Raw genomic sequence first — 72,089 nt, forward strand, 5'->3', positions numbered from 1 at the left:
AACTTACTTCAACATCTTTGAATGCCAATATTGCATCCCTTCAATACCATGATTTTAACCATCATGCATGTAGAACATACTTAATTATGTGCAATCACGTAAAATACCATATGAACAATGACCCATGACCGTGATTCAAAATTCAATATAATATATGTGGCAGACATACTTTTGTGTTGCCTTCCAAAATGTCTTGAATTGATGATACCGTAGATTAACCGACTTCAAAAACTATATGGACCACTTTGAGATCATCTGAATTGGTTTCAATACCTTATGCTCCTATTAAGACTACCTTGGGCCAGTTTCAGAACCTCATGAACTGGGCAAGAAACCAAGAAATGTCACAAAATCGGAATGGCCTGGTTCTATATTCTTCATGCAGCATATACGCTAGGTCCTAGAAAGATCAAAGCTGGAATATGAGCACCGCAAAATCCCATTTTTATGGATCTTTAATTCCAATAGACTTAAAACTTTGTGATCCAGATGTTACTGATCGTACATCAAGGATTCTAAATTAGATACTTACCTAAGCTAGAACAAGCTGGACAGCATCATGAATTCATTATCCAAATCCAGCTCGACCTAGGTTAGAAGACGATCAGACTTTAGTGCTGATCCATACCTCTTTGGATCTGCCATGGTATCCCAACTCAAATAAACATTCATGCTTCAATGCAAGATCTAGAATCCAAGTTTCGCTCATAACTGGATTCTTTCTAGTAACTTTATTGGATCCAGTTTGGGCAAGGTCCTACCCAAAAATCCAAATGGGAAAACCAACTCAAATATTCCATATCTAAAATCTATAACCTGGATCCATATCCATAGTACTCAAAAATCGATTCATTTTACTTTATTGGATCCATCAAGGCATGTATCCGGGTTGCTACAGATCCAATTATATATACCATAGTCGAGTTCAAAAATAGTTCCAAGCCTTCATGAACAGTACAAAACAATAAAATTCCAGTTGATGAATGAAGCAATCTAGCTCTTATGAACCAAGAACCAATATAGGATACAGTGAATTGGCTCCACTATATTGATTCATCTTTATGACATGGACTCTAAAGATGTTAGATCCAAACTCTATGACCAAACTCAATTAAACCAAATGAACCCCAAACAAATCTGAGTAAGGCTCCAAAACAAGTTGGATGATTGGGTCAAAACAAACATGGATCCACATACAAGAATCCAACATCCTTACCTGAATTTTCACCAAATAGATCTGGCTACCCAGATGACCATATTCAAATTCAAATCTGATCCCCGATTTGTTATTGGATCTAGGTTCCAGTCCTTAAATGAATCCAGGTTGTAAATTAGTTGGATTTGGATCCTAGATTACCCAAACTTGATCCATTTTATTTTATTAATTCAATTTAACTCGAAGTCTAAGCCAAACCCAAGCACAAAACCCAGATTCAATCTTAATGATCCCAGGTCAAATCCCATCTACACATCTAAATTTAAGTTATGGATAAAGGATCCAATCTTTTAACTGGATCCAACTTGTAAATTAAGAATCTATATGCTAGACACTTGAAGACTGATTCACATTACCTTGTTGGATCTGGTCTCCTGATGTGGTTCTCGTAACCCATTATTTAAAGTAGGTTGATTTCAACATGTTATGCAGATTCCAAAAAAAAAAAACATTAATCCATATCTATTTTAAACCAAATGGATCTGAGTCAACAGAAAGACCGGTTTCTGACTCAAAATTTGATCCTTAATTCTTTATTTGCATCTGAAAAAAGGAGCCTGATTAAATCGTGAACTTCAAATTCAATTTAAATGAAAGTGAATATGAGTCCAATGTGTGGACATAGACCCCAACATGATCCATGACACTTTATTGGATCTTACAGGCCAAAATTAGTCTGTGAACAATCTGCTTGGATTTTTTTTTTAGTCTAGAATCCACATTCTCGAACCTAAAGTTCAGGTCCAAATGTTAACCAAAATGGATTTGGGTCGATTTGCTTGTAACCAGTCTATAGGTGTCCGTATCTGACATCATAAACTTATTAAAGCATAACAACTAAATTAACTAAAGCAAATGTCTCTTTCCTGCTGGAACTCTGAGTCTGCTGATGTGACCCCTTCTTATTTAAAAAATAATAAATTGAAGCAATAACAATAATAATAAATGGGCATTTTCAGTTTAATATTTAAATTCATTATTTAACCCGTTATTTTCTTTTAGTTAATGGGTAGTTTATATTCCCCCATTTTTAGCCATTCTCTTTGTGGTACTAGTGGTGGGGAGGCAACTACCTCAAACTTTTAATAAAAAGTAATGTTTGTGAGAGAAAGCGTGTCCTTTCCTTCACTTTTTCATCTGTATTTCTATTTCATATTCTTCGGCGGGTGTAGTGGATCTGTTCCAATGGGTACGGTTGTCTCTCTTTGTTTTTAGCTTGTTCAATTGCATGGGTAGCCAGTGTGCATGCCTTATTTAAATGAAAAATGTGGATCTTATACTTGCAGGAGATTGTATCTCCCAAGGGATTGTTTGGGGGAGTTACCATCATATACATTTGACTCAAAGATTGAATCTGCTTCATTTTTAGAGCAGATGCATAAAATAGTAATATTGTTATTGTTCCCAAACAATCTCTAAGATGTCTCATGAATCGCAGATCCATAAAACATTTGTTATGGTGTTTTATGAATCTTTCCTGTTTTTTGAGACAAGTTCATGTAGTAACAAAGTGCTATTGTAGTCAAACTGCTTTTAAAGAAAAAGTATGAACACTTTATCAGTATTTTATAAATCTGACCTAAAGATAGGAATAGTTTTATGGAACTCATGTTCTATTGCTTCCTTAATTTGCCTCAAATTTTAATGCAGATTCATGGAACATCTATATAGCATTTCTACTACCAAACGTCTTTTAAGAGTATATATCCACATTGTCTCCTTATTGGGTTTCCATTATGTCTCAATATGTCATTTGTTTGTGCATGATTAATATCTGTATGATGTTGGCTCTGCCGTTGGATTCATTGTTCACTCGTGTGGTAGGGAAATCAAAATTTTGGTTATATATATACCAAGTCATCTAACCAGGGTCATTCATGTAAAGCAGATAGATGATTGAATGAAAAACAAAGAAAAAATATATAATAATACTAAATAACCAAAATATTCATCATCTTTTTTTTTCTTGTTTTTCTTTTGTTGATTGCATGGCCATGTGACTTAAAAAAACGAGATTCACAATTCAGTCTCTCTCTCTCTCTCTCTCTCTCTCTATATATATATATATATATATATATATATATATATATATATATATATATATTCTTTGAAACCCTCCATCCTCTTGCAACCCACCACCTAAGTCATTGCGTTGAACAGCATGTTTAATCACATCAACCTCATATAATACATTGGATGACTATGATTAAAGAGAACTTCAAATGGCCGGAGGATTTTAAGAGTGGCACATGGGGTTTGGCCAGTGCCGTGCAGTCGGTGGCCTCGTACAGTGGCCGGAGATGGCCAGATCGGCCATGGAAACTCATGGCTGAGCTTGAAAGAGAAGAGAGAGAAAGTGACTGGGAAAAATGAGGGTGAAACGTGCGCAGGAAGGTATTCATGTTCTTAAAGAAAAAGTTTGAAACTAGCCCCCGTATTTACATGAATTTTCAAAAACACCGTGGAGTCTTTTACGGCTTGTCCGGCCTCTCTTTTTCGAAGAAATAATTACAAAAAGGAGGAAATGATTTCCATGTTATGCCGCTAACACGGAAACTGTGTTCCCAAGATTTAACTCGAGGGGCATTTTTTGGCCCACGCTACATTTTATTTGTTACATGGTCCCTTATTCCCTTATTGTGAGCCATAACATATAACCTGTTTGACAAAAGAGGTTTGTGATCCTATTTTTCACAAATCTGAGAAAATATATGCTCCTTTTAAATTAAATATGTTCGTTTAAATTAAAAACAGGACCCCAAGCTCGAAAACTTACATGCTTTTCTTTTACAAATTTGAGAAGGTGGGTTCTCAGGCATGTTTTTTGCTAAATTAATTTAAATTCTAGCTTCATATCCAAACAGAGTTGAACTTTGAGGAATGGCTCTCTAAAACCTGTTTAATTTCATTAATTGTAAAAGAATGATCATGCCCAAATTTGTTAGTGTTTTCAACTAAACTTGATCTTGATCTAGATTTAGTTCTAGTTTTATTAATTTCACTAAATGGTATATGACTACATTAATTTCTATGATTGATTCCACATGTCATGATTTTGAAATAAACTATTCCCAATTATATAAAGGACATGGAGTACAAAGAAACCCTAGGGCTGGATCTGGATCCAGTTTATTTTAAAATAAATATCTTGGTTCAGATTTTAGTTAATCTACAAAAGTTTGGTTTTAAATATGATTTCAAATTAGTTCTACTTCTATCAATATATTTTTTTAATAATTGTTGGTTTCATTCATGTTGTCCTGGAAACGTGAGCTTGTGAAAATTGTCTTTGAAATAGACTAACCTTAATAGATCAAAATGAGATTTGATCCACGGCTAATCATGGTCGAATTTTCTATTCTTTCAAGTTTTAACTTTTTTAAAAAATGACCATGATCAAGATATTCTAAACATAAATATATTTGGGCTAAAACGTGTTCTATTTTAATAAAACCGCTTTTGAATGTTAATGTTTGGCTGGGGGATTTGATATCTTTTACGGATTTGATCAAGAAACCTTAATATTTGTTTTTAAAGTTGAAATAATTATTTTAGCACTTGAACTTGGTTTTATGAGTTATTTTCTCTTGAATTGATGCTCAAATAGTTTTTTTATATGATTCCAATTGTGATTTGGATCCAACTTGTTATAAAAATTATATATATATATTAGTTTCTTTTAATAGATTTTAGAATAGGACCAATTGTTTCGAACATATGTAGTTGGTCATTGTGAATGGATTCAATATGAATTCAATTTGTTTAAACAAATTTTATATTTTAGTTGTGAACATGTTTGGATTTGGAATCCATTTGCTTTAAACATAGATGTTTCATTGTGAAAAGTTCTAGATACAGATTTAACTTATTTATAATTTACAGATTATGGTTCTCGTAGACGTAGTATTTAGATTAAACTTGTTTTGGAATTAGATATTTTATTTGTTGTGGAAGGTTTGGAACATGGATCTGTTGGATCTAGGTCTGAGTTATTTTGAAATACATACACTATGTTCATTTCTTGTTATACTTGGATCTAAGCTTGAGTTGTCTTAGTATAAACATAGTTGAAACTTATTCCTCTTGAAAATAGAAATATATTAGCAGCAAAATAGATTTTGAATTTGATGATTTGTTTTGGACATGCATATATTTAAGTATACTAGCTGTGTTCTATTTTTATAAATCATGAATTCAAATTTTGAGAACATAAAATGAGTTTGAGATAAACTAGTGGATATGGACATGGATATCATGTGATTTGGTTGCATCTAATTGACTTGGATATATGTGTGTGTGTGTGTGTGTGCACATTAGTTGTTGTCAATTCATGTGGATCTGATTTTGACTTATTTTAAATTATTTATAGGCTTGCAGCATGCCCTCGTATGGAGTTCTAGCATGATAACATGATAGATATGATTGAACTTATATTTAGATCTAAGACTAGGTAATTGCATTGTAGAAAAAACATCCTAATCATGTCATGCTATTCAACTTGGTTTCATTTTAAGTATGGAGTAATGCATAATTAGCATTTGTAAAGAGGGTTATAGATAAATTTGTCTCAGTTCAAGACTTACATATATGTTCCCGTGATCTTGCTAAATTATGGGTCTATTTAAATTTAGATTTGAGATTCATGTTCCTGTGAGAGTTAATCCTAATGGCCTTTCTTATGTCAATTGTTGCAATTTGTACATGCTATGTGAAATGTCTATAAATGTTGAGAACATGCGATGAATGAATCACATAATCAAAACGTATATGCATTAAAGGCATGCTTAAATATCTGATTTAAACAATGAATGCTCATAATAATTAATGCACAATCTGGCTGACCATTTATGGTCCGAACTACTCACTGAAACAATGTGGCATGATTTCTTGTGGCATGATGAAGGAGTAGGAGGTTTGCCTTTCAATGAGTGATGTTAGTGGAGGTTAGGTATGTCTCATTCTTCCATTCTCTCTCTTTCATTTTATTATTTAATTTCCTAGTTTATATCTCTTGCTTTCATGCATAAATTATATGGCTTCTCTTTTGTTAATCACAATACACGCAGGTTCATGCATTTGCATTTGTGGAATCGTCGGCATGGCCCCAAAGGCCCAACTCGGTATTCTTCTATTTCACCCTATAGAGTGGGTAGGGAGCATTTGTATTTCTCTGCTATCAGCCTTGCTACCGCTGTAGGGCTACTCCAAGGCGCCTACATGGAGCGGACACAGCCTTGGGCTGCACCATCCCCATTGTCGTGACTTGCCTTAGGGGTTAAGGGTGTGGTTTGGCCAAGCTTATTGTTGGCGCCGGTCTGCCGATGGGTGTCGAGAGGCTGACTCCAACCTTTTTCCCACGGATCACGCTCGGCAGATTGAAGGTGTTTCGTGTTGTAGTGATTGAGAAGTGCACAGATGAACGTGAAACTCTCGGGTGAAACAGGGGAAGCGACCAATGATCAGTTGGAGGGGAAATCAGCACAGAGTGATGCTCTGGATCGATGGTGGAGTGCGGGGGAATGATCACGGTGAGGAGGCGGGTGGTTGGTGATCATAAGTTGTCGGTGTCTACTAGGGAGCTCGCCAGTAACCAATGGAACAGTGCTACGGGTTCCAGAGATCTTACCGCAGGCAGACGATGGAGTGGATGCGTCTGATGGTGGCCGAATGTAGGGGGAAATGCATCGGAAAGGATTTGAGGGACAGAGCCTTTGGGCGACGCCGGAAAGAGCTCCTAGAGCCGGAAGTTGCAGGAAATCTGCTAACGAATAGAGACATGTCGTTTCCAACAATGAAGGGATCGATGAACAAAGGAAGAGAGGGAAAGAAAACCAGAATGGCTATTTGATCAAAATCGTGGAACAACCTCTGGGAAGAATGTCCAGGAATTTCAAACACGCAGCCAGAGAAGATCAAAACGCCCTTACAAAGCGGGAGGAAGAAAGGAGAAAGCGATGGGCACAGCTTGCTCGTGCGAGCACATGTGACCACCCGACCACCAATCTGATTCAACAACCCTGTCCAACTAGTTCGGTTTATAGCAAATCGCTCAGGTCTCCCCAAAAACCCGGGTCACTAACCGACTCAAAGAAGAATGGATCCGGACCCAGTCCGAAACCCCCCAAAAAGCCCATATCCACAAGGCTGCAACTAGATCTGAATCTATAAAATCTGCGGTCCAATCCGTAATACAAAGTCCCTACTCGTGTCTGGATAAACCCCAGGAATGTCTCGCTATGGTGCCCTCCCTCGCTCGGCGTATCCCACCTCACCATTGAGTGAGTCCCGTCGAATTGGGTTGGTTGCTCTCCAGTGTGTCCCGTCGTGGTGTCATAACTCAGACGGCGTATCCCATCATACCGCTGGATGAGTCCCGCCATGGTTCCCCAACCGTGTCCTGCCTACGTCGCCATGGTTGTGCCTCTCCCTGCTCGGCGTGTCCCGCTTAGAGAACGCGTTGGTCGCATCCTCCTCTTCTCATCGTGTCCCGAGCGGCACACCAACGTATCCTACCCGGTCAGAAGCTGATCGAGCTCGCCTCAGTCTCTCACCTGCGTCTGCGTGCAGTTGGGTCGAGTGGGCTCGACCAGAATGGCCGAAGTCTAAGGCGCGACTGTAAGGCCCTGCCCCAGAGCTAGGCCAACCTTGGTCCTGTCCGCTGAAGGCCCATAGCCTCCCTTCTCTGAATCCGCCTCCACGTAGTCTTCCTTGAGTGAAACCAAAGGACGTGTGTTAGCCTCACAACGCCTTTGAGTACGTTGAGCACCTTGTCCGAGCAAATCCTTAGCCTCCCTTGCGAAAGGACTGTCTGCCCTAAGCTCTCGGCCTGTGAGTATAACCTCACTCACTACTGGGCTATGTATCCCATCTTTACTGATAGCCTCCCCGAGCTTTTGCCTGAGTGAAATCCCCACTGAGTGGGCTGATAACCTCTCCTTGCACTGGAGGCAATTTTGTGGTGCCCGATGGCAGCGATTGGTCCTTCAGTGATCCTTCCCATCTCGATAAAGGTGGCTCTCGCAGCCGCGCCTAGAGGGCTGTAACAATTCCTCCCCCTTTAGATGGAGCCTGCCCCCAGCTCCTATCATCAGATACCACTCTCCAAGGGAATTAGCCTCTTCCCAGGTCGGCCCTCCTTCTTGGCCATCCAATTCAATCAAGTACTCGCGGCATAGTTCTCTATCCCTTCGCACCCTGCGTCTGCGTAAAACTCATCGTGGTAGTGGCGGTTCATCGGTGACCTCTTCGGTAGTCATGGGTGGTCATCGATATGGTTTGAGACGCCCAACGTGGTACACTGGATGAACCTTTGATTGACTTGGTAGCTCCAAACGGTAGGTTCCTTCCCATGGTGCGCCTCCACCTTGTAGGGTCTGTAGTTCCTTGGTAGGAGCTTGGAGTAGGGCCTACCAAATAGAGTTTTCTGCCTCCTAGGTAGCCACTTAAGCCACACCCAATCTCCCACTGAAAACTCATGTTCAGCCCTTCTCTTGTTGTGTTGTTGTTGCATACAGTTTCTTGCACTTTCTAGTTTGTGTGAAGGACTCGAAGTACCTCATCGCGGTCTAGAACTGCCTGCTCATGGTCTTCCTCCCCAACTAAGCCCGACTCATAACTCCTCAATGTTGGGGGAGGGCGACCATAAACAGTTTGGTAGGGGGACATTTTGATGGATGTGTGTGGGCTGGTGTTATATGCCCACTCACCTCAGGACAGGTACTTCACCCAAGTGGAAGGTCGATGACCAGCGAAGCTCCGAAGATAAGTCTCAATGGTGCAATTAACAACTTCTGTTTGCCCGTCAGTCTATGGGTGATGGGTAGAGCTGAACAGCACCCTATTCTCAACAAGTCGCGTATATTCCCTCCAAAAATCACTCACAAACACGCTGTCCCTATCACATACCATGGTGTGAGGCATCCCATGGTGTCTTCCAACCCAATCCTGATATGTCTCTGCCACTAACCTTGCTAATACATGCAAGGCAAGGCTGCAAAGTGCCCATGTTTCGTCAACCTATCGATCACAACCAAAATGGCCTCCTTTCCTTCGAAGTGAGGCATAGCAACTCACTAGCCATGTGGATCTGAAAGTAGCCGGACTTCAAATCTATTTTGGAGAAGTATTGCGCTCCAGTAAGCTCATCAAGCAACTCATCTATTACTGGAATAAGATGTTTATCCTTGAGGGTTGCCTCGTTGAATGCTCGGTAATCTATGTAAAAATGCCATGTCTTGTCGTGCTTCTTAACCAGCAAAACCAGTGACGAAAATGCACTGCTCGAAGGTCGGATCAAACCATCCTTAAGCATATCCTTAACTTGGTGTTCCAGCTCCGCTTTTTGTGCGTGGGCATACCTATAGGGTCGAACACTCACGACTGTAGTTTCTGGTAGGAGATGAATGCGGTGATCATGTGATCTAGGAGGGGGCATCCCCTTCGGCTCTTGGAAGACATTCGTATATTCACCTAAGAGGAGAGAAATGGAACGAGTATCTCCTTCTGCTCGGTAGGCTCTTTACCTTAGTAAGTCAGCAGCAAATAGGTGGGTTCTTGGGCTTGTAGTGCCTGTAACGCCTTTTTGGGGGACTAGCTAGTCTATAGCCTTGATCAAAGGTTCACTCCTTCACAAACTTCTCGGCAGGGTACCCGGGCGCTATCTCACATCATCACCTCAAATGGGGGGTGAGCCTTCATCACACACCTTGTGGCTGTGGCAACCGATTGACTGATAAACTTGTGGGCGGCCCCCGGTGTCCACCAAGGCTAAGCCCTCCAATGATTCCTTCCACCCTCATGGGGTTATGAGTGGGAGTACACGACATGGAAAAATAGGCTTGTGACACTTCTTCTTGCTGTCTTGGGAAATCCTCTTCCTCCTCGGCTCTCTCACCATGACAAGGGCTCTCCTCGTGTACCAGTTGTCTCTCATCTCCCTCAATAACTTGATAGATCATGAGAGCCTTACATCGATGTCCTTTGAACTACTTCTTTGGGCAGTTGAAACACAATCCTTGACGTATCCTCTCTTCCTGCTCTTGTTGTGTAATATACCTGATTTGAGGGGCAGCCGAGTTTCTAGGGGAACTAGTGGGCCTGGTTCCTCGGATGCTCGAATTTCAGTGGGTCTTCGTGTAAGTGAGGCTGACTGATGCCCCTGGTTTGGCACCGTGGTGCTAGGCTGCGGTCAGTGATAAGTAGCTAAACATCGGATCTTCTCCTCAATGAGGTCAAGCTCTCATCTCACGATGTGGTGGTAACTCTCCTTGATTATCTACGCCCTGTCTCCACCTCTCAACCCTTATTCTGCCATGTTCCTGTGGCTCTCCTCTCTTTGGTGGTAAGTCTGAGATTGGCTGCAGCCAATATATTGTCAGGGAAACGGAGTCCCATATACGTAGGCTCTCCTCTATCATGTGGCCTGGTTGGGTGCCCCTTGGTCAGGTATCCTTTATGGCTCCTCACCCCCGGTGACCTCAACCTCTCACCCTTCTCAGTTGGGGTTTCCATGTTCAGCCAGCTTTTGGGGTCGAGTGGCGTTAGATGATGACTTCCCCTACTTTCAGCTGTCCATTCATGTGAATGGTCCGCTGGCCTCTCTAGCCCTTTGGATGGATTATTCATTTCCCTTATCCCCGGGTTGATAACCCTCCACGACGGCTCCCCAACCTCGTAGTGGTATCAGCCCTCTTTTCTCCAATCAGTTTCAACATTGGATCTCCCCCATCGGTTGGACGACTCTAGGTTCTCAATTTTCTCATAACCTATCTTATGGCGGTTCCAACTTCAGAACTGAATTGTTTTAGCATGGCATTTAAGTCTTCCTTCAACATGGCGCCTAGGTTATCAAAACGTTGATTTACTTCTGAAATTGTAACTACATTGGTTTCCAAGTTAGTATATCAGGCTGCGTTGGATTCCAACCTAGCTAGACGTTTTGCTACCACCTGAGCAGTGACGCACTCCTCTTGAGGATTTGAAACCTCAGCCACCATTGGGGCTTTATCCTTGCCCCCCTTCACCATGATGGTTTCACTCAATCCAAAACTAAGTTGTAATTCGCTGCTTCGGTAGTAAATCTTTGCTCCAAATCAACCAGCTGGACACCACTAAAAACCATGACTAACTGACTGCAATGCTCTGTTGTAGGCTATCGAGTCCACTGGCACCAAGATTTAGTTCAGCCTATCTCACCACGTTGGCTATGTTCAAGCTATTCCCGTGAAATATTTTACAGTCGGTCCCAAATACCCAACCTCACAACAGTAACTCACAAAGGGCTAATGTTGAAGCTTTAATTGTTACAATGTCGCGACTATACAATTTGCAAAACGCTACCAACTTACTCATCAGTCAAACATACATGCCTAGAAACGCAACAAACCACGCCCCCATTGCCCCAAGGTGGGTCCTTCTCGCTCTAGGGTTGTGTCCTCAACAAAGGGTGCTGAAAGAGGAGCCCAAAACAGGGGTTGTTGGTGGCGGGTTTGGAACAGAAATAGCACCATTTCCCTCGCAATCATAGGGTGTTTCGAATGTGACCTATCGACGAAGGATGAGACCCAACAGCGCAAGCTGCTCCTCTATATTCAACAACCTTGATTTTTATGCAATCAATCAATTACTAGTTTACAGCTAACGCCTCACACTGCAGCTCCTATAGCTCACAATCAAGGTATCTCCCTACTATAAGTGTAAGCCAATGCAATGCAAATCAAGCTCTAATAGAATCAGACGAAAAATAGAGCTGGAGGGTCATGGTCATGTCACCGAAGAAACAAGTGAACCCCATGAGAATCAGAAACGGGGTGAGGCAGTCACCGGATGTGCCGGCGAGCTCATATTCTCCTTGATAGCTCCGGTGCAGCGTTGACCATCTCCACAACAATCCTCTGAGGCAGTATCAACTTCCAGCACAACAATGGTTAAATTATGATCAAGACAACAAGAGACAAGTTCAAAGAGTCATGGAGAAGTCATCAGATGCTCAAGTAAACCCCAAAAGATGATGTGATGGGTGAGCCAATCACTGGAAGCACCGACAAATGCCTATTCCTCGATGAAGCTCTGGTGTATCAGTGGTTCAACAGGCAGTCATTCTAGGGACCTTTGTCTCTTTAAAAATTAATAACTCCTTGCTAGATGGTACAAAATTCATGAAACTTGGACCAAAAATAGTGGACATCCAAAGGAATCCAGAGACACCAAGCTCACTGTTTAGTTTAACTCCCATAAAAAATGCGCTTAGGTGAAAGTGACGCCTCAGCCCGGGTGCTCATTTGAGTTTCAGCTCAGTATCAATCGCAGGGAACTCCTCAGACAAGTGCATGTTCAAAATCCACTGCACCCTAGTGCCAACTCCAAAAAATCTGCAATTTGGTGGGTAGATAGACGAGACAAAGGCGATTCTATCCCACCCTTGTTCGACCCAAACGGTGGCCGAACTAAATAGCGCTGGTGCTCATAAGTTGAGTCAGATTTGGGCTTCTCTGTCGACTAAAAAGAAGGAATTAGGTTGAGAATCGGGTGCTGATTCGTGCTTCAGGAGTCGGGACATGCTGACACGTTGTCGCGCACGATGAAGAGAATCGACTCCTGCAAAGCGGGATTCGTCGGGAGCCGAGACTCGTGCAGAGTGGGATTCGTCGGGAGCCGAGAGTGGTGCGGAGTGGGATTCGTTGTGGTACTCGATGAGCAAGGCTGACATGGCTGCGTTGCACTCGTCGGGATGCGCGATTTAGTGTGACGCGCCTTTGCTTCAGACACAGAAACACACAGTACACCGATGACCGAAGAACTCTGGTGGAATCTCGGTAGAATATTCTACTAGATTCTTTGAGATGGCCGGAATTTCTCCATCGTGCTAGAAAAATGACAAAAACTTCCAGCGATCTTCAAATGGTTGTATCTTCGTTCCTGGACAGATTTTGATGTTCTTGGGCTCGTTGGAAGCGAAATTTGGTCAAGAATCTTGTCGTTTGATAATCAACACAATTTGAATCAACAATCCTCTGGAGTGTATGCCTGAGACTCTCAGACTCCACCCAAAGGGGAAAAAAAGTGACACAAGAATAAGTGGTAGTCAAATAATCCAATTAACACTGAGAAATCTCGATTGGATTGACTAACCATAGGTAGATCAATCATTGTATTGCTTGAGATTTCTCTAGAGGAAGCTCGGATATAGTCAGTTCTTCTTTGCCGGAAGACGCTGCTTCACACCGTCTTCAAACTTCGATCACCATCGGAGCATCGCTCTATTACCACCTTTGTTGGCGTCGGTTTGCTGATGGGTGCCGAGAGGCCGACTCTAACCTTTTTCCCATGGATTACGCTAGGTGGATTGAAGGCGCTTTGTGTTGTAGTGATTGAGAAGCGCACAGATGAACGAGAAACTCTTGGATGAAATAGGGGAAGCGACCAATGATCAGTTGGAGGGGAAATCAGCACAGAGTGATGCTCTGGATCGATGGTGGAGTACGGGGGAATGATCACGGTGAGGAGGCAGGTGGTTGGTGATCAGAAGGTGTCAGCGTCTACTAGGGAGCTCACCAGTAACCAATGGAACAGCGATGATGGAGTGGATACGTATGATGGTGGCCGAATGTAGGAGGACATGCATCGGAAAGGATTTGGGGGATGGATGGAGCCTTTGGGAGACACTGGAAAGAGCTCCTAGCACTGGAAGTTGCACAAAATCCGCTTGTGGGGATTTGGCATCCAACAAACAGAGACCTGCCGTTTCCGATGATGAAGGGATCGATAAACACACGAAGAGAGGGAAAAAAATCCAGAATGGCAATTTGATCAAAACCATGGAACAACCTTTGGGAAGAACATCCAACAAGTCTTCTGAGAAGAACGTCCAGGAATTTTGTAGCTCATGACCGGAGAAGATTAAAAAACCCCTCCTCCCTTGCAGCTCTGGTTTTTCAATACAGCGGGAAGCAGAAAGGAGAAAGCGATGGGCGCAGCTTGCTCATGCAAGTGCATGCGACCGCCCGACCACTGACCCCGTTCAACAACTCTGTTAAACCAGTTCGGTTTACAGCAAAATCACTAGGGCCTCCCCTGAAACCCAGGTCACTAACCGACTCAAAGAAGAATGGGTCCGGACCCAATCCAAATCCCCCCAAAAAGCCCATGTCCAGATATATAAAATTTGTTGTCCAACCCCCTATACAAAGCCCAAACCCGTGTCCATAAAAACCCCCAAGCATGTCCCGCTATGGTGCCCTCCCTCGCTCGACGTGTCCCACCTCACCGTTGAGCGAGTCCTATCGAATCTGGTTGGTTGCTCTCCAGCGTGTCCTGTCGTGGTGTCATAGCTTGGACAGCATGTCCCCTCATACTGCTGGACAGTCCCGCCACGGTTCCCCAACCGTGTCCCGCCTACATCGCCTTGGTTGTGCCTCTCCCTGCTCTGTGTGCCCCGCCTTGCAGGGGATCATGTTCCGCTTAGAGAATGTGCTGGTCGCATCCTCCTCTTCCCGTCGTGTCCCGAGTGGCACACCAATGTGTCTTGCCCTGTTAGAAGCTAATCGAGCTCACCTCAGTCTCTCACCTACATCTGCATGCAGGTGAGTCGAGTGGGCTCAACCAGAATGGCCAAAGTCTAAGGTGCGACGGTAAGGCCCTGCCCCGGAGGCAGGGCGACCTTGGTCCTATCCGCTGAAGGCCCATAGCCTCCCTTCTCTCAATCTGCCTACACGTAGTCTTCCTTGAGTGAAACCGAAGGACGTGCGTTAGCCTCACAATGCCTTTGACCATGCCGAGCGCACTGTCCAGGCAAATCCTTAGCCTCCCTTGTGAAAGGACTGCCTGCCCTAAGCTCTTGGCCTGTGAGTATAACCTCACTCACTACTCGGTTGTGTATCCCATCTTCGTTGATAGCCTCCCCGAGCTTTTGCCTGAGTGAAATCCCCACATTGAGTGGGCTGTTAACCTCTCCTTGCATTGGAGACAATTCTTTGGTGCCCCTTGTTGCCTCTAGGATGGCAGCGGTTGGTCGTTCGGTGATCCTTCCCATCTCGACAGAGGTGGTTCTCGCGGCCGCACCTAGGAGGGATGTAACACTTAGGTATGTAAGTGTGGTTTACGTGTGAGCCGAGTGGTTTGACTATTTGTATCATGTGCGCACGTGCTATTAAATCAATTTAGGACTATATGTAGCACACGTCATAGCCATTTGGTAGTTGAGCCTAAGGCATGTTGCAAGGCACCAGATAGGAGTGTCATCCTAGCCCCATCAAGGGGCAGTGCTAAATGCGAGATTGGTGGCCGAGGCACCAAATGGGCATGGCAGCAGGCACACATTATTGCCTCTACTCAAACAAAGCCGGCTACAAGGCTGCCCATATCCTTGTGGGCGAGCACACTGCCATTAGCATCAGGTAGGTGCAGCAATGCATAGACGAAGGGCTTGTCCAGAGGCCAAGTTGTGCAGTCCCTACAACACAGTCCATCCTTGTTTTTTGCTTGTTGCTTCATGCACAAGGCCTATTAGTATGAACTGATTACATCAGTTGGTTCGTAACTAATTTTTGGACCTAGCATGACCCTGGGTTTGCTGATATACAAACTTTGGATTTTGGGTTCCCTTCGACATGCTAGATCAAGAGTCTCATTTTTTTAGACCCATTTTTCCTGGCCACTTTTGAGTTTTAGTGTTTAAGATGGCACAGAGAAGAAAGGATAAGATGTTCGCCATTCCAGAGAATGAGGAGGCCCCATATGATCCTCAAGCCTTCCATCGTGTGGTGGACAAGGTAGGACATCAAACTTGAAATGTTTACCAACAAGCCGCATCAGTTGCGAGATTGCTACTAGATAGCTAACTTGATTGAGGAGAACTAAAGGTTGGTGCCTACTGGAAATTGGTCACAACAACATCCACCCTATGCCCTATGCCAGCCACACCCACACCCGCTTAAGCACCCGAGCTGGCTAGGACAGCCGAACGGATGCATCCAGCCGAGCCTGCTAGAGCTTCTTCTGCTCTACAAACACACCTCATCACAAGGCAACAATGAGATGATCGTATCAAATGAGGCTTGTAATTCAATTGTGATGAAAAATGAGAGAGGACCACAAATATAAGTCCTTTCAGATCTATCATGTAGTCAATGATGGCAATGACATAGAGCCAACTATTTGAGGATGTCGAGAACATTGAGGGTGAGCACGAAGGGGGCCTGGTTGTCACTAAGCATGTCGCAGACAACACACACCAAGCTTACTTCTCCATGGTGAGAACTCCTACCCCCAACTCATGCGGGTCTGAGGACACATCAGTGGGGTAGGGGTGGTGGTCCTTATCAACGCTGGTTCCACACACAATGTTTTGAACTAAAAGATCATATCCGGGGAAGCGGCGACCTTCTTGGAAGAGTTCACTGATGTCTTGGAGAAGCCTACCGGCCGTCCACTACAGCAGTCGTATGATCACCATATTTAGTTGGCAACGGGTGCACAAGCAGTGAGTGTAAGGCACTACCAATACATCCACACACAAAAAAGTGAGATTGAGAGGCTAGTAGGAGAGATGATTGAAGACAACCTCATAAGACCGACAAGCAGTGCCTTCTCTTCACCCATACTTTTGATGAAGAAGACATATGACACTTGAAGATTCTGCATGGATTATCTGGCCTTAAATGAGGTTACAATGAATGACAAACATTCAATACTTGTAATTGATGACTTATTGGATGAGCTCACTGAAGTCACTGCCTCCTTCACCAAGTTAGACTTGCATGATAGGTATCACCAAATAAACATGGCAAAGGAGAATGTGGCCAAGAAAGTGTTTTGCATGAAAACCACTATGAGTTTATGGTGATGCCATTTGGGCTCACAAATACACTGACTACCTTCCATAGGTGCATGAATGACATATTTGGCACCTATCTAAGAAAGTTTGTTTTTGTGTTTTCCAATAATATTCTCTCATATAGCTCTACCCTCTAAGGAGCATTTGGAGCACTTATGCATAGCGTTGTGAGTACTCTAGGAGAACCAACTCTATACTAAGTTCTCTAAGTGAAGTTTTGGGCAATAGAGGATAAAATATTTGGGTCACATGGAGACACCTCAGGGTGTGAGTGCTGATTCAGAGAGATCAAGGCTATGTAAGTTGAGCCTCTACCGAAGGACCCTTGTGGCATGAGGGGATTCTTAGGCCTTACTGGTTACTGCCACAGGTTTATTCACGGTTATGGTGTTATTGCAGCCTTGATCATGCACGTGTTGTGAAAGGGAGCTTGGGAGTGGATGAAGAAGGCACAGGCAGCCTTCTTAGAGCTGGAACAAGTAATGATGTCAACACCAATATTATCTTTGCGAGATTTTACCAAAACATTCATGGTGAAAACCGATGCACGTGATGTCAGAGTGGATGCTGTTCTCAGCCAAGACCGTCACCCTATTGCATATATTAGCAAGGTTCTAATGGAGAGAGCCAAGCTCTTCTCTATATACAAGAAATAAATGTTTATTATAGTTGTGGCAGTAAAAAATGGCACCCCTACCTGATTGGAAAAAGATTAATAGTATGGACTAATCATGCCAGTCTGAAGTACTTGATGGGTCAACATATCTCTACGTCCATCCAACAAAGGTGGATAGCGTGGCTTATGTGCTATGATTTCAACATCGAGTACAAAAAGGGGCGGGAGAATTTGGCAGTAGATGCCCTTTCTCGCATTCTTGAGGTGTTATGCACCATATTTATGCCTGTGACTGATTTGTGGGACCACATATGTGCTACCCAATGCATGGATAAGAAGCTTCAACTTCTTCTTATTTTCATTAAGGACAACCCATGAAGTATCTCCCATTACACCATGTGTAGCGGATTATTGTGCCACAAAGGTAAGGTCGTGGTGCCGAAGGGGCACACCCTCTACCGCGAGTTGATAGAATGTCATCACACCTTACTTGCGGCTGGGCATGAAGGAATGTGCAAGACCCTAAAGTGGGTTGCAGCCAACTTTTGGTGGGAAAGTCTTAAAGAGGACTTTATTGTGTTTGTTAGATAGTGCACCATTTGTCAACACAGGAAATATGAGGGACAAAAGCCATCAGGCTATCTTTGTCCCTTGTCGATGAAGCGTCCTTGGGAAGATGACTCCATGAACTTTATTGAGATATTACCTAAATGAAAGGGCAAGAAGACAATTCTCATAGTGATTGACTAGCTCATTAAGTATGGCCACTTCGCACTAGTGCCTAGATTATACTATGTCAACCTCGTTGCGGAAGTGTATTACAAATATGTTAGCAGACATCATGAGATGTCTTGTACTACTGTGTGGGACCATGATAGCATCGTTTTCAGTGAGTTTTGGCATGAGCATACATGCATGTCTGGGTCACATATCCTCTCCAACACTGTCACCACCCCTAGACAGATGGGCAACCTGAGGTGGTGAACCGTTGGACGCTTACTTCCAGAGCTTCACAAGACATAGGCCAACAAATTGGTGGAGCCTTTCCTGCCAAGTACCACCAATGGTTGTTGAGGCAGCTCAGCCAAGTGACTCCATTGTTATGCCCATGGATCCCCACCTATCTACGTATATAGGCCAGGCTATACAATGTAATCCTAGCTGAACACACATCCCTAAACTAGCATCCATGAGTCGGTACAATCGGTCCCAATACCCAAAACTCACCACAAAGCAACTCAAGAGGGGTTAAGACTGGTTTTAATCGTACACGTGTGTGTGATACAAATAGTCAAATTAATCGTAGCTCACACGCAACCCACACATACATGCATAAGCATGGGTAAACTACACCCTTAACCCCTAGGACATGTCAGAGCAACCAGGATGGTGCAACCTAAGGATGTGTCTACTGTGTGTAGGCGCTTTGGAGGGGCCTTTTGCCAGTAGCAAGGCTGATAGCCAAGAAATGCAAATGCTCACAACCCACTCTATAAGGTGAATTAGAAGAATACTGAGTCGGGGCCATGCCTCATGACTCCACACAGCAGGTGGCTGGGTCAATCTTGGATAGCCTTCAAAGAATCAACACATTGCATGCTTACCGACTGGCGTCATCCAAGTGCGGCAACTCATGGCCAAGGATAGCCGTAGGTTTCCACTAGCTTCATATAAACATTGTTAATAAATGGCTGAAGAGCGCACAAAGTCTAGCAACTTCACCGGACCGTGGTGGATCCTGACTCAATGAGTGTGGGGTGACCTAGCACTAGAGCTGAGGCGAGCCGAGCTCTCACCAGACACTGCAAGGGGGCAGTCTATTGCAACTGCACAAAGGGATATTGATGTGGAATGACTTGCTGTAGGGCTCGACCTAACACGCCACAGTGTGATGCAAATTAGGCAAGGGAAGCATGCACTAGCAAAGCCATAAATTTTTTCTAGTGGGGGGCATTCATTCAATACCTTTAATTTCTTTGGGGCACTTACATATATAACAATCAAATATATCAAAATGTTAACATGTATATTAAACTAATTTTGTGAGGTTGGTACGTGCAGTTGCCCACACCAGCCACCATGGGGCTACGCCACTGGCAGCATGTTGTTTCACTGGCCTAAGAAGATTCCTATGTCTACCTCTAATTTTGGGATGGAGGTGCTGAAATGAAATAGCTAGGGCATTCTTCTGGTTAGTGGATAGGGCAGTCTCAAGCAAGACCATGCATGCGCCTTGGGTGGATGCCTATGTCTTAAGCAGGGGATGCTTGAGTAGGAAGAGTGGACGATGTCGATATGCAAGACCTTCTCCGCCTTCTAGTGATGGCAGAAACCCCACCGGTGGGTGGCAGGGCTGGGCAGCATGAAGTGGGGATGTCATATGTTGGAGCATAGGCTCACACTCGCTAGAATGGGATAGTGAATGATAAACTACCAGAGATAAATGAAATACACAAGTAGAGAAACACAAATAACAATCCTGATTAAAAAATCACAAAGGAAGGTTGGTATGTCACTGGAAGACCACAAGACCTAGATGGAAGGTTCTGGGGTGGTTGAACTGTATCCTCCCGTGAGATTGTCACCGATTTGGAAGAGGGACTTTCCTCATCGAAGGATGTGCAACGTAAAACAGAAGTGAATAAGATCGATATTTGACCGAACAAAGGGTGAACTCTAATTGGGCAATGAGCCAACAGGTTCGCCTAGTGACCGAGCGGCTGAGCCTTCACCTGAGCAATAGGAGGTCTGACGGTGCACTCATGAATGGTGGCCCCAAATTGACTGAATACTCACGAAAAATCAAAATGGAATAGTGCTGAATTCACGAAGATGTTTTGTAACGACGCATGGATGATTCCTAAGCGATTTGAGTAGGGCTGCACACGAGCCGAGTCGAGCTCGAGCTTGCCCAGCTCGAGCTCGAGCTCTAACTCGAGTTGAGCTCCCTGACACAAGCTCGAGCTCGACTCAATTATACAGAGTGGAGCTCGAACTCGACTCCCTTAACTCGATTAACTCGTTTATGTCTTATTTCTTTAAACTTGTTTATGTCAACTCTTTAACTCATTTACGACACCAAAGCAAATTCTATGGTACAAGTAAAAATGCAAAATACAGGAAAACAAAATCCACCATGAAAAATAACTATGTGCCCAAGCACCAATTCAAACTCAACCAGGAAGATGTTTCTCAAACAAAATGAAATTTAAGGAAGAGACTGGTTACTGCTCAATGCCATCGGCTTTCTCTTCAAACCTCTCTAGAACCTACACATTCGTCAAAAAGATGGAAAACCATATAAAAGAGAGAGAGAGAGAGAGAGAGAGAGAGAGAGAGAGGAGGATGGAAAATAGAGTGCGAGAGATACACACCTTCTTCGAGCCAGGGCATGGAAGAGTTTGACGAGCTCCTTAGTGGGCATGTCAAGGAGGGCATCGAGATCAACTCCCTTGAACGTGTATGGAAGAGCTTCAAAAGAACGCTAGGGTTTCAGGGAAAGGCGAGAAGAGAGACTAACCAGTATAGTGACTGGACTGTGCCAGATGCATGGTGGTGGTCATGGCATGTGCGGCGTTAAGTCGGTGTGAGTGGTAGAGAGGAGAGAGAGCGGCGGTGAGTCGGTGCGGCCGTGGGCGGTAGAAAGGTTTCTGTTAGTGAGGGCTTCTGCCTAAATCCCTCAGCGTTGAGAGACCCTCAATGAGGGTTCTCTGAAACCCTCGCTTCAAGAGGGTTTCTTTGGAAGCCTCGTGAGGGCTTCAGAGAGACCATCAATGAGGCCATCAACGAGGGTTGTCGAGGGTTTCTTTGGAACCCGTAGAGAGAGAGAGAGAGAGAGAGAGAGAGAGAGAGAGAGAGAGGGGGGGGGGAGGAGTCGAAACAACAATGTAAAAGTGAACGTAATGAACGAAAAAAGTTTAACCTAAATCGGTGAATCAGTGGCTCGGTGAACCGGTTCATATAATTAAGCAAAACAATTTTCAATAATCGAGCCGAGTCGAGCATAAACGAATCGAGTTCTTACAACTCGAACTCAACTTGTTTGATGTTTCGAGTATAAGTTTAAACTCGAGCTCGACAAGTTTATAAACAAGTTGAGCTTTTTCAAGCAAGTTCGAGTCGAGCCCGAGTTGGCTCGACTAGTTGTGCAGCCCTAGATTTGAGAAGCTGATGCCACTAGACAAGCCGGTGGCAATCAAGTGGAATTCTCTGCCGAAAAAGTGAAGAAAAAGGAGTGGTTTGACGTCGTGAAGATGTTTTTCGCCTCTAATAGCTGCTGAAATCCACACGAAAGCTACCCAAGGGTGCATGGACATCAAAGAATTGATCGCCTGCCGGAGAAGAAGAACATCATTGGACAACAATTGCTTCTTTCTTCTCTGCTGATGCGTAGAAGAACCACATGAAGAATCACAGCCATGCATTGGATTTTTTGGAGTTTTCTGATGAGGGAGAGACAGAAACAAATCTGAAATGAGCTATGAAGAAGTTCTCGACGTCAAAGAAATCTTCTCGGAAATTACATAATTCAAAGCCCAAAAAGAATTCTAACGGTGAGCCCGTTTATATCGGGCATGGGGAAGCCACCAGTTTGCTGTATTTTGCATGGGCGAAGCCACCTAACTGCCGTCCTGGTTCAACAGGTCTTAACTACTGTCAAACCGGGTTTTTTCGATATGATTGGGCTGAAACCTAATAGAAAGAAAACAAAGTGGGTCCAGGCCCCATGTCCGACCCAAAAACCTCAATCCAAACTCACAACGATTAAAACGAGTCGGATCTTGGGTTTATAAACTAATCCAGATCCGACCCAATTACAAAATTCGGGACCTCTATCTTTCTTTTGTATCACGTTTGATGTGACACTGTCTTGACTGGACAGGACACATTCTACAATTGCCGTTGTGCCGAGCCGAGTCACCCTAAAAATGGACCAGTTCATTGCTCTAAAACTGGTCCGCGTTCGATACACCACGATTTTCAATGGGCACGGGCTGAGTTAGCATCTAACCCACTGATTCAGCCATCTCTGCCGCCGAGTCACATCTCTTGCCGCCATCCTCGTTTGAGACACTGCTGGCGTTGTGTTCCGCCGATGTCCGAGGGTGTCCGGTTTCACCAGGGAATCTGTCCTGCTCACTAAAGGCTTCAGCTGAGTACCTCTTGGCAGAGGGCTAGCCGCGGCCGCATTGAGTGCTTGGCCACATTGCGTCCTCAGATGGCAATGGCTCAGTCGTGGCTGGTAGGGGCTCGGACACCTTGCGGTCGGCCATGTCTCCGAGCATGGCCGAACTCCTTTCGACCACCTTGCTAGTGCCAACAGGGCTTGCACTCGGAATGCTGGCAGTCGTGTTGTGGGCAGTGGCCAAGGACCGGAAGGCACAGGCAACCTTCTTAGAGTTGAAAGAAGCCATGATGTCAACATTGATATTAGGTTTGCCAGATTTCACCAAAACGTTCGTGGTGGAAACTGATTATGTGATGTTGGAGTGGGTGTGGTTCTCAGCCAAAATCGTCACTCCATTGCATATATGCAAGACTCTAATAGATAGAGCTAAGCCCTTATCCAGTTACATGTATATTTGTTGTATTTATGATTTATACACAAAGTTGGAAACTTTTGCTTGTAGAAAACTAATTTGCATATATGTTTTTGCCTATAAACTAATCAAACAACCCCTATCCGGATTTAAATCCCTTGCATTCTTTTGCCTTTGTTTAAAGGTTCTTCTAAATCACCATTCTGCTTTATTTCATCTGGTTTCCTCTTGCATCTATTGTAAGTTAATCCTACCAATCATCTAAACCGAATACATGCTTTGTTTTCTCTAATATCCTTTTTCATCTAATTTGATATGGAATCATTGTCGGAAAGATCGTCTTATATCGGACTACATACCATTCGACATATACAGAACTTTTTCTTGTTTATATTTTTAATAAAAATTAGAAAAACAAGACGATACGGGCCGATATGAATGATACCGATTCAGAGACGTTTCGGGTAAAACGGGCGTCCGCAACCGATTGAAGTAGGAGGGAGTGCCTCCGTTCCGTTCGCCATCTCGTACGATGGGACTACCCATGCTGTCTTCGGTGAAAATTTCGTGGCTATTTTCGTCATTTCACTTCTAAGTCGTCGTGTGAAGAGCAGACAGCACGAGAGAGAGAAAGAAAGAAAGCACAAAAGAAACCTGGCACCGGACAACGCCGGAAACTGGTGGGACACTCGTCAGAAGTTGCCTTCCGTTGGATTCCCGCATCGTGTTTCCCGTGATCCTTTCTTCTTCCTCTGAGATCGTTTCGCGGGCTTATTCTCCATGTAGGGAGGAAGGTTCATGCCCAACAAGTCGGAGGAATGCCACCGGAGTTCCGGGGAGTTCATTGACGCGAAAATTTTAGGGCTTCGTTTTTCCTTTAATTTGGCGAGAGCGAAATATCCTCGTACAATCGGGCATATGGGGACCCACATCTTTCGCAGTATCATTACTCTTCATAGGGAGCATATGAAGGGCATTAGTTGGCAGTTGATGGGCTATGTGGAAGAAATCTAAGGTTTATCCTGAAGCCTGTTAGGCTCATGAGGCTGTTTTATGGAATACTCCTGTAGATGGCCTTGCTGAGGTAAGTGAAGTGGCCGTGATGAATCGCTCGACCTAGATACTTTTTGTTGGCGGAATTAGCGAAGCTGCTGTTTTGGGCATTGCGAAGTTGAAATCGGAATGGTTTGAAGAACAAATATGGAGGATATAGAGCTGTTCAAGGATGGATTCAGATGGGTTCGATCCCAGAAGAATGTGGTTCTGGGCGTTCAGGCCTTTATGAGGTGCTTGAGAGAACGGGTTGCCGCTCTCGCCGACCGGCACGGGCCAATTTTCTGTAGATGGTGCACTCAGCTGGGAAAATTTCTATTATTCTTGTTGTTACAATGGAGGGATTGCACCCTCCGGGGCATTGGCTCATTACTTGGATTGGGTTCCGCAGCATTGTTTGTTATAATCTGGAGCTGTTTTCTCAGTTTGACATCCACATCCTGCTTGCTCTGTGTTGTTATGTTGCTGGTACTTCCTCCTCGTCCACATTTTGGGCCGTTCTTCCTTCTTCATTTTCCTCTGTTGTTTTTCTTTCTTAATTTATGTAATTCTCATGCGGTGGTGATTCATAGATTTCCTCTTTTATCATGTTATTGAGGATGCTTTTATTCTCTTCCATATTCAATGTAGGTTTTGACTGGTTTACCTGGTATCACGGTGGTCAGTTTATACCAAACTATTTATTGTTTCTTAGAGTGCATCCTACCTGGCGGCAAGGAAGAAGTGGGCGGAACGGGAGTTGCTGCAACTAGCATGTTGAAAGATCACGTTCTTCCTTGTGACCGAACCCATGGCCGTGACCTGCATTAGTAGGCTCATTTTTAGTATTTCCTTAGGACAAAATAGAGGACATCAAAGAACCATATTTACTCCTGAAAAGGAAATTGCTATATATACCACCAGCCATGCCTAATTTGTGAAATGGAGACATAAGGTATGTTGTGCTCAACATGGGCAACAACCTTGAAGTTGACATAAGTGGATAATCGTAAAGGCATTTCCTTAGGGAGTCTTTCTTGATGAACAATAGAGATTGAGAAAAGATGGTTGTAGTTGCAATAGGAGTTGAATACATAACGCACTTCCAACTAGAAGAGGAAAAACCACATTTTGAGGTAAAAGCTTATGAAAACCTTGAGAAATCATTGGGAATAACCGCAGTGATGTACTTGTTGTGCTTGCAGCAACAGCCAGTTCCCGAATTTCTACCACATAGGACATGATGTTCATGTTTTGTCTTCTTGTGCTAATGAGTAGTTTTTGTTGGAAAGATAAATTTCAGGATTTTTTTCCGCCGGTCCCTTTTTTTCTTATACCAACTTCAATCCGTATCTCTAAATTTGGTTTTACAACAATACAACATGCTAGTGTTACCTATTGAACTCATCATTTTGAGCAAGTGTCCATAAGAACAAAAATTACAAACAATTCCATCATTATAAAGGTAATCATGTGAGAAATTCATTTTCCACCCTTCATGTTTACATAAACTGTTTTCTAGAATAAGATCTGAACCTCTTGAATATGCATAAACTTGGTACTTAATTTTTAAGAAAAATATCCAAATAACCTACTCCTTGAAGTTGTCGATAATGACAGTTGTCACCTAGGTGACAGCTACTAAGTGGCCTACTTGATACCTTAGGACGGAAACTTGGGACCAAAATAAATTCTAGCATAGTGACAAATATCATTTACGGATTTTAAACAGCAAGATTTTTCTCTAGGATAGTATGGAAAGGTTGTTTGTCTCGGAAAAATCTCCAAATTTTAAAAAATTAAATAGAAAAATCCTAAAAATCCATGAGGTTGAAATTCAAAAAGCAAATTGGAGTGACCCCAAAGCCAACATGTCTCAAAATGGTCCAGTCAGATGACACCAGATGGCTATAATGGTACAATACCAAATCCATAGATTATATATTTGTGTGTCTGGAGTGTGCATGCTTCTTCCATCTGATGGTTGACTACTAATTGACATGGTTAAATAGTTAATATATTTGACTGTGTGGTACCATCTAGTCTACATAGCTCTTATTCTACTTATTCTCTTCTCTCTCTTCCAGCAAGAAAGAGAGAGAGAGAGAGAGAGATAGTTGAACCAGTCACATTTTAAGAGAGAGATCGAGAATTAAACCTGCCACATTTTAGGAATGGTTTTAATTTTGAAGTACTCTTTCCTCTTTAAGACCCACAAGAAGCCTAGGGTGGATAAGATGATTGTGAAAGGGGAAAAAAAGGGAGGAAAAAAGTAGCTGAGACTTGAGAGTGATTGAGAAGAACTTGAGAGACAGATCGTGGGTCCTAGAAGTGATTGAGAAGGTGTTTGAGTGTGTATGTGTGCGATATGTGATACATATATATATATATATATATATATATATATATATATATATATATATATATATATATATATTTGAATTTGAAGAGTTTATGTGGTGGACCTTTGTAAGCTCTTTGATCAATTTATTGGACGACCAACTCGTTGTCATGTAAAAAAGAAAAACAAAATTAAAGTCAAATTTCTAGCTAGCCTCCACCTTTTATCGAGCTAATTTTGATATGTCAGTCTGGTAAGCCATTTGGGTGGCTTGATTGGTTTGTCCTTTCTGGACCTCTGTAAGCTATCTGATCAATTTATTGGATGGCTTACCAGTTGCCATATGGAAAAAAAAAAACTTTTAAAGCCACATTTCTAGCTAGCCTCTGCCTTTTACCGGAGCTAATTGTGATGTGTCAGTCTGGTGAGCCATTTGGGTGGCTTGATTGGTTTGTCCTCATGGTTCTTATATTTACTAATTTTCCTATATTAAAATCCCATATCTATGTGCATGCGGTGTGCGGGGAGAGACTAGCGAGAGAGAGAGAGAACTGTTTCTCTGTACATGAGCTTTCTGAAATGGCTTCCCACAGTTTGTCAAGGCATGAATTTGCAGGGTCGGAGACTCGGAGCTGCTGTAGAATATGGAGACATTTATTATTTCTTTTGTCTGTGTACCATAAATGTCTACATGTTCTCTTTCTATCTTGTTTATTGTGACAGAAGAGTTAACTCAAAGTGATTCTACAGGGAGCTGCTGGTGCCACGGTTCGTTATTTGGGATATACCCCTGGACTTTTTATTGTTGGATTATTTGGGATTTTGATGCTGTCTATTTATGGCAACCTGTGGATAACTGGGATGATATCCATAATTGGAGGTATCACCCTTCATTCTCATCCATGCTTATGCATCTCCATTACATTGGATATTTTTTTTTCTCTTCCCTGCAATTTGGTATGGTGCAGCTCTGAACAGGATATATAGTGTGATATTGGATCCAAGGACAAATCTGTACCTAATGGGGGCTTCTAAGATCTTATCCTACATGTGTATGGTTTTAGAGTTTTGTGTCTTTGTTTTTCTTTTCCTTATAATTCAAGATTTGCAAGGCTTGGCGAATGAGCTGAACTGATAGATGCTGTTCCTGATCTTTTGCTGGTTTTTTTTAGCACGGATTGAATTTTTCTTGCCTTTGCATGGTTTTCCTTTTATTATTTTAACAATTCTTCTCTCTTGCTTAAAATATGTCAACAAATTTGACATATGTATCTTTTCAAGATTTTATTGAGATTCTTACCATTTGAAATTGACTGGTGAAAGGGTTTTGTCATTTGTACGGTGAATGAGTAGGATAATACACATCTTCATCTACTAAACTAAATCTACTAAACTAAGTTCTTTTAGAAGGGCTCTCAGTTTTGTTGCTGTGCAGCATTTGCAGCCAGATCTTGCTATTTTCTGAGTTGCATTTCTTGCATGTGTCTCCAGAGCTTGGCTTCTCTCAAAATGTGTTCGTGGTGGTATTATGGGTTTTCAGTGGCTCCCTTTCATTCAGAAATTTTCTTTTAAACATACTGGATTCAAAATGAGGCTGGCCCTAATGTTGGTTTTTGATTGATAAACTTGAGGTTAGACTACAAGAGACTTTATGCTTGTCAGTATTGGGAGCATTTGAAATTCATTTGTTTCCCCTTTTCCTAAGTGTCTTTACAGGTTTTGAATTGGATCGCCATTTTTTATTTATCTGCATATCCAAACACTTAATTGTCTGCCATAATTCATGCATTTTATTGATCTGTCAGATGCACTTGCTTCTTACTACTTTCTGCCAAGTTCATTGGGGATACATCAAGTGCGTGCTTCATTAATAAGGGTTTAATATATCAATCTTTAACTATATCAGTGGATAGCTTAGTGCTATTTTGGATGCTATTGGTGTTAAATTGTTCAAAATTTGAACCTATCACCTACTATTAAAAATTTGCAGTGCAAGTTTTAGATATTTTGCTATCTGTCTTGGTGCATCAAGCTTAGGACCCTTGTCAAGTTAGAAAAGCTATTTTTCTTCTTTGTTCTCAATACAAAGCTTAGTGAATTATTTATTTCATTTGCTAGTAATTCTGTTCATCAGTGATTTATCTTTGTTCTTCGGCTTTCAAACCTCTCAGTGTTGCTCGACAAGTCCTTTTGCTACTAGTGACACTGAACACTGAAGCTAGTGGCAGAATCATTTGAAAGTTCTTCTGCTAGTTCTAGTAGTCATCCTTCTTTTCAGCTTGACTGAAGGAAAGCCAGTGCCACCCATTGTATACTGCCCTTTAGCAGCCACTTCTTGGTTAAACCATTGAGGTTCTTCCCTGCATTGCCTTCCAAAAGGACAAGATTAGGAGGCTTTTTGGATGACAGACCAAAACTGGGTTTTGGAGTCGATGTTGACTCCAAAACCCAGTTTTGGCCTGTCTGGGTAACCTAATATTGGGTTTCTCAAAAACCTAGTTTGGATGAAACTCATTTTTAGCAAAGGGCCTGAAAAACATGCCTTCCAGTTTTGTCGGACCCTTTGTAGAGATGAGTTTTTGGCATGCCATCCAGACACCAAAACCAGTTACTAAAAACTACTTAAAGAACCTATTTTTTTTCAAAGCATGGTTTTCATCACACTGTTTTCAAAGGGTGTCATCCAAACACTACGTAAAAGTTATATTCTATGCATTTCATTTCTTGGCTTATAAGTTCATTGGTTCAATACATTGGTATCTTGAATCCATGGTTCTATTTTCTCCAATTTAGATGTAGAGGCAAGAGAAAACAAGAAATCATGTTAATCACAAATATTTTCAGAATATCATGATATTGTCCAGAAAAATGAAGTAGCCGAAAAAAACTGAACATGTCACATATTTAAAAAATATTGCAAAAGGAAATATTGATCATGATATTTTCATGACAATGTAGTGAGTTTATTTATTGCAGAACATGGCTTTTGGAAGGGGCACATGTGGTTTTTCTTTAAAAAATTTAGAATGCATGCCTCTAAAAGATTTTAAATAAGGGAAGTTTGGTAAAATGTAAAAGGGTTGGAATAGATGTTGAAATGTTTTCAATGGCAAAAGTGTGAAAAAAGTGAGAAAAGAAAGAAATATGGAAGAAGGAAGAAGGAAAGAAAGAAAAAGAAGAAGGGAGAAGGAAAGAGAAAAAAGGAAGAAGGAAAAGAAAGAAAAAGTAAAAAAAAGGAAAAAAGAGGTGTCCTCAACAGGGAGAAGTAGATCTTGTTCTCATATGGTGCTAAATAAGAAGTGAGTTGGTTTATTTTAGGTTCTAAATAGGTAGCCTCTCTCGCCTCTCTCTTTTCTTGGTTTTGCTTCCATTTGTCATGGAGTCACGGGATTCATTCCTTTGTGATTGTTGGTTTTCTTCCTCTTCAATCTCCTTACTGTCATCAATATTATCATCTTAATCTCCATAATATGACATTGACTAAGCTTCTGAGGAGTATTGTCCTCTTGTTCTTTTTACAATAATTTCTGCAAGCATGGGTTCAGCCCTAATCTATCATTCTGGCTTTCTCAAATCATGCAACATTCCCAGAATTACTTGCAATATGTTTTTTGATTAGTGATATGTTCATACTTCTCTCTCTCTCACACACACAAAGAAACATTGCACACTAAGTCACAGAGGTAAGTAACTAGGTTACATACCCATGTTGGTAAGCAAAATGGGGATGCAAGTACTGCTGGGCAAGTGGTACGTTTTGAATCAGATCTGGGTAAGATCCAATCTGGTCCAAACTTTATCTCAAAAGATACAAACCCTAAACCTATTTTTTCACTCCCTCTTGAGGACCTCCATCCACATGTCCTGACCTTTGCTGACTGGTAAACGACTTTATCGGCAGTTGGAAGTTTCCAGTGATCAGTGACGACATTTTGGCAAGGGTCTGTAAGAAGGGGCTTTCTTCCCTCTTTTTGTTTTTTGTCTATTTTTTATATAATTGTTAAGAGGAACTGCTGTTAGTTTGTGGTAGTTTAGTGACATAAATATTAGTCGGTGGAGTTTCTATAAGCTTTTACTTTCTCTTATTAATTTCTTGTATTTTGGAGGACTTCTTTGTAATTTTATACTAATCTTCCTTTAAGAGAGATTAGGATTAATGAAACATACAATTTTTCTGTTTTTCCTCCATTGGTTTGCACATGGTATCAGAGCCAAAACGACTCTGCAGCTTTCCGACATCTTCTTCAGCATGGACCACAATCAGCTGTTTGTGTCCTTACATTCTTGGTTCCTCTGCCTTCAGTCTTATTCATCTGGTGCAATACAAGGGTGTGGGGATTTGAGATTTGGTCCCTCCTATGAAAAAAAATGCAGCTGCGACCTCTTCTCATGATCGCCCAGATGTAGATATCTTTGTCGGTTGTAGTATGGGTGTAGGTCATTGAATCAGGCATGAAATTTATGTAGGGATTATTGGAGGTTACCTTCCAGGGATTAGATCAGTCATCAAGTTGCTGGAAAGATTAGTAGTTTAGAGAAATAAGTATTAGTTCGTAGAGTTTTTATAGGTTTTATCATCTCTTATTAGTTTCTTGTATTTTGGTGGACTTCTCTACAATTTTCTAATAATTAGGATTAATGAAACATATCATTTTTCTGTTTTCTCCTTCATCGGTTTTGACAATCATTTTCAGTCTGATATTTTGTGCAAGAATTTTTTTCAACCAAAACAATCATTTAACGGGTTTTTGGTTGGTGTTGCCTTTGTTTGCTTTTTTTTTTTTTGGTTGAGAACTTGAGATGCATGGTTAGCTTGTTCCAAGCCCTTCATTACTTTTTTTTTTCCCTCTGTCCAGGCCCCTTCTTTCTATCTGATATATCTCAGTCTGTTTCTATCTATTTTGATGTTTTAACTTTTAATTCATGAAACCCATCAATTTTGTTGTATCTCAAACTTTCAATGACAATGTATAAGTTGTGCCCAATACATTCAATCACATCTTGGTATTCTGAAACACTGATTCCTACCCTTTTTCTATCCAGACTTGTTTTATGACACTTAATAATTTCCTTAATGAAGTCTTTTTTAATCTTTAATTGTCAGTGGTAGCTGTATGAACTTATGAACTGTTTTGCTTGAATTTTTGTGACCACCATGCATTATCTATGAACTTGAATTATTTTACTTGAATTTTCTCCTACATATATATATATATATATATATATATATATGTGTAATGTAGAGAGTGCTGTGTCCCTGCATGTCTGTATCCCGCCGTACTACGAGATGTATACAAGCTGAAGATACAGATTGATGGCAAAGCTTGAAATGGAGACAATGTCTGGAAGTTTGATATAAAGTGGAATTAGCAGCTAATGTAGCTTTGGGTACATTAAGTTAAACGATAGAAGCAGAAAAAGTTAATAATGAAACCCCAAAGGGGCTTGGATCTAATTTTGATAATAAAGGTGGGAATATTGTGGTACGAGCTACCCTTCTATCCTGAATGGCCTAACAGTGTTAAGATGAAGTGACACTGCACCACTGGAGCACGATAATTGCAATGAACACCTACACTTAATAAAAAAATTAGTAGCAAGCCCCTGATCTAAGCAAGTGCAATTGATAAAGTTGGAAAGGTTAAGTATGAAAAAAAGGCCTATGGGGGTTAGAATTGATCTGTAAAATATAGCAGATGGTAAATATGGTATTTTTACTGATTCTCAAAGTGGAGAAAAAAATTATGCTACTATTTAATTTTACATAATGAATGTGGAGTTTGTATTCTTCAAGTTTTAAGGACATCTTCGTAAAATGACATTATGAGATCTGGAAAGATGAAAAGTTGAGTCAAATCATGAATATACTTTTTGTATTTTAGGAAAAAGTTGGTAAAAGTTGTTGTTATATATATATTTACTGCAGAATTTTTATAATACTGATTATGTATTTCATATATCAGTACTTATAACTGAAATATCTATGAACTGAGTTTTTGAGCAAATCCATAGAAGAGATGATTTGTCATATATACAGAATCATTAGTTCAAATATAGCAACAAAAATGATAAGTATTATACTATAGTCTTAAGGGGGCATAAATAGTAAACCTTTTGATCAAATGGATCAGAAAGTAGCCACAAGCAGAATGTCCACATCTAATTTGAAGTACATAAATTTTAGATGGCAAAATTTTGCTTCAACAGCAGAATATGACAGATCACTGAAATATGACAGTCTTTAAAACTCAAGTGGAGGTCCTGATTCTCCCGAATCACCAATTGCTGTAAACTGTGTTCTTAACCAAAAAAATGAATTCCTTTTTAACAAAGCTATGAAGAATTTTCCCCAAGCTTCTCGGATGAACGGATAATATGAAAGACTGAATTTTATAAAAGTAGTCATCCAGAGGATACTTGGGTTTTTTGACTTGCATATGCTTGTTGGAAAAAAATTGTCAAATTTCCACTTATCTATCTATCTATCTATATATATATATATGATGTTTTAAGTAAATAGAGAATAGAAAAAGGTAAAGGCTTTTGTGTGATATGGCATGTAAAGAAGTTATAGGGCTAAGGGCAAACCTGTAATGACTATGGGAAATGGTTATGTGTGACATGGACATTTCTAAAAGGTAGAAGTACCCATATCAAAGGGAGACTTAAGTTTTGTATATTTTTGTTATATTTTAGCAATTGTTTGTTCAGTGATAGATATTTGATGAATATAAGCACTGAAGTTATGTGTTTATTTGCTTAAAATTTTGTTTTATATATATATCCTAAACATCTGGCTTCTACCAATTTTTCTCTTTCTTTTATTCTCTCTATATATATGTGTATGTCTGTGTACAGCCACCCCCATACCCAAGTTTTTTTGAAAATGCCTCTCACGATGTTTGCACCAGCACTCATTTGGTGCCCGTACACGCACCCATGTGACATAGGAAAATGGTCATTTTAGAACCAAAATAGCCAGTTCCAGACTGCACAGACTATATATATCCTAGAGAAAAGGGGCCAGAGCTTGAGGTACAAGAGATCCATTAACAGTGGTGATCATTAATGGCTTTTATAGCTAGAGTTTGGTAAGCTTCCTACTATTGCTGGTTACTCACCCCTACTTGTGAAAGCTAGGCTTGTAGGAAGTTCATTAAAGTGATTAATTTTGTCTTATGATATATTGTTTAATGTAAGTGCCATTTGTTTTATAAACTTAAAGGTAAAATTACTCAATTATCAAATATATCTTAAGCATGTTCTTAGTGATGATGAACAACATTTAGGTTTGATGTATTAAAGTGATTGAATTCAAGTGTCAATGTAAATTTCTTTAGTTACCGATTCCATAAATGATGCTTAACGAACAGCCTGCAATGTAATTTTAATTGCCTAAGTGTTCTTGAGCATGCTCAGCTGCAACATTCTTACCAATTATCTTTCTAATTGTCTGTAAAATGTTGTTCATGTGTAATTGAACAACGGTTTCTTGTAAGTCATATTTTAATAAGAAATGAAAAACTTGTAATCAAAACTAATGGGAAAAATGATTCTACAGAACCAGGCACTGCATAGTCTACTCAGGCTCTTTAGGCACAATACTACCACATAGGAGCATAGGTGCCGGACTTTTTGATAAATAATTTCAGTCACTTTTTTTTTTTTTCAATTGATTTCAATTCTTTAAGATAATTTTGCAATTTTGGAAGTTACATCATAAGCTTGTTATTGGTACTAAATAAGGCGACTGGTTTGACTTAGGCACTGAGGACTTCCTCTCCTAGGCGTGACTTATGCAGTTATGCTTTTGACTACCCAGGATTCCACTTAGTGCCAATATTTGCTGGGCCTGCTATCATTGTTATTTTCAGTTAAATTTGGTTGTTATTTGCACTTCTGCTGTTCATTCCAGAAACTTTTTCCTCATGCTGTGCCTACAATTTTAATATGGAAAATACATATACGGCAGTGTGTCATGAGTCAAAGTTGGCTGGCAATTACCTCTGTCACACGGATACGTGGGTTTAACCCACGTACCCGTATCCGATACGCCGACATGCGTATCTGGATACAGGACACGGGTGGGACACGCCAAAAAATAAACTATTAATTTAATTTTTTGTTTGTCATTTTATCATTTTTTTTGTGATGCATCCAATTATTTCCATGAACAGTTCTTTCAAATACTCAAACACTTTTGTGATAAAACAAACTTTCTTACTACATTGTAAGAGTGAACTATTAATTTAATTTTTTTTTTCATTTTATCATTTTTGAGAATATAAAATTTTCCATATCCACGTATCCAAAATTTTCAAAATTGCCGTGTCCGTACCCGTACCCGTATCATACCCGCACCCATGTGACATAGACAATTACACTGTAGTGATGAACAGAACTGGTCATGGTCATAGGCCTATATGTTAAAACGAAGGCAAGGATGGTTCCAATCTTTGTGGTCATACTGTTCTTAATCCCTCAGAAACATTTTTGTCCTGCATCTCCTTGGTCTATGTTACATAGTTTTAAGAAAACCCTATCATAATTTTGTCTGTAATCCTGATCTTTTTTACTCTCTGCTGTTCTGAGGGCTTTTGATTGATGATGCAGGCTACTTGTTCTCGTTGAATCATGCACGCTTGGTGGTGTTGTTGTCAACAGCATATGCCATTTACTGTGTCAAAGTCCGTGTTGGGTTACTGGGAGTCATATTGTCACTCCAGCTAGCCTTTCTATCCAATGATCTGTTGGATTTTGTGCTTCAAGAGTACGAATGTGTGAATGAAGGTTCAAGTTCAGCACATGATGCTCAAGCTAATTGCAATTCAGAAGATTTTGTGTATGATTCTGAATATTCTGCTCACAGTGATGAGGCAGTGAAATTTCCATCCAAAGCGTCTTGCCGAATGCCTAATGTCTTACAGCATGTGGAAGTCCACAAAGAGGCTTCTGCTAGTAAGGTTGTCAAAGCAGATTCAAACTCATTGGATGAGATAAAGCGAATCTTAGGTAGCAAGAATCATTATGAAGCCATGGGGCTTCCCAGGAATAGTAGTATAGATTTGGCACTACTGCGAAAAGAATACAGGAAAAAGGTTTCACTGGAATTCACTTTTGATCTCCGTTTATTTATATAAAATGCATTTTATATATTTTCAGCTAGGGTTTGATTTCCAATCATGTAACAAATGGGGCTGACTGGAGCTTTACATTTGCAGGCTATGGTTGTCCATCCTGATAAAAATATGGGAATCCCACTGGCAAGCGAGTCCTTTAAGAAACTTCAGTGTGCATATGAGGTGAGTTTGTGTGTTGGAAAAATGCAGCTGGCATTAAGTCTAAACAGTGTAGTTTCTTGGGATGTGCATTTGTTTTTATAAGTTCTGTGAAAGGAGCCTTCCCTGAAACTTTCGTTCAGGTCCTTTCGGATGAAGTGAAGAAGAAAAATTATGATGAGCAATTACGAAAGGAAGCATCTAGAGAGTCTAGCAGCATTCAGCAGAGAAATCGGTGCAGTTCACAGCCGGTAATTTACGTCTTTTCATGCTAATAATTTCTTTTATCAAGCAAGGTAGGAAGCTAATGCTTTGCTTTCTATAGTCAGTATTGCTTTGACTCTTGTGAATTGTGATTGTCATTTACCAATAAGAAACACAAGGAGATGCTTGATTTTCTGTAATGAATTTATGTTGATATTCCTATGAATAGGAGCAAATATGTTGACATTCTTATAACTTGGATTATTGGCTTTTTAATTTTTAGCAAGTTTGGGTAAATGAACTAAAGGTAATATTATGGTATTAAAAAAATTGATTAAAATTGAAGAATAGAGGTAATATTGTTACGATAATATCATGATGTGCTCAATTTACTGTTCTATTACTTTATCTGCTTTGGGTTGTTTTTTCTTCTATTTTTTTTGGAATATTTTAAGATCCAAAGTTTCCTCAAGATTTGTCCGAGATTTATTGTAGGAGAAAAAACCTAAACTGTCATCAACTTTCCCTTGCCCAGAGTTACAATGCCATTAACCTTACCATCATGTGTTACAATAAGCTGTGAGCTGATATGTGTTTGTCTTGTAGGATGGAGTTGATTATCGATCAGAGGAATCCAGAAGAATACATTGCACAAAATGTGGAAATTTTCATATATGGGTGTGCACAAGTAGATCCAAAGCAAAGGCAAGGTGGTGTCAGGTTTGTTATCTAATTTTCTACTTATATCAGTTATTGCATCAAATAAACTCTTTCTGTTGATACTATCTTGAGCTACCATGTCCTCTCTGTGTCACTAGGATTGTCGCCAATACCATCAAGCCAGGGATGGGGATGGTTGGGTTGAACTTGGATCTACAACCCTTCAAAGGCCTCAGAAGGTATATAGTGTCCTGTAAATCATATCTGATGGGTTTTTTGGTCATTAAGGTTGGATGTTCTGCTACTGACTGGGCATTTGAAAATTATAACTGTGGCTTTGTATAAGAGCAGAATAGATAAAAGTGCCTTGCAGAGAAGGCAACTGCAGAACCAGAGACTGGAAAAATACCAGATTTCATGATTGGAACCGCCTGCAGAAAAGCAAATCTCAATTGTCTTTTCTTTTGTTCTTTGTAAACCCATGAAGTGTTTAAAATCTGATTCTTGACGGATGTTGGCTTGACTAGAGCTGATCTGCAAAGGGCCTAAGAGAGAACAACAGAGCAATTGTATATCCACATATTAGTGGATTAGGAGGATTTTTGATATCTTTTCCTTCTATAAGCAGGAAGGAGTAACTCCATTGTATTTTAACCCACAATTCTTTATCATGTGTGGTCGTTTTACCATCCAAACTTTCTTCTCTAGGAGCTTGTCCTACAAACTTGATTGCAGAAATAATTAATGTACTTCAGGATTATCAGATTCGGTTTCCAATATACTCGTGGAGGTTTATGCTTAGTTTCTTACCCATCTGGTAGCCCCACCCATATTTGATTCAGTGGGATAGGTACAGGTTTTTAGGAGTTCCAGTAGTTGATAAAGGACAACATTATTGGTGACAATAGATTTCTATGTCATATTGCATTGGGTCCTTCCAACATCATGCCCCTTCCCCTTGATTCCCCTAATCTTTTACTTGAGCTCTTGTAATAATTATTTTCATTGAAAAGTAGATGTTTTTCTTGACTGTTTCCATGTATGCATATACATATCTAAATGATCTTTTCTGACCCTAAATGTCTGATACGCTCATTATTACACAGTTGTGGATGATCAGTAGCTTCCCTAAAGATTCCTATGGTCTTATCTAGTCTACATCGATGCACTAGTGTACTTCAGGGAGCTTCTTTCCTCATTTTCTGCTGGGCCTGTGACATGCAACAAATTTTATATCTTAGTTTGCGAATGTATTGAATGTTCTTGTACAGAACGTTACAAACTTTCTTAACTGTGTTCCTGTTTCTAGTGATATTGTACCACTATGATGAACATATCTCCTTTCATTTCAGGTGGATATTCCTCGTGCCTATGTTTGTGCAGAGAGCAAGATTTTTGATGTCTCTGAATGGGCTATCTGCCAGGTAATTCATTGGAACTACTTGTCAAAGAATATAATAAAGAAGTTTTACTTAAGAGATAATTAACTTCATATTGTGATTCTGCTGGTTTTTTCTTTGCCTTCAAAGCATGTTTTCTATAAGAACTTTTATAATTATCATAACCAGAATGACAAATTCTGATGCTTTATTTCTCCAAGGTGTATTGGTTAAATTTGCTTGACGTGAATAAATGGTAAAGAAAATTATTTGCTGCTTTGTGCATATATTCAAATATGCTTCTTAGTGACTACAATGTAAGCTGTGCATTGGTCAAACAGCATCTTAGTGTAGTCACTTCTCAGGACAGGTTGTGCTCCAGTTTGATGACACAGTATTGTCTAGTACAAGTTAAGGATCAAATGCTTGTCCTGTCGACCATTTTCATACTTTTTGTTGAATACTTTTTGTGGGCACTAAGATAAAGAGGTTTCTGCCTCATTCTAATATGGTTTTTCTGGTGCATTATGCACGTGTTCTTTATCGTATCCAATGTAGTACAGGTGATATGTGCCCAAACAATTTTTCAATCCTGTGATAAGATTGTGATATTTGGCGTCATGGTTACCATCAACCTTCATATCGGCTATAAAACTTGTACCCAGGTTTATGAATTATCATGAAAGAAATTTGTGGAAGGCAGTGAAGAATAGGATAAGGAAATTAGAAAAGTGAATCCATGCAAATGGTGAACCAGAATCAATCAAAAACTTAAAAAATTCAACACAGTTGTTACCTGGCATACTTTTTTTTTTTTTCTCGTGGGTTTTACTTCTGTCTTGACACTACGAGTTAATTATTCTTAAAAATTTAATAGCCATCCCTGTCGGCAGGATTGTGGCACAGTAACAGCAACTTCATGCTGATCAGTGTGGCTGCAGGAATAGCAACTAATTAGTTCTTTACCGGTTGCCCAGTGTCACAAATTTTGAAGGAAATGACTGTTATTATGACAAACTAAAAGCTGAATGATTTTAAGCTGGTGGCTACTCCATCTTTCCTAATTTGTTCATATTTGCAGGGAATGGCATGCAAACCAAATACTCACAGGACTACGTTTCATGTAAATATGGTTGGATTAGATAAAAGGGTTCAGAGATCAAAATCGGACTGCAGCAGATTCACATCGGATTTGGATGCTGAAATGGCAAGTGAAAAAGGAGACGAAGAGTTTGATGTTTGGCTTCAGCAGGCATTGGCTGCAGGTCTTTTTTCCGATCTGACAGAGACATCATCCAGGCGCAAAAAATCTTGGAGTTCTTTCTTGATCAGCCAAAAGAAATTCAAAAAACAATGGCGTGGTGTTCTGTAAACTTTGAGCCTTTCAGAAGGGAAACTGGGGTGAAGAAGGAACAGAAAACGGTTCACCTTTTACCTGGTTTCAAGAGGAAAAAGTGATGACTTAGAAACTTGGCCGATTCGTTGGTCTTCTGAAAGTGGAGAAGCCTGAAGGAAAGGCAAAAGAAAGGAAGGAAACGGGAAGATTTGTCTGAACAAATGTTCAGAGGCAACTGCTGTTGTAAATAGATCTACGGTCTCCTCCCTGAAGCGCTGTACATTTTTTTGTTCCACTGTGAAGATTTTTTAGTGCTTTATGATTCTTTTAGCAATCATTCAATCACAAAAAGGAAAAAAATTGGCTGTTGTAACTGTAATTCGGGTTGCAAATTTCTCTTTCTTTCCCTCTTTCTTTTTTAAAATAAACAAAGCTGATTCTGTTGTGCTTTTTCAACAACCAACCGACAACTTTGGTCATACAAAAAATGTAGCTTGGGGTGTCTTTTGGCCAGCAAACCCTACATTGATTCCAAATTTTTCTTCTACCACCCAATAAATTAAAACTATTTCTTTTTTCTACAAAATGGAGTTTTCTTGTCCTACTCAGAACGTCTAGATACAGAATAGCAACATTTTCATTATCCTTGTGGGATCACTGTTTCAATTATCAAACCATTCTTTTTTGGCATTATAATTCTTGTCATTCACATTTCCCGCTTTTTCTTTGTCAGCCTCTCCCCGTGGACATTCTTGATAAGCATTCCTTCAGAATTACTGCATAATATCCAAAGTTGGAATTTCGCACTTCATCTTGTTTTCTTTGAACTTAACGATAATTTTACCGTTTGATCCAACATAAATAAAAACCTGCACATGCAGTTAGGTTTAAAACCTGTATCATTTTTTTTGTTTCATTCTTTTTTCTTTGTAAAACCAATACGCTAGTAAACGTATGGACCTCTTTGAGTTCTCCAAAGGCATTTTACCTGCAATTGATAAATATAAAGTTTATATCTAATTAAAATGACTAGCAGAATTTATATATTTCAACTTTCATGTGCGGAGCTTTTTTCCCCACACCAAGATGTACTTTAAATTTTTTTTCATTACAACCCGTTGCCAAAGCCTAGCCGTGGCTTTTAATTTTTTTTAAGACAAATGAATTTTATGCCTTTCTTTTCTGGTTTATTTACTCTCACTTATAGATGTCTGTTGAGTTCTCATTATTCATGGCAGTTGTTCAAATAGCACTTGGGATAGTTTCTTCATAATTTTAAGGCTACATGGAAACAATGTTGAGTCACAATTAGGATGTACTTTAATTTTTTTTTTATTACAACCCGTTGCCAAAGCCTAGCTGTGGCTTTTAAATTTTTTTAAGATATGCCTTTCTTCTCTGGTTTATTTACTCTCTCATACGTATAGATATCTGTGGAGTTATCTTTATTCATGGCAGTTGTTCAAATAGCACCTAGGATAGTTTCTTCATAATTTTAAGGCTACATGGAAACAATGTTGAGTCACAATAATGAAATCTAGCTGGAGATCACTTTTGTAGGAGGAACATCAAGTTTGATGCAGTTGAATCATTCTTGTTTTAAAAAATTTTCACATTGTTTGTTTTTCAGTTCCACTTTCTTCACAAAAGAGTACATCTGTTAAAAAATAATTGAGTTGCATTTATTTGGCTTGAATATATATAGAATTGAAAAATTTTAGAACTTATAACTTGGAATATTTCTACTTCTCTATCAATTTTCTCGATTGAAAAAGGAATTTTTTATAAGCAGTATAATCAAAGACTTTAAAGTGATCCACAATGTGTTTGTGGCTGTGCTGAATGATGATGCTTAAAGTGCATCATAATTATATACAATTTCATCCATGTATTGCTAAGAGCTCATGTTAACATTGTTATTATTGGTAAGAACTTATGCTTTAAATTTCATGCGAATGCAGTTAAATGGGTAAAAATATCATGTACTTTGTTTGGTACATCTGAGCAGCATTGCAAGAGATTTATGATTCAAATACAAAGAGTCAAATAAATTTAAATTCGGATCCAACCCTTGAACCAAACACTGGAAGCATATTCATTAAAGAATTCATATGTAGAATATCTCATAACATGGTTCTATATATAGGATAGAAGTATACATGGTGAAATTTTGATGTTGTACGTAATTTGCAAATGTTTATGATGCCTTTTGAAAAGATGGAAAAAATAGTTCCGAATTTTTCCTCATAAATAAAACAAACACGAGGAAAGTTTAGTCTTTTGGGCTGGTGGAGTTCGAGGTCTTCCTCTTCCTTCCTCAAACTTGTGCAAGGGAATTTTTATCATTAAACTGTTCCTCCACTCGAGAAAGTAGGGTTCTCATTCCAGTGAGTCGTTCCTCTTCTTCCTCTCTGTTTTTCATGTTTTTTGTGTTTTTTTTTTCTATCCTAGGTGTTGTTTTTTTAGGTTTATAATAGGTTGCCAAGTGATCCTTGGGCAAAAGTTGGGTTCATCTTTCGTGTCCACAGGAGGAGTCAGGTTTGCAAAGCCAACACTCCACCTGCTTCCTTCCACCTCTCCTCTTGTCTTGTAACTTGTCAGAGACTGCAGAAATATCATCCATGATATGAGACATCTGAAGAACATAGAACAACCCGGCCAAAGGTTATAGGAGTTGCGTGTCATCTCATCCCCTTCATCAGAGCATCAATAAGTGTTGGTGTTCTTCTTCTTCCCTTTTCCTCTAAGACGGTATGGAGTTGTCTAGAGTCGATTTTCTTTTCTTTTTTTTTAATTACATATTTATTTTATCATGTTTTGCATTATTCACTTCTGTTTTCGTTCAATTGTCAAGCTAAATCACCAAACATTTGGTCTAATGATGACCGATCTTCGTCTATATGCGTTAACGCCAATGGCTGATAGGTTGGGTGAAGTAGGATGATCATATTTTTGTTATTGCTTGTGTACAATCTGTATATATATATATATATATATATATATATATATATATATATATATATATATATATACACATTAATTGATAAAGAAGAAGGAGATACTGGCGGCAGCCTTGTGATCTCTTCCCTCCAAGATAATATATATATATATATATATATACACATTAATTGATAAAGAAGAGGGAGATACTGGCGGCAGCCTTGTGACTATGGCATATCTCTCTTCCCTCCAAGATAATATATGCAAGTTTTCTTGAATTTTTTCAGAGTAGTGTTTGTGTCTAGGACAGATGTAGGGTCTGTTCCTAATGAGTTTTAGTTAAATTAGGATCTGGTTTACTCATTTTGTTTCTAATTTGTTTTGCTTTAGTTTCAACATGTGTAATTGTTGGCTGAAGGTAATGTGCTTTGGATTTCTGCATATGATTAGAGTCTACATCCAACTGGCTGCAGTAACATGAATGCGTCTTGTGTTATATATGTTTATCTACATATATATAGCTGCACATCAGAACCTAGTTTAGAGTATGGTCTTTTCTGCATTTGCATTTTCATTGCATATAGATTTCTCGGTTGCATGACACATTCTGGACTTGGGCGGAATCTCTTCAAGTTTATGGTAGACCACCATGATATCTGGCCAAAAAGGTCCTCAGTCATGGCCAAAATGTGAACATATTAGGGGTATTTTAGGAATCGGTTAAATGATAATTTCCTAATGTGTCTAGTAAGGATTCGGGATACTGACACATTTTAGAGTTTTCAGTTTTAGAAAGTCAAGCAAGGGGTCACGTTGCATTTTTCTGGTCTATGTTAGAACATATTTTTACAAGTTTTTGTTTGCTTGTTTGTTTTATGTTTTAGAGAGATCCTCTACATGATGTGCTCTAGAGACTCCTCTCTAGATAAGGTCCTCTATGGATCACTTTCCCCATTGGATTGTCTCCTAGTCCTTAGGTGATCAATCAGGTAACTTAGATTTGTCAACATATGGGATTTTAAAAATAGAATCAGTCAAATTAGAAAAAAGAAAACTCCTTAGGTAGCGTTTGGATGAACCCCTTGAAAAAATGGTTTTTGTGAAAACCTGGTTTGGGAAAAATCATTTTTTCAATGAGTTTCGAAGCCTGGTTTTAGTGTTTGGGTAACTTGACAAAAACCAGGTTTTCAATGAGTTTTGAAAACCTGGTTTTGTTTGGATAACAGAAAATAGTTTTTGGTTGTATCTTTGAAAAATATTTTCAACTGAATCACAGTTGATTTTCAGTCACACACACACACACACACACACACACATATATATATATATATATAGAGAGAGAGAGAGACACACACAAGTAATTCAAAAAACAATTAGCTAGTCATTTGCAGCATAAAAGGACTTCCAAGTTCTCCGGCACATGAAAGAACTTTTGAGTAACATATGCTAAACTGCAAAATAATCCCAGATTATAACTACTTCAGATATTCAACTTATTGTATGCAAATCTAATACGTAAAGGTCATCAAAGCATGCCGAATGAGAACAACACCAAGAATTAAAAGATAGTGCTCGGGATGCATGTACCATAGCTGCATGATCAAACATTGGCAAGGGAAGTTCCTGACAGAATAGGTAATGAACACCTCTAAGCAGTGAAAGTTCAAAGAAGCATAAATCTAATATTCTGACATGAATGAACTCCTATCAACAAAAGTGCTTGTAAAGAACATTGTCTTATGTTGTGAAATGGCAATAGGAGCACAGCACAATTGTAAATAGGACAAAAGTGCAGATTTGATGTTTATTTTGAGAACAAACACAACATTTTTAGACGTTAAGAAACGGATGCTAGGACCTACCATGGTTCAAACTATTGTCCCGTTATGGCAACCTTCAATATTATTATACATGGTTCAAGCAGAGCAGGGGTTTCAGTTTCTTGATGTTTATTTTGAGACCAAACACAACATTTTTAGACGTTAAAGAAACGGATGCTAGGACCTACTATGGTTCAAACTATTGTCCCGTTATGGCAACCTTCAATATTATTATACATGGTTCAAGCAGAGCAGGGGTTTCAGTTTCTCGTCAAAGTCTAAAAACTTCAAGTTAATTTGGTTTCAGGAGCTCAGTCTGGTCGATCAGATTGAACAATAAGCATGACAAAACAAGCTTCCGTGAAAGTGCCAAAAAAGAAAATACTTTTTCCTGAACGACAGAATTTCATCTCAACCAGCAGTTTGCAATAAAAGGATTTAAGTATTCTACATTCCTTCTAGTGTCTCGAGGCATCTTGGGCTGAACAAGGATTAATTCTATGGATAAGAAGTATGCTTCTTTGTCAATGATACAATGTGCATCAGCCGGGTCCCTTCGAAGATACAGTGAAAGTTTGCAGAGAAGCCTTTCGAAAGGCGCTCATCAAAGTTGAGAATGTCAAAAAAGCAAAGCTTGCTGTTGAGGAGTCTATTCGAAGATAGAGATAAAAGCACAGCCAACACCGTCGATCACTTTATGGTTCCATAAAATTCAAGAACACGACCCCTGTCCTCAGGCGTCACCATAGCAAATATCCTTTCCTTCGCGGGCTAGGAAGCCCGCCATTCATCCATCTGAATCTTGGAACCTTGCATCCTTAACCATTAGATGCTGAGCCTCTGTTGTCTATCATCTTTGCCAGAGAGAGCACCCAAGAGGCGATCACCCACCCACGTTGTCGCCAATTGATACTTCCATATTGAATGCTTCCATCTGCAGATGCCTCGGCCCGTTTCAGAAAGACCTGCCACCGGGTTATGCAAAACTGGTTGAAAACGCTGTTTCCAGAAAACTGGCTTTTTCAAAATCCCAGTTTTGGCGATGTCCAAACAATCACCAAACAGGGTTTTTGAGATAAAACATCGTTTTGCCTGCCAAACACATTTTTGGGTGTGTATCCAAACTCGCCTGCAAAATATGTAACTCTCCTAATTAATAGGGGAGAGACACCAATTTAGGCAGCTCCTAAATGGCTTCAACATTAGATAAGACATTCACCTTTGACTTATAAAACCTGCTCACCTGATTAATTAGGCAGTCAACATAAACGTTTATATATGCTAAGATTTTATTTCGACTTGAGTCAGTTGAGATAGGACATCCATTGCGGTTGAGCTTTACTTCGGCTGATGTGGCTGTTATGTTGGATGCCCGAGGGCCCGCACAGTCCGAGCTAGCAATCTTAATTTTTACTTCTGATCTTAACTAACTTAGTTAAGCATTAAATTAAGCAATATTAACATAGTCCATATCCATGCATTTAAATAACTAGTTTACTAACATATATACATGGGCAATTGACTTCATACACACATCATTAGGTTACGTAGAGGTCCAAGTGTCATACCTCTTATCCATGTCATCCATGGTATGGCCCATGCATCTCATGCATGCCATGCTATAATATATATAACTCACAAATATATACATATTACATGATAGTATTAATTCAGCTACATCACATATAACATACATACATCACATATTCCTACCATGTGAGCACGACATGACGTGCCACTATACCATGTTATACCATGCTATTGCCATGCATATATTCATATAGGCATCACATATATGCACTGCATGTCATCCATTTTGCACCGTGTGTATGCATATATATACAAATGCATTCATATGCATACCTTTCCAAGTTAGGCATACATATTAGGCACAAACATATTATCCTCATCAGTAGGTGACATCATCTCACATCCATATGCATGAGTCATATCATTATGCCATTATTAGCTAAGCACTTATGCATGTCATTTAACAAACTTTATGCATAGAATCACATGTAACAACATGCATATACATGCATCCCATGCTAACATCATATGCTATGGACGTTGATATGTAGGGTTTATGTATGAATCATGCATCACATCATCATGAGTTCATGTTCTTTTTATGGCTTTTCCCGTGCATATTCTTCTCATCATGGAAATGTAGCTTCATTAGAGTATGCATACACATGAGCTAAGGCAGGTTCAAATGATTTTAACAAAGCATATTATTTACATGCAAATTTTACAATATTGCATATGATTGTTCGTATGGGAAAGCTAAAAAATGTACTTGCCTCCTTATTTCTTGTAAAACATTACAAGAGGTAGGACCCTACTTGTCAGTAAGAGATTTGACCATTCGTCATGCCTTTATGATCTACGTTATAAGTTATGAATATCATCTATATTCCTAATATGTCATGGGTTTGAATATAAATATGAAATTTTTGAAGATCTAAGGGAGAACACGAATTGAAAGAACAAATATTTGGAACCTAGGAACTCGGTTCATGGTCTGTATTATCATCGATTCATGCAACCAATCCTAAATCTAATATAAATGCATGAGAACTAGGTCCATACATAGTTGAGATCCGGTTTCTAAGTTTTTGGGTTGTGGACCTCAAGAGATCTATGATCTAAAATCCAAAATATTGAGATTCAAATGAGTTCAAGATCTAATTAATGAAAATCCAAACTTGCACTTAATGATCCAATTTGGAGATCTAAATTTGGAAGTTCAAATTAGGGTTTGGATATAGGGGTGAACTTAGCTTGACATATGTGTTTAAGTCTGAAATCCAAACTTATAAGATACAAATAATATGGTGTTGAAATCCAAAATTAGGATTTATTCCTATAAGGCCAGAAATTGTGATCCAAATTCTAAGATTTAAAATTTTAGATATAATATCCAAATCTAAATTAGAATATAATTTTGTGTAAAATCCAAATTATGATCCAAATCACTTGAAATCTAGTTCTAATAGTCCAAATGGAATATCAAGGTCCAATCATCTAAATTAAGATCTAACTAGATCTAAGTTCAAGTTCAAATAACTGACTTCCAACTCAAGAGATTTGTATCCATCTAGGTTCACATGACCTATTTGGGATAAAAAAGAAACTTAGGTAATCCTAACTAAGGTTAGGCTTTTAGTCAAATTTCAACATGGGAGAGTAGTGGGTTCAACGTGGGGTCTTGACTAAGGAATCAACTAAACATAGTATGGTTGTTTAACCTACGGTTTAGATACAAATCATATTTAAACCTAGAGTTTTGAAAAACAAGTTTAAAATTGATTCAATTTTGAAAACTTTTTAGGATCTTGAAGATATAGGGTTGAAAACCTATGATAGAAATCTGAAACTGCAGAAAACAAAATCTAAAAAATAAGCTAAAGAGGTACATTCAGTCTGATTAAAAACCTTATCAAATCAACTTTAATTGATCAAGAAAATGGTTTGTACACTCTGTACATAAGCTGAATGAACAAAGCTTGACACATCAGAAAGCCTTGCACGGAGTAAAAAGAACTGACTACATGACTCGTTGTTGACCATATTTGGAATGAAGGAAAAAGAATCAAATCAACTTGTTTTTTATTTTTAAATTTGGTATGTAGATTCTCTGTATAACAAAGACTAAACAGAAGTTGAAATTATTGTAAAAGGTTCACAAAGAGAGAAAAACAACATCATTAAGTTTGAGAAAAATATGATTCTAGAAAATTCTACCAAAAATTGCATAAAAATAGTTCTAGCTAAATCACCTAATCGACCGATCAAACCAACTTGAAATTAGCTGAAATTGGATAAAAAGAAACTAGGCACAACATCTGATTTTTGGTTCTTACAAAATTTAAATCAGAGCTCCCACTCAAAAGTTATGAAACTCACAATTTAGAGAAATTTCAGAACCCGATTTATGCAGTTTGAAAGCTATAGAAAACAGGCTTTGGGAAAATGACCAAATTCTATATGAACTTAGAATTTGAAGAAACTTTAGGAAAAAGAATGCACATCTAGGAGAAATACATCTTTTTCATGGATTGTTAATTTGATTTCTAGTTAGAGAGATATAGCTTCGCAAGATTGTGCAAAATTTTGGAACTTCTGCAACTCCGAATTTTCCATGAACTCAAGGTGATACTTTCTAAAACTAGAAAACACATGAAAATCCCAAATGTCATGAAATAAAAATTTCTAAATCAATAAATTAGATGTGCAGAAACTAAATAGGAATAAAAATAATAGAAATCCCATATGTACACATTGAAGGAGAGAGAGAAATCCTACTTTGACTTCTTCTTCTTCTTCTGCTACTTCTTTCTTGCTTTTTCTTCTTCTTCTTTGCTCCTTAAGGCTGAACATAGGCTCTAGAGAGGACCTCCTCCTAAGATTGGTACTAATTCCAAGGAGGCAGTGAGGGAGCATTCAGATAGTCATCCCCCCTTATATTTTCTCTAATTTATAGAGAGTTAGAGAGTCTCAAATGTAAAGGATTTTTTAAGATTTGCACATGTTAAGAATCTAAGAGTGGAGAAGTCCCAAATGTGATAAACTCTTAGGATTATAACAAGTGCCCTTGGAGCATGGGAGATTCACACGTGTTTTGGGAGCAAAAGATTCAATAGGATCATGATATGTGTTGAAATCTGGTGAATTTGGATATAACCTTGGATTCAAATATAAATTTAGATTGCTATCTGTATTTTGAAAGATTTAGATTGAAGTCTGAATAAAAATTTGAATATAGGACTTTAATCAAAAGTCTAGATTGAGATTAGGATTGAGAGATTTAGATCTGGTGATCTGAATTCAAGATTAGAATCTAAATCAAAGTAGATTGCATATATGAATTCTGATTCTATAATCTAAATCATGGATTTGAGGTTTGGTCGCCTAAACTGGTTTCACTCAATGTGGGTCTTGTGGGTTCAAAGTCAAGTGTTCCAGAAGTGGATGCAGGTCAGACGTGCTCATGCCAAATCGGTTTTACTTTTAGTCAAACATGTTTAGTTAGGTTCGATCTTGGTTGAGTCCAATTATAAGTAGGCTCAAACCTTGCATGAGCAATTCTAGGCTCAGGTCTGGTGCATGAATATTTTAGTTTTGGTTAATGCGGCTCCAAACTTAGGTGGACACAAGTTAGATAGGGCTCAGAACAAATTGGTTTTAATTTTGGTCAAACATGTTTACTAGGTTCGAAACTGGTTGAGTTCAATTCTAAGTACATTTAGACCCTGCATGAGACTTTTTAGGCTCAAGTCTAGCATGAATATCATAGTCTTGGTTCATGCAGCTCCAAACTTAGGTTTATACAAAATAATGCATGAATGTGCAAATGATAATTTTTTCCCTAGACACAAAACAATGCCTTGTGAAGCTAGGTAGGTGGTCTGATCACACTAGGACATGGTTTAGGATTAGTCCTAGGTGTGTGTCAAGTTTGATTGGAAATTCCTCAATTTGTGTTTGGAAAATCACACTTTTTAAAATAGTTGAAATTGACCCTATAAATGGAAATGTGAATAATAAAAAAGGAAATAGGGATTCAACCTTGTTTGTAAGAAGTGAACACACTAATTGTATCTTTCAGTGACAATGAATCCAATAGTAGTTGGCTGTATATCAGACTTTACTTTTTATGAAGCAATCTTTATTTAGATTATATTTTGTTTATTTTCTGCACAACTAGAGGTCTACACTATGTTGCAGATCGATTTTTGCAAGGCAAATCATGGAAATTTATCATGAAATTTATACTATGGGTAGAGAAAGAGGTCTTAATCTACAAACTGATTCTCATAAAGATTGAATTTCATTCAATATGTTTTTTATGATAATTTTGTCCCATAGTTTCAAAAAATTATATAACTGCAACTTTAATGTTTTCATTGTAAAATAGGCATATCTTTTAAAATAGAGATGTTACTATGTAAAATGGAGCCAGTTCTTTGAAGTGATAGATTTCAGATGCCACCTTGAGCAAATTGTAGAAATTTTCCTTGAAATTTACAAGTTGCATATTAAGTGTTTTCATAATCTCTCCTAGCTTTGATGGTGTGTTTTAGGGCTATTTCATTTTTCTATACTTAGGATTGGGGAAGTTTAGTGATGGTTTATAAAGAAATTACAACATTTTATTATTTTGTTTGTTTGTTGACCTATATTGTAGTCCTAACTAACATTATTTACTTTATTCTTCTGGCTCTTATTCAATGCTTCAATACATGTGGTGTATAACAAGTGCATGAAGCATTTTTGCTAGTGTATGAGCCTATGTTTGATGGTTTGGTTTATAAGAGTGACTTTAGTTTATTCTGCTGTTGATACATGTTAGGTGATTAATAAATTTAAGTTTCATTAAAGTGTTGGGAGTTATTTAATATCTTTAATTTTGTTCCCCGTGGATCGATCCACTCTCACTATTTCAGTAGAGAGTTGGAAATCTTTAACTTGGTGTTTATCTCACTTGATTTCAGCAATCTATCATCTTCAACAAGGTATTCAAAGCAAAAAGTTACATCAATTTTTTGACACTACTATCGAGGAATGGTGCATGTTAAAGGTTAATTTCCCACTTTAGAAAATCTTAACCTTATTAATCTCTAGACCATGCTTAGAATAGGTTAGTTAGTATATATAGGTGTTGAACTTAGTTAGTAACATGTTGATTCATTTAAGTCATGTTTTAAGGCTCACTTATCTACTTTTGCTATTATTGTGGTAATTGTGTGGAAGGAAGGAGCAACTAGATAGGTAACTGTAAGTGAACTTAGTCCACTGTGATTCCTAGTAGGTGGTTTTTGTTTTTGTTTTTATTTTTCTATTTTGTTAAAGTGTGTTTGCATGTTTTTTTGCTACTTCTGAGTGCTCGCATGCTGTATACTCTGCATTTTTTGGCATTTTAATTTAATTATTTTGCATAAAAATAAAAAAGAAAGACTCTCTTTTTCACCCTGCAATGTTCTTCTACATAATTTTATTTGAAAATAAATTTTGTTCAAAATATTAAACCTGGTCAAGAAATTCCAATTTTAGTATGAACACATTTTGATATCTCTAAAACAAAAAATGAAAGCTGTTTAAGAAAAATCTGTTGAGAAAAGGCCTATTTTGATTTATTGATTACAAACTGTCTGAAACAGGAAAGTTCTATCCTGAAACAGTATAAAGATTTCAGAGCAGATTTCAGGGGTTAAAGTTGGATTTTTGGGCTCATTTTTGTTTGTAATACTTTTAGAAAGTGGCCCTAAAACTTTTAGAATTTTTGGATACAAAAATAATATATTAATTTTTTGATAGCTCCAAGTTTATTCCTGCATAAACAGAATCAATTTTGCAGATTTCTGAACTGGATTCAATGTTTTTCATTTTCCATAGAAAGATCAACTTTATGACTTATTTTTTCTCTAATTTTCATCAGAATCTTTAGTTTACGTACCACATTTTTATTAGATTTTTGGACAGCCTATGCTTGTTATTGTGCTGCAATTCAAGATCTGTCCACAATCACAAGGGGAATAGTTAGAACTTATTAGATTGGTTTTAGTATAGCTTTTCTTTGTTGATGTGTGGTTACAAGTGTTCCCTGCTAATTATAGCTTTTTTTCTTGGTGTCAACTATTTGTATTAAGACTGTGGCTTGTCCTTTTGAAGGAGGTTGGTGAGGATAGAAGCCATATGTAGAAACTGGGCTATACACTAAGGGTACCCTTAGTGCGTGGAAGGGTGCCAAACTTTGGGAAGACCTCTCCATCAATTTGAATAAGAACCAAAAAAGAATTTTTAGAAGACAAAGACAACCACAAATTCAAATGTAGGACCAAATGGAAAAAAATTTTATAACAATGAAAATAAGCATGATGCTGAGCTCCAAACTTGTCCACTCAAACAATACTTTGTTCCACATCCAATCAACAAAATTGTACAATCAAAAGACCCCAGATTGTGGCGTATAGCTTGGAGATCAGACCGCACTTGTTTAAGATATTGCCATCATTCCATAGGTTGTCTTATGAGGATCCCTATGAACACCTCAATAAGTTCCTTGACATCTATTCCACCATTTGGATGACAATTTTGAACAAGATCACTTTGTTCTCATTCTCCCCTAAACACCATGCTAAACATTTGCTCAGATTGATCAAAAGCACATCAAAACATGAGAATAACATTAGCAAAAGTTTCTGTCTTAGTACTTTCCGATTGGCAGGGCTAACCAGTGCATTCATGCCATCACCACATTTTTTGAGATGGATGAAGAACAGTTCCATGAAACATGAGATTGTGTGAAGGACCTACAGTGGAAATGTCATCATCATCAAGTACCTAAATGGCAGATCATGTAGTGCTTATACAAAGGTCTTTGATAACATAACAGATAGATGAATGATTCTTCTTGTGGTGGGACATTCTTGTTTAAGAGTGAGGAAGAGGCTTGGAGATCTATCAGCCTTAGCCTGTGTGTTTCCTGTGCTTAGCCTATAACATACCATTATTGGATACCCTTTGTCACCATAATTCCTTGGATTGGTTGTTGAACAAGTTTAGGTGCTTAGAGATTCTCCAAACATTAGAGTAACTCATATTCTTCTACACATAATCAAGGCTAGAGAAATCACCACAATTCTTCTTAGCATCTCCCACAATAGCTCTCTCCTGGACCATCCTATCCATAGCTCAGACCCCCTCATCCAAACCAGAACTTCTAAAGGTTGTCTTTTCTCATTAGAATAAATCATACCTTTTGTCATCTTCTTATTCTTTAGCAGCATCTATAGAGCAGAAACAACCGTCTATTAAGAAGAGATTGTTAAAGGCCATGGAAGGACAAGAAAGTTTCCAACACCACTCCGTAATAGAAATATGATCAAGTGCTTAGTTTCCACACCGAATCTATCCTAAGCTTGGGACCCAAGTGGGGTGTTTGTATCCCAATTTTGTTTATGGTTTTTAGAATGCTTCAGAATAATAAGGTTTAGTTTTGAAAAAGGAGAGAAAGGGTCTTGCCCATCGGTAAGAGGTCTGGCCGTTCCCAATGCCTTTATTGGAGGTAACCTGACTAAGAACTAGTTTCTTGTTTTGCACTTGAAATGTTATCATAAGTCTTATATGCATGTGAGCTCAAGTCTAAGTAAAAAATTTTAAAATATTGAGACAAATTTTGAAATGATTAAAATATGGTTTGCATTGAAAAATAGTGCCCTCAGGTCTCAAACTATGGTCTTAAGAGTTGGTGAACTCTTAACAATTAGTAACTCTAGAAATTGGAGATTAATTTGTGGGAATAACCAAATAGTATATAAAACAAATTGTTTAAAAGAGACACTTGTAAGATCATTTGAGTTCTTCGAATATTGTCACTAGAACTCAAATAAAAGATAACTTATATTTGAAGATAGTTTTGAAAATCAAAGTTTTCAACTTGTTTGAAAAAATATGATTAGGAGCACAATTAATGAATTACTTGTTTTGCAAAACAAGGCTTCAACTTGTCATGCTTTGCAAAAATAAACTTTTCAAGTTTTGTTTGAAAAATAAGATATTAAAATAGATGAATGTTGACCAAAGTTCTTGTTCATCATAGAACCAAAGAGAGAGATTTTTCAATATTATAAATATCAAAATAATATGTTGGGAGGAATAAAGATTTGATATTTGAAACAAAAAAATATTATAATTTGTAGGGGTGTTTTCTTTGAGTCTTAAGGACTTGAACTTGTCATACTTAAGCTTTTTAGAGATGTGCTTGTGAGCATTCGTGAATCTCATAAGTGATTGTGTATGTATTGTTACATAAATTCTATATGCTTAACAAACAAATAAACCATTCATACCATCACATATGTTTGTAGAGCAATGACAAAGAAAAATCTGTTGAAAATTGATAGAGGTAAAATCTCATCTAGTGAATCACTCAAAGACGTCTTGAAAAATATAAGTAGGTCAAGGGAAGTCTAGAAAGAGATGAATGATTCAAATATGAAAGATAGATTTATAATTTAACGAATCGAAAGTGACATGCTCAATGTAAATTAACATGTACATCAAACGTGTTTGGGTGTTTCTCCGGTTGGACATGTCCCAACACCAAAATGGTGAAAAAGAAAAATAACCCACCCCAAATCCTCACATCGTAATACACATCTACTAGCAACCAAGCCATCAAAATAGAGAATTAGATAGGGAAATAAAAAGATAGGTATACAATGAGACAGGAAGAATAGATAGAGAGAAATTAAAAGAAAAAAAAGGTGAAAAAACATAGAGAGAAATAAAGATGGGAGAGGAAGAAAAAGAGTGAGAGAGAAATGAAAAGAAGAATAAAAAGAGAGAAATAAAGATTAGAAATTAAAATGAGAGAAATATATGCTAAAATGCTATAAGAAAGTTAAAAATGAAACAAATAAATGTTAAAATGAAAAGAGAGGAGTAAAGAATGAGAGAACAAGAAGTTAAAAAGAGAGGGAGAAAAGTTAAAATGAGAGAAAAACAAGTTTTAAAAAGAGTTAAAAGAAATAGAAAAAAAAGTCAAAATAATAAAAAGATAAATTAAAAAGAAAGGAAGAAAGATCTTAATCAAAATAGAGAATAAGAAAAAAGCGTTTTCCTTGGTCATGCTTTTGGAGCTTCAAAGAGGATCCTCAGCTCTGAAGTGACTCGTAAACCTTCATCGGCTTGTTATGAAGAGAAAAAACATGAAAATGGTAGAAAGAAAAGTTAAAATACATTTGAAAAGGAGATTTGTATAGAGGTTTCCTTTAACTCTTTCAGACAAAAGGAACTCCTTGATGGTGGCTTGAATGGGTTGAAGATGCTCCTCAATAATCCATCACAACCTCCTCCAAAGGTCTCTTCCTATTGAAAATGAAGGTTTTGGAGTTGATAATTAGGAGAGCCAAACAAGAAAAATTAAAGAAAGAGAAGAGAGAGAGAGAAGGAAAAAAATCTAGAAGAGAAGAGAGAACGCTCAAAGACTTGAAACAGATGATGGAATCTTCCCTAAATGAGAGAAATGACGAGGCATACATAAAAGAGGGTCAAGGGCATTGTAGTGTTTTTACAAAATAAAATTAGCCATTATTAACTTAAAATAGCTTAAAACATTAAGAGTGCCAAATTGTCCAAAAATAGGTTGACTGTGCTAGGCACAGGCACCCCCAAGGCTCACCAAGGCTAGGCCTGGCCCAATAGTAGGCCTAAACAGGCCATGCCGGCCGACCGCAAGCCTATTCTGACTTGTTCTGGCTGGCCATAAGTTGGGATTGGTCGGTAGAGCCCTGATTCCAGGGCCGTGCCTGGCCAGGCCTGGCTGGGGCCTGGATTGCTAGGGCAAGACCGGCCGGAGCTGTGATTAACAGATGAAGGCCCAGACTAACTAGGCTAGGCAGGGGTTGGCTAGGCCAAAGCTGTGCCTGGCTGGGCCAGGTATGTCCAGAATGGGCCTGGTCAGCCTGCCAAGTTAGCTATGGACTCCATGAAGGGTATTTTGGATTTTTTTTTAAAAAATGAGGATATTTTTAGAAAATTAAATGGTATTTAGATAAAATCAATGGTTTTTTAGAAAAATTCAAATATATTTTCAAAAATCAAGGGTGTCTTGGAAATTCTGAATTAGAAATTATTGATATTTGGAAAATGATCATAACACCTCGATACTTGGGCCTAAGGATATGTGACTACGGTTAAGATCTGAAAATGGATCTAGGTCTTTGGAGCTGGATCTGGATTAAAAGCTTAGAATGGATCGAAAGTAATATATTTGGATTTGGATATTAAATTTGGATCTAAAATTTAGATTTGGATCTGAAGATCATAGTTAGATCTAGATTCATGTGAAAAGAAGGAATTAGATCTAAATTGGATCTAGATTAAGAATTTGGAACCAAACAAAGACATGGATCTAGATCTTGGATCTTGAGTCTAGATCAGGTCTGAATTGGATTGAAGGCACAAATTGAGATCAAATGAGTCCAAAATTGAGATTTAGATCAAGGTCTAGATATAAAATTTTGTTGTGGATCCGGCTTTAGAATTTAGATTTGGATAGGCATCTATTTTGGATCTAGTGCTGCAACTTGGATCTAGTGGGATATATGAATCTTTTTTGGATCTGGGGCTAGTATTTGGATCCAAATTTGGATTTTGGGCTCTGTTTTGGGCATGGGGATTGGATAAGGATTTGGATTTTGGGATCTTTTTTGGACCTAGAATTGGGAATTAGATTTGGGTTTGGATTTGGGGAACTGCTTTACGCTTTTATATGAGTTTTTGGAATGGATCCCGGATTGAATTATAAAAGAAGTCTAAATTGAGACCAAAGTTTGAAATTAGATTCAAATATCCCAAATATAGTTGATAATCAAATAAAACAAGATTATCAGAATTAAGAGAAATTGAAATGTTTGAAGCCAAAAATCCCTGAAAACTGTTGCCAAATGTTCGAAACTTGCAAATATAGATTTTTGAAAAATTTGAGGTGGTTACATGGGGCAGGTTTAGGTTTTGAGTAATAGATAGGAGGAAGTTTCACCTAGCCAATTGTAGATGAATCCTAAAGGCAAGAAATTGGTCACGTATGTAGCCAAGAGGAAGAGTTCATTGTCTAATCCAATCATGGCAGTTGAAGGCAAACCAACCTATCAAAGGACAATCTAGTTTTGCTTAAACCGTCAATAGTGGAGGCTAAGTAGAGGAGTGGTGCATTTGTTTCTCTTGACAATATTACTTCATTTTCACTTTCATCATCACCAGAGTAGAGACAATCTAGTTCAATGGTTAGAAAGGAGAAGAATGAGACCTCTCATCAAGGAAATAGTGGAGCCTAAGTAGAGGAGTGGTGACCCTTGCTAAAAACATGTTGGAAATTTGAAGAAGGCTCACATCAACTTGCCAATTCTTATTCCATTAAAAAGGTACCTGCATATGCTAAGTTCTTAAAAGAGCTATAAACTCAAAAGGGAATATCTCAAAAGGTTTTGACCAAATTCCTACTCAATGAGCATGACAGTTAGGTGCTCCTACAAAAGATTCCACCCAAGCTCAAGGACCTTGGTGCACCCATGATCCCTTATGTCATCAACAATATTAGGGTTGAATGGTTCTGCTAAATTTTGGAGCAAGTGTAAATGTTTTGTTGGGTTTCTTTTATGATAAATTTAGACTTATTGAGATGAGACCAACATCTATAATGATCCAGCTAGCATCAAATAAATTAAGATTCCACAAGCAATTTTGGTACATGCGATAATGAAAATTAAGAAGTTATACTTTCTAGACGATTTTAGCATCTTGGTTACATAGGGTGTAGATGTACGGAGGGAAATTCGGAACTCCCATTATCCTTAGTAGACCATTTTTAGCTACTGTCAATGCTTTCCTTAACTGTCACACAGATGGATATTTTTTGGGTGACAAGAAAGTGAGATTGAAGGTTTTTAATGCAGCTATGGGTCCAATAGGTGACGAGGCATACTCTCAGACTGAAATAGTTGAAGATATTACTGAAAAAGCATCTAAAGAGTTCAATGCATCTATTGCACATTATTTAGATGGAGTAAAGGATAGGTTGGATGTGAATACGGATTCCTACGAGGAGTTTGATTTTCCCAAGACAAGTGAGACGTCTTGTGCCATTTCTCATGATTTTCCAAAGAAAATTCTTTTGAACCTCCACCTCCTTTGGTTAAGGAGCTAACACCCACCACCATTGATCCTCCTTCAAACTGAGAGCTTAAACATCTACCTAGCATGCTTAAGTATGATCTTTTTGGAGAGGAGGATACCCTTCCGGTTGTTATTTCCTCACAGCTATCTAAAGAGCAAGAGAGTAGACTTCTAGGAGTGCAACAAGATCACATGCAAACAATTGGATGAAGAGTACTGGATCTTTGGGGGATTGATCCTTTGTTTTGCATGCACCGCATTCCCAATGAAGAGAGATGCAAGCCTATGTGTGACATGCAGCATAGACTCACCCCAACATGAAGTTGTGAAGAAATAGGTTTTTAAGTGGCCCGATTTAGAGATCATATACCCCATGCATATAGTGAGTGTGTGAGTCCAGTCCAGTTTATTTCAAAGATGTCAAGGCTCACCGCAATACAGAATGAAAAGGGGAAGAGGTCTTGATGCGAACTACCACTGGGTGGTGGATCTGTATCAATTATCATAAGTTAAACCAAACAATAAAGTATGATCATTTTCCACTTGCCTTTATTGATTAGATTTTGGAAAAATTGACATATGAGAGTTACTTTCACTTCCTTGATGGATACTCGGGCTATAATCAGTTTTCAGCCCACCCAAATGACCAGGACAAGACTACTTTCACTTTTCCTTTTGGCACATTTGCATTCAGAAGATTGCTCTTTTGGGTTGCGTAATACACTTGCTACCTTTCAAAGGTACATACTATTAATCTTTCTTGATTTGATTGAAAATGTAATAAGGTTTTCATGGATGATATTTTTGTATATGGCTTATCTTTTTATGATCAACTCCAGAAGCTTTTCTGAGTTTCACGAAGATGTGAAGATACTAATCTTGTTTTGTCATGTATAAAGAGTCCCTTCATGATAAGATAAGATATCATACTTGGCATATCATTTCAGAGAGAGAGACATTGAAGTTGATAGATCCAAAGTTGAGTTTATTTCATGATTAGCTACACCATCATCTATTACGGAGGTCCATTCTTGTTGAGGGCATGTAGATTTCTATAGAAGGTTCGTCAAGATTTCAGAAAATTGCTAGACCTCTTATATATAGTTGTGTAACTCTTCATATTTTCTAAGGAATGCTTGAGAGCATTTGAAACTCTAAAGAATGCTCTCACCACAACACCTATTCTTTCTTCTCCTAATTGGTTGCTTCCATTTGAGATAATGTGTGATGCATCTGATTTTGCAATTGGAGCCAGCTTAGGGTAAAATGTAGACAAGAAACTTGTGGTCATTTACTATGCCAAAAGGTTTTGTCAGCTGCACAATTGAATGACAATATGATAGAGAAAAAGCTACTTGTTGTCATCTTTGCCTTGGAGAAGTTCAGATTGTATCTTTTGGGTTCAAAAGTGATTGTGTACTCTAACCATGCATCATTCAGGTGCTTATGAGTAAGAAGGTCACAAAGCCTAGACTCATCCATTAGATTTTGTTGTGTTGGGAGTTTCATTCGGAGATTAAAGATAAGAAGGGCCACGAGAATGTGGTTGTAGAGTACTTATCCAGGATAAGCATTAAGTCTACTAAAGATCAATTGCCAAGTAGTGACTCATTCTAGGAAGGTCAGTTGATGGAAGTAAGGAAGTCACAACTATTATGGTTCACAAACAACCATAAAAAGGGTTGCTTGTTGTCATAGGTCAGGTATTATTACTTAGATGATATGTAGCTCTTCATATTGAGTGGATCAGGTCATAAATGCATGCTAGAGGCAAAACATGAGTCCATTCTCAAGTTTTGTCACACCTTGCTTGCAGAGACCAAAAAAACTACATGTAGGTTTTACAATGTGGCATTTAATGTCCGACCATTCAGAAGAATGCACATAAATTTTGCAAGCATTGCATTAGATGCCAATATATTGGTAGCAATTCAAAGAAAGACTCTATAATGCCTATTTTTGTTGTGGATATTTTTTTATGTTTGGGGCATCAATTCCCTTCTTGCCATGATATGGTAATCTATACATTCTCGTAGTGGTTGACTATGTTTCTAAGAGGATTGATGGCATTAAGACTAAGATCAATGATCAGAAAGTCGTACTCAAGTTTATCAAGCATAATATTTTTAGTTGTTTTGGTGTGCCACACGTAATGATTAGTTATTGTGGAATGCATTTTCATAATTTTTAGATTGTTTCTCTATCAAGGAAGTATTTAGCTTTAATAAGTTCATATCACCTTATCATTCTCAAGCCAATGGACAGGTTGAGATATCCAATAAGGGAATAAAGCGTATTTTGGAGAAGATTCTCAAAACAAATTGAAAGGATTGGTCCTAGAAACTAGACAATGCCCTCTGGGCTTATAGGACAATGTCTCCTTACTGCCTTGTCATTGAAAAGATATGTCACCTATCTATGGAACTGGAACATAGAACATTTTGGGCAGTTATGAAGCTAAATTATGATTTTACTCAAGCTAGAGAAGGGAGATGTTCGTAGCTGTCAGAGTTAGAGGAACTTTGTAATGATGCTTATAAGAATTCAAAGATGTTCAAGGCTAGTATGAATGAATTTCATTCTTTGTTAAACATATTTAGATAAAAGTGTGTGAGCCCAGTTAGTGAGTGTATTTATACAATTCTAATTTACATATATTTATAGAGAAGATTCATTCACATCAGGAAGGACCATATTTGGTAGTAGGGGTGTATCTGCTAGATGTTGTAGGAATTAAGGACCCCAACACCAAGCACAAGTTTATTGCTAGTGGCAACATCTGAAACCCTACATAGATGGTGAGACACTTCCAACAGAGATAGAAGAAACAAACTTCATGCATGATGTGGTTTTTAACTTAAATGAGCAGGAAATAATCAGTGTACTCTTTTGTATACTAATTAGTTAGATGAGTTGGTTTCTGTTTTGTTTTAATTAATTTCTTTCTTAGTGTACCATAAGTCATGCATTTAGTTTTTATGTGTTCATGGAGTTAATATACATTAGAGGATAGGTGCATTCATTCAAGGATTCCCAAAAAGTGTTCAATATTGGAGTAAGAAAGGGATGTGAGAGAGAGAGAAAGAGAGAGAGAGAGGAAACTTTCAGATCACATTCACGTAATCCTAATCTCATATTAAAAGAGATTAGGGTGTTGACTACATATTTACAATTTCAGTTCACTAAAATATAAGAAAACAATAAGTAGACCCTTGTCCACTTTCTAATATTTTAGAAAGACGCAAATTGACTTTAGAAAACTTTAACATTCCCCCTCAAGCTGGAGCATAGATATCAATCATGCTCAGCTTGTTACATCCTCTCAAGAAATCTCCAATGAGAAGAGCCTTAGTAAACATATCAACTGCTTGATCTTCAGAGGAAACGTGAATCGTGCTAATGACTCCTTCTTGTACCAAGTCTCGAACATAATGGCAATCGACTTCAATGTGTATCATCCTCTCATGAAAGACAGTGTTATTTGCAATGTAGGTAGCTACTCTGTTATCACAATATATCTTCATAGGAAGTTTCATTGAAATTCCCAATTCTAGAAACACTAATTTGACCCATGACATTTCAGCCACCGTTTGAGCCATAGCTCTATATTCAGACTCAACACTCGATCTAGCAACTACATTCTGTTTTTTTCTCCTCCAAGAAATAAGATTTCCTCCAATAAAGATGCAAAAACTATAGTAGATCTTCTATCATTTACTGACCCTGCATAATCAGCATCACTATATGCTTCTATGTTCACACCTTCTCCTTTTCTGAACCATAACCTCTTTCCTGGGACTGATTTCAAGTATTTTATCACCATTAAAGTAACCTCCCAATGAACTTTCTGATGTTTCTCCACGAATTGACCAATCTTATTTACAACAAAGCTGATGTCTGGACGAATGATGGTCAAATATAAAAGTTTTCCTATCAGAGATCTGAAAGAACAAGAGTCAAAAGCCTCTTCATCATCATGCATATGAATTCGAGGATTCATAGGAAGTGTGGCAGGTTTGGCTCCCAATAACCCTGTTTCCCGCTGAAGATCAAGAACATATTTCCTTTGAAACATCATGATCCTTTTACTACTACGAGCCACTTCAATACCAAGAAAAATCGAAGTTGACCAAGATCTTTTGTGACAAAGTATTTCTGTAAGAACTCCTTTATCTGAGCTATCTCTTGAGTACTTTCTCTAGTGAGGCCAATATCATCAACATATACAATCAATATCACTATACCATAAGTCTTTCGCTTGATAAACAATGAGTGATCAAGCTGGGATCTTTGAAATCCACATTTAGAAACAATCTCACTTAGCTTATGGAACCATGCACAGGGACTTTGTTTAAGTCCATAGATAGCCTTTTTGAGTTTGCATACCTTAGAACACTCCCCCTGTCGTTCAAAACCAGGTGATTGTTGCATATAGACTATTTTAGAGAGATCACTATATAGAAATGCATTTTTCACATCAAGCTAAAAAAGGGGCCAATCCTGTTGAACTGCAAGAGATATAATTAGGCAAATAGTACCTAACAGTGCCACAGGCGAAAACGTCTCGAAGAAGTCCACCCCATAAGTCTGTGTATAGCCTTTAGCCACAAGACAAGCTTTGAATCGCCCTACAGACCCATTAGAATGATATTTGATGGTGAATACCCATTTGGAGTTGACAACATCACAATTCAACGGTAGGTCTACCAAGTCCCAAGTCTCCCTCGAAAGAAGAACATCCATTTCATCCTGCATAGCATGCTTTCATCGTGAATCTAATAAGGCTTGGTGGTGAGAGGTCGAAATAGTATGGCTAGCCATAGCTCGATCAAACTGCACCAAACTTGTGCTCAAATAGTCCTTAGAAACCGAGTTAGAAATCGAATGCATTGTGCACTGTCAAGAGCATTATCAGTGTGAATATTTTTGACAACAACACTAAACTGAATTTTTATTTCATTCACAAATTCTTGAAGAATATAGATGACTTCAGACCTATCCCGTAACAAAAATACCCATCTAATTCTAGTAAAATAATCAACCAAAACAAGGTAATACCAGAAACATGAACAACAAAAAGCATGACTTGGACCCCAAATGTCAACATGCAGAAGGTCAAAGGGACTTTGACTTGATGGACTTTGACTTGAAGGGAAACTACTACGTGTATGCTTGCGTAACTGACATGCATCACATAAGAATGCTCTGACGTAGGAATATCTGGAAAAATGCGATGAAGCTTAGACACAAAAGGATGACCCAGTCAGAGATGCCACTATGAAAGAGAAGCCTTCGACGTAAAAGAGGATGCAGCAACATCTACAGGGACAGGGAGGAAATAAAGCCCATCCCTTTCATGGCCGCCACCAATTATCTTCCCAGCTTGTAAGTCCTGAAAGGAACATGAACAAGGATAAAGAATACTCTACACTGTAAATATCTAGCCAATCGCTTAACAGATAATAGGTCAATAGGAAATTGAAAAGCATATAGCACATGTATAATGGTGCCAAAAGGTGTGAGATAGATATCACCGCTGCCCACAATGTGAGACAACTTGCCATCAGCCAACCTGACATGTTGTGGTGTAGTAAACCTGGTAAATGATAAAAGCATCTGTGGCTAATTACAACAATGCTTTGATGCTCCTGAGTCAATCATCCATATCATACCTGGGTCATTGGTAGGGGCATCAATAGAGAGAACCGAGTCTATAGCAGCTGTGCTGGTTGAGGCAGGAGTAGACCTCTGAGCAAGAACTAGATCATATTCTTCCTTGCTTAAGTTGAGATAATACAATGGAGGTATAAGAGAACAGGTAGGAGACTCAACTATAGCATCTGTAGACTGTGATGAAGTTGCAATAGATGAAGAAGACCCTTCTGACCTACTATCGTCAGCCATAAAAAAAATTGTACTCGAACACATAGGCCACAACCAAATGATGTGTAGTAGGTTGAACACAAACACAAAAATAGCATACTATTTTCAGACGTGGATAGCAAGCAGCACTTTCAGATGTCGATAATAGGCAGCAAACAAGCACAGGTTTGACAACAGAGAAAAAAAATTGTCTCACTTTAACAATGCAGAGAAAAGACTGAAACCTACTACCATGACATACCTTTGCCTGTGGAAATCCACCAAGCACCACACGACTAGACAGATTTGAACGTCCAAGAACTTCTTCCAAGGCAACAAAGGTCAGATCTGATGACTGAAACTTCTTCACCCGACGACAAAAGACTGCTGCTACTCAATTAGCAGTAGTTCACACCTCACAAAGCCTCACTTTACTTATTTCACATTCACGATTTGTAGATATTGCTCCTCAAGTCAAACTGCATCTTCAACCAGCAACATGACTCCACACACAACAACTTCTCACATCACATTGTACCTACAACCAGTAGATTAACTGTACCCCACACGATCTTATGCAGCGACAACAAAAGGGCAGATCTGATATATCACGTCACATATTGTCTTCCACAGCAGAAAAAAATTCAGATCTCTTTAGGGCAGATCTGATACATAATGTCATAGATTTTCTTCCACGGCAACAGAAACTCAGATTTGATACATCTTGATCAAATCCACCATCTTCTTCCACGGCAGCAACTTCATCAATGTTTATCCATGTCTTCCACGACAATAGAAACACAAGGGTGCTAATCACGTTTCTACATGTTAAACGTGATTAGCCCCTTTCCACCAAACAATCAACTTGCTTGTTTTGTAAACAGCATGAACCCTAGGTGTGAAACCCTAATTTGGAGGAAGAGAAAAGAAATGAGATAAGGAGGGAACCCTAGGCGTGAACCCCTAGATCGCACAGCCCTAGGTCTATTGCTCTAATACCATGTTCAATATTGGAGGAAGAAAGGGATGTGAGAGAGAGAGAGAGACACAGAGAGAGAGAGAGGAAACTTTCAGATTGCATTCACGTAACCCTAATCTCATATTAAAAGAGATTAGGGTGTTGACTACATATTTACAATTTCAGTCCACTAAAACATAAGCAAACAATAAGTAGACCCTTGTCCGCTTTCTACTATTTCAGAAAGACTCAAATTGACTCTAGATGAGTTGGTTTCTGTTTTGTTTTAATTAATTTGTTTCTTAGTGCACCATAAGTCATGCATTCAGTTTTTATGTGTTCATGGAGTTAATATACATTAGAGGATAGGTGCATTCATTCAAGGATTCCCAAATAGAGAATTGAAAGCTTCACGAAAGATTTTGAAAATGTTTCACCAAATCAGGTTGCATCATTCCTTGTTTCCATTTTTTTCTCAACATTTTCTTCAATGTACTGTTAGGTCATAAGCATGGAGAAGGGGTTGCTAGGGACAACAACATTCTAAGCATAGGCACAGTAGGTGATATCCAACAACTATTGCTCATGTATGTTTTGTTAAAACTCATGTGATTTAAGCTATCTAAAAATCAATTTTTTGGCTTTTTATATATTATTATTTGTGGAATTTTACATGTTTTAAGAATTTTAAGCCAAGAGGCTATTTAGATGGAATTTAAATGAATGATGCTACATGATTATTCAATTACCATTAGGAGATCATGTCTTGTGTTCCCCACATAAAAAAACAGTATACATAGAAAAAATATATAGTTAAAGATATGAGTTTGGAATGAGTGTGGTTGTTCCATTGCCCATATCCTTGAATATGGGAATGAAAACACGTCTACTACCTCCGAAATATAAGGATAATGAATATGAACGTTTGTCTAAGTTGTGTCGAGCCTTTTACGTTCAAACAAGTAAGCCCAAAAGATGTTCCTTATGTGGTACCCTAAAGCCCAATTGTTTGGAGGCTGCTGGCCCAAAACTCGATACAAGGTCTTAGTAGAAAGCCCGATAGGCACAACATTGCTGATGACAATGCTATATACGATTACCAAATGATGATGGATATATTTTGATCAAGGTGAAGGGTGGCTCATAACTTTTATTAAAAAAAAGAAAGAACTAAAGCAAAATGTAATAAACAACTATTTGATGTTCAAGTGGAATAAGAGATAGAATATGAGTATATTTGAATTCTTGATAATGAAGTGTAGGTAAGTACAAGTTTTAAAATTGATTTTGAAATAATTTTTACCATGACAACATGGATTTTTTTTGCATGCCATTTTTTGCATATGCCTGAAGTAATTTAGTTAAAATTGATTTTTCCATATGCTTGATGATTTTTGAAAATTATGAATGATGACAATGATGCTTGTAGGTAACATCATTGGAAACGGTCATGAGACCTTGCTCATCTACTAGGGTGAAACCTAATAGTTTAAAGGGCTTATTGCATGTGCTAAATGCAGCTGTAATTCCTACAAAAGTGAGTTATGCTACCTAATTGGTACATTAAGCACTATACATTTGTTTATCTTTTTACATTAATTTGTTTTTGTCATTTCACTGTTCTTCTTGCTTGAGAATGATCATTGTTTAAGCATGAGGAAGTTTGATGATGCATAACATGCCTCATAATTTTATACAACTTGGCATGCATTCATCCATGTGTTAACTTTGTTTGCATTGATATGAGCTTCTGCTTTAAATTTCATGTGAAATAGAGCTAAATGAGAAGACATATCACATATTGGTGCGTCAGAGCAGCATTGCAATATATTAGGATCCAAATTGAAGGAGTCAAATGAACTTTAATTTGGATTCAAGGCTTTAACCAAACACTAGAAGCACACTCATTGAAGAATTCATATTAGAATTGCTCAAAACATGGCTCAATATATGGTAAAAGTATGTATAGCAAAATTTTGAACTTTTGAGCAATTTTCAAATGTTTATAAGGTTTTTTGGAAAGAAGGAAAATTAGTGCTAAATTTTCTCCCACAAGGAGAGTAAGCCCTAGAGAGAAGTTTGGTCCTTTTGGCTGGTAGAGTTCTAGGTCTTCCCTCTTCCTTTCTCAAGCTTGTGCAAGAAGGTTTTCATCATCAAGTTGTTCCTCCACTTGAAAAAGTTGGGTTCTCATCCTGGTGGTTGTTCATGTTCTTCCTCTTTGTTTTCCATCCCTTTTATGTTTTTCACCATACTGGGTGTTGTTTTTGAAGGTTTGCAGCAGGTTGCCAAGAGATCTTTGGGAAAGAGTTGGGTTCGCATAGCTGGCATTCTACCTCCTTCATTCCACCTCTCTTCTTGCCTATAACTTATTGGAGACTGCAAGAATGTCATCCATGTTGTGGTATGTGTGAAGTGCATAGAACTACCTAGCTGGAGACCATAGGAGTCTTGGTGTTATATCATCCCCTTCATCAAAGAATCAATAATGTTGGTGATCTTCTTTCATTTTCTTCTAGGATCGTGTGGTTTTCTAAAATCATTTTTCTTTTTATACATTGCATGTTTATGTCATCATGTTTTACATTATTTATTTTATTTTTTGTTTAATTATCATGCTAAATCACTAGACCTTTGGTCAAACGATGGAGGGAAGTTGTACCAAACTGATCTTTTTCTACATCTGTTAATACCAACTGCTATAAGTTGGGTGAAGTAGAATGGTTTGGATTTTTCTTGTAACATATGTATAATACTGTGTATAAGTTGTATCTTTTTGTATGTATATTTCATATACTAATTGATAGAGAAGAGGGGAATGCTGGCAGCAGCCCTGTGTCTGTTTCCTACTTCTCTTCCTTCCAAGATAATGGTCTGCTAATTTTCTTCTACATAAATTTTTCGTAAAGATTTGTTATTTTTTAGAATAGTTTTGTTTTGTCTAGAGTAGATCTATGCTCTGTTCCGATTGACTTTTAGTTATATTAGGGTCTAATTTACTTACTTTATTTCTGATTTGTTTTGCTTTAGTTCTACTTAGTTGCTGGGTTGAGGTAAGTTGGATTTTTGCATACGATTAGAGTCCACATTCAATTGGCTGCAGTAACATGAATATAAGCATTTATTTTTGTATTTTATTAATTTGCATATATACAGTTGCACATCAGAACTTGATTTAGAGTATGGTGTTTGCTGCAATTTCATTTTCATTGCTAACAGATTTTTAAATTGCATGATACATTCTGGACCTACCCAAAATTTTACCGGTTTCCAACAAACCAACATGATTTCCAGCCAAAAAGGTCTTGGCAGGATAGTACGGGTATGTGTGTCATAGGTGAGATTAGGGTTATTTTAGGAATAGTTTAAATCAAAAGTTCGAAACTAACAAATTTTAGTACTATCAATTTTTGAAAGCCAAGGAATTGCATTTTTCTGGTCTATTTAGATAACACATTTTTAGAAAGTGCACAAGGTTTTGTTTTCTTTCCTTTGTTATTGGGCAGTATCCTCTAGACGATGTGCTCTAGAGACTCCTCTCTAAATCACGTCCGCTATGGACCACTTTCCTGATTGGTTGTTCTCTAGTCTTTAGGCTGACTTAGTTAAACATTTAATTAATTAATGTTAACTTAGACCATATGAATGCATTTAATTAGCTAGTTTACTAACATATATAGATAGGGAATTGACTTTATGCACAAATCATTAGGTCATATAGAGGTCTACACGTCATCCCTCCAACCACGTCATCAATGCATCACCCATGCATTTAATGCATGTATTGCCATAACATATGACTCATAAGCATATACCTTACACATGATAGTATTTATTTTCAGCTATATTAACATATATGCATCACATATTCCCATCAATGTGAGCATTTTCATGGCATGTCATCACACCATGTCATATACATAACATCATTCATCCATCATGCTATTATCATACACATACTCATTTAGGCATCATATACATGCATTACATGTCATCCATCTTACTCCATGGGCATGCATATGCATACATATGCATTCATAAGCATACCATTTCAAGTTAGATATATCATATTAGGCGCACATACATCATCCTCAGCATATAGTCAGTGATATCATCTCACATATATGCATGAATCATATAATTGGCTAGGCATTCATGGATGTCACTTAACATCTTTTATGCATCAAAACACATGTACCAACATGGGTATGGATACATACAATGCTAACATATGTTGATATGTAGGGTTTATGTATGATTCATGCATCATATCATGTAGTTCATGAGTTCATGTTCTTTCTATGGCACTTCCCATGCATATTCTGCTCATCATGCATATGTAGCTTCATTAGAGTATGTATACATGTGAGTTAGGACAGGTTCGGATGATTTAGCAAAACATATATGCTGTTGTGCACAGTAGTTGGTCGTACGTCAGATTTTAGTAAACAATCATTATTTAGATTATAATTTGTTTATTTTCTGCATAACCAGAACTCTGCATTATGTTGTAGATTATTTTTCATAAGGAAGATCATGGAATTTCAGTGTTAAATTTAATAGTATGATTAGAGGAAGCAGTTGCAATCTACAAACTAATTTTTGTAAAGATTAAATTTCATTCAATGTGGTTTCTATGACTGTTTTGCCCTAAGGTTCTAGAAAATTATAGAACTGTAACTTCTAGTTGCTGTAAATGAATAGGAATGCCTTTGAAAATAGAGATGTTTACTATGTTATATAAAATGGAGCTTTTCAGATGACACATTTTTCATTCATTTTTTACACTTTAGCTTACAATTGAGTAAATTACCAACATCTGCCTTGAAATTTCTAAATTTCATAATAAGCCGAGCTTTATCATCTCTTCTAGCTTTGTTAGTTTGTCTAGTGCTGGTTCATTTCTTTACACTTAGGATTAGGAAAGTTTAGTAATGATTTAGAAAGAAATTGATAGAATTTTATTATTTTGTTGGTTTGTTGACCTAGATTATAGTCCTAACTAACATTATTTTTCTTTACTCTTCAGGCTTGTAGTTCTTCTTTGATGCTTCGGTATTCATGATGTACAATGAGTCCATGATAATATCTACTCTAGAGGCGTCATCCTTAGTTCATTTCCCCCAAGAATGGCATTGGGAATAAGTAGACAATAGTGAGTTTCCATCAGTCTTTTCTTGACTTTAGAAACTTACTAAAGATGAGTTATCTGTTTTTTGAGCATTATTATTCTTTTTGTCATTTATAGGTCACCCCTGGACACACACATAGCATCAAAAACAATGAGCTTGAGCATAAATGTCTCAAAAAATGTTACTATAAGGGCTGTTTAGCAACAAAAACAAGATGTTACTGTTCTTATCTGTCCCAAATATTGGGTAGGTTCATAGAATATTTTTAAAGTGTTTCATTAATCTGTCCTAATTTTTGAGGCAGCTATATGAAGCAATAACATCTTGTATTGTGTCATGAATTTGCTTCATTGAAGCAAGTTTGTGAAAGATTATAACATAATGTTCTATAAACTTACCCCAATCATTTGGTTGCTTCATAGAATAATGGCAAGTAGTTTCTACTATCAAATGACCCCTAGGCTATGAAAGTCTTATACAATAAAAAATAACTTTGTATCAAACACCATTTGATAGAAAGGGCTCTTTAGAAAAGATTTTTGGAAAATCACTATGCAATGGTTGATATTTTTTATTTTTTAAAATATATTAAGTACATACCGAATTAACTTGTAACCAATTTAAACACAAAAGTGACGATGGGAAGAAATTAATAAATATTTAGAGCTCAATTAAATTTAATAAAAAACAAAAAGCCAAAGTAATCCTCAGTATGTTTGATAGCTTTATATTTCATATCTAAGATCGATTTGAAATCCCTTTCACGTTGGGCCCATAAAATAAACAAACACGGGATCTCATATCTATAGGAAAATAATAATATGATATTTACAACATGTGGTTAAAACCTTAGATTTTAGTCAGATGGGAGGGTGTCACTAAAAAAAATAGAAGGTTTACTGACAATACAAAAATAACCCATCAATAAAAACAAAGTTTCACCAACAAAGTTCAAGAACTGTCAGTAAATAACATTTTTAGCAACAGTGCCAGCTGGTCATCAGAAAGCTTCTATATTTACTGACTTCCTAGAAAACGTTCATTAGTAAAGACCTAATATTTACTGATGGCTGATTGTCCTGGCAGTTCTTTGTGTCAAAACTCAACTTTTAAGGATGGTTGGGACTGTCAGTAATTTTTAGGAGTATGACTAACAAACTCAGTCTTAGCCAGTAATTATTGAGAGAAACACTAACGATGTTCCCTCTTAGCTCAGTGTCAATTGTCAACTTTTACTGACAGTATGTTTGTGCCATCAGTAACAATTATCTGATGGTTTATCATCCCGCCAATGAAGTTTAATCCTTATTTTCATCTGTCCATGCCTTTTTCCTTTCCCCCCTTTTTGCTTCTTCTCCTTTTCCCCCTTTCCACTTCTTCCCCTTTGCTACTGCAATGATGTTGTCTACTAGCAACACTGCCACCAGTCATGATGCTGCCCACCGGCGAACCTCACAACGATCGGCAACCCACCTACTGCGGCCACTGTCAGCAACAAGTGGACCCTCCTTCATTGGTAAATAACGATTTGTTTTTGAAAGTTTCTTAAATCTATTCCTCATTAACTTGTTTTGTATATGCTGGATACTTTGATTTGTTAGTTCAATTTCTTAGATCTTTTCTTCATGAACTTGTGTTGGTCTATGGGTCGGTTCGGTAAGGGGTCACACTCATGGTGCATTGAGGGTGTTCTGGTCTTAAATCTAGACCTAGACTGTAAGTATTTATAATCAAAACATATCAAAGGGGATCAAGCTTCCCCTAGAATCATATATATAGCATGTTGAGCAGTGGTTGAACCACCTGTGGGCCACTATGGGCAACTTTATGCGAGTGTGAAGTTGTACCTAGGTCCAGCCATATGGATTGCGCCAATCGGCACCCTGTGGAGACAAACACAAACCACAACCCCTAACTCATGAACCACAAACCACAGCCATATGGGTTACATTTTCTTGCACTTTACTACTTTGTTTACAACTTATGTGGCCAAAAACCTATCGGCTCTAAGACCAAACTCTGATCTTGTATATAAGTTTGATCAAAACACCTTAAGCCAAGTTAAATTTGTAAATGTAATTGATTCAAGTGATTAGAATTGTGGCCACAATTTTGTGTTAATTATGATGAAAAGTGAACAGCTTATGTGGTACCAAAAATTGGTCACAAGAGAGGGACAATTGGGTCCAGAATGATGCTTGAGCATGACTCTAAGATGAGTTGAATTGACTGCAGGTGAACCCTTGATGGAGTTCTCAACTGG

General features: G+C 38.3%; 1 protein-coding gene across 1 annotated transcript; it reads left to right on the forward strand.

Annotated features, from left to right (window-relative positions):
- Positions 1 to 23,816: 23,816 nt before the first annotated feature.
- Positions 23,817 to 39,753, forward strand: LOC116264199 (uncharacterized). The gene is made up of 9 exons (XM_031644285.2): positions 23,817 to 24,725; positions 27,328 to 27,457; positions 35,191 to 35,675; positions 35,799 to 35,879; positions 35,999 to 36,106; positions 36,666 to 36,779; positions 36,878 to 36,958; positions 38,072 to 38,143; positions 39,180 to 39,753. Exons 1-9 carry the CDS (start codon positions 24,405 to 24,407, stop codon positions 39,468 to 39,470), a joined length of 1,683 nt encoding a protein of 560 aa, XP_031500145.1. The 5' UTR covers positions 23,817 to 24,404; the 3' UTR covers positions 39,471 to 39,753.
- The last annotated feature ends 32,336 nt before the right edge of the window (positions 39,754 to 72,089 follow it).

Source organism: Nymphaea colorata, chromosome 11, assembly GCF_008831285.2.
Source record: "Nymphaea colorata isolate Beijing-Zhang1983 chromosome 11, ASM883128v2, whole genome shotgun sequence".
In the NCBI taxonomy this organism is placed as follows: domain Eukaryota; kingdom Viridiplantae; phylum Streptophyta; class Magnoliopsida; order Nymphaeales; family Nymphaeaceae; genus Nymphaea; species Nymphaea colorata.

What these genes read in the sequence shown, in the direction of transcription:
- LOC116264199 (XM_031644285.2), top strand. Translation starts at nt 24,405, where the DNA reads ATGGAGGATATAGAGCTGTTCAAGGATGGATTCAGATGGGTTCGATCC. An exon ending in ATCGGTGCAGTTCACAGCCG is followed by an intron (nt 36,107 to 36,665) that starts GTAATTTACGTC and finishes TTTGTCTTGTAG; the next exon opens with GATGGAGTTGATTATCGATC. An exon ending in CTGAATGGGCTATCTGCCAG is followed by an intron (nt 38,144 to 39,179) that starts GTAATTCATTGG and finishes TCATATTTGCAG; the next exon opens with GGAATGGCATGCAAACCAAA.